The 72089-nt window shown below is 41.7% G+C and overlaps 1 long non-coding RNA gene across 1 annotated transcript; it reads left to right on the top strand.

Annotated features, from left to right (window-relative positions):
- Nucleotides 1–54439: 54439 nt before the first annotated feature.
- On the top strand, nt 54440–71709 carry LOC104662468. The gene is made up of 3 exons (XR_747990.2): nt 54440–54554; nt 67024–67117; nt 69907–71709. It is a non-coding gene; the product is annotated as an uncharacterized LOC104662468 (long non-coding RNA).
- The last annotated feature ends 380 nt before the right edge of the window (nt 71710–72089 follow it).

The raw sequence follows: 72089 nt of genomic DNA, 5'->3' as shown, positions 1-72089 counted from the left end.
GGGGAGATCACGTGTATCTCAGAAGGCCCAACAGAAACAGATGCAACCAGAGGATCAGAGGCCCTTCCTCGTGGACCTTGGAACTGATACGACCTTGAAAAATGGTAGAGAAAGAGCTGAACTGCCTGAGATGAGATGACCTAGAATCAAGTGAAATCAAGTTCCTATCACTCAGCACGATGGGGATTTCAAACAGAAACACATTCACTTAGGAAAACAGAAATGTGCATTTCTGGCGCCTGATTGTGTAGCCTGAGATTCCTGTCTGTTACAGTGCCATCGCTGGTGACATTATTAGTGCCCCCACTTTGTCAGCAGCATGCAGTAGCTGGCCTAAGATTTCCAGGTCACTAACAGTATTCTGGTGGGTTCAGCCAGCACAAAGGTCAAACACCTGATGCATGGCCCTGCTTGGGGAGCAGTATCTGCTTCATCCTCCCTCCTATCATCGGGGTTAAGAACAGTTGATTCATAGTCCAGGACCCTGGTAGGAAACAGACGGCATACACGAGTTGGGAAAATTAGGGAAAAAATTAACAAATAAGACTATGTGAAAAAGGACGTGCAGGTCAACAGCAAGGACTGGTTATAGCAGGGCACTGTTCCCTTTTCTCAGCCTGCAGAGACAGGGGTTTGCAGAGGACATGGGAGCACAGAGACAGGGAGGGCTGTGCTTAGAAGGCCACCAGAAAGGAACCGGGGCTGCCAGCGAAGGATGTGGCCAGCCTGCAGCAAGAGCACGATGTGGGAAGCATGCCAGGGAAATCAATGCCTTGACTTCACTGTTCTCCCTTTCTCTGATCTCCTGCTGGTGTGTGCCATTGTCAGACAGCCATATACATTCCAGGGAAAGAAAGCCCTCTGACGTGCAGAACACAGAGCAGGAGGAGAAGGTGGATAGTAATGCCTACTATAATTCATCTCTCTTTTCTTCTTCAGGATAAAAAACTCAGTCCTGTGTTTTCACTGCGTCCAGCATCCCGTGCCGTTATCAAGTACTGAATAACAGGAACTCAGCTATGTAGAAGTTCTGGAAAGGAGCAGATGCAGGTGAGAGGGTGTAATTCATTTGGTTTTCCTGCCTCCTACTCTTTATTGGTGCTTAGAACGTGGACGTGATAACTGGAGCACTAGCAGCTGTCTTGGGTCATGAAGTCACCTTGACTTTGAGTTACGTCAGCTGAACAGAAAAACAGAAGCAGTTTGGGTCCTTTGCATCATTAAAGACACCCCACCAGCCTCAGACTGGCTGACTTCAAATTGCTTTACGAACCCAGAGAGAGGTGACTTTTATCTTATTCAAGTCACTGACTCTAACCCTAACGAATGGGGCTTCGCATATAAATTGCCTGTAAAGCTCCAGGCACACAACACCTCCCAGACTCTCCTCACACCCCCCGCCCTCACTCACCACACTGTGTCTCAGCCACTCCTGCCGATCCTTACTCCGGCAATTGCTGCACCATCTCTGTTCTCTACCTTTCTTTTTCTCAAAGATTGTATTTTATTTTCCTTCCTCTAGTTCAGTGAAACACTTTTCTAACGTGGCAGCTATTAAGTAAAAGAGCTCTCATTAGTTTTGAAACTCCCTTGGTTTACCATTTGGGGTGGGAAAAGCCCAACCTCAAAGACATGCAGTAAAAAGAGGCCAGAAAAACAGGGGAATCTCAACTGTGTCTCATGTCGAGGTGATAAAAATGTGCAAATCGAGAATCACAGTTAGAAAGAGCATAAAAATAAAACAGAGCTAAAAAGAAACAACTAAGCAACTAGTGACAATGAAGGGCTGATGGAAAATCTCCAGTGGGGTCACGGCAGGGTTGCCTTCTTTTTTAAGGCTGAATAACATTCCACATATATATGGAATTTTATATATATGTGTGTGTGTGTAATTTGAGTCATTCAAGGCATTCAAGGTTTCCCACCAATCTCAGATGCCTGACTTTAAATTGCTTTATGAGGCTGGGCAGGGTGGCTCCTGCCTGTAATTCCAGCACTTTGGGAGGCCAAGGCGGGGGGAATCACTTGAGGTCAGGAGTTCGAGATCAGCCTGGCCAAAAACACGAAACCCCTTCTCTGCTAAAAATACAAAAATTAGCTGAGTATGGTGGCATATGCCTGTAGTCCCAGCTACTCAGGAGGCTGAGGCAGGAGAATCACTTGAACCCAGGAGGCGGAGGTTGCAGACAGCCGAGATCATGCCACTGCACTCCAGCCTGGGTGACCAAGCAAGACTCTGTCTCAAATAAATAAATAAATAAATGTTTTTTCAAAAAATTGCTTCATTAAGAGAGAGAGATAACTTTTATCTTATTCAAGCCACTGACTCTAATTTTAACTGATAGACCTTCACATATAAATTGCCATATAACATATTATGTGTGTGTGTATACATGTGTATATACCATATACAAATGTGTGTATATACATATATATATGAATATACACATATATACATAAACACACACACACACACATATATAATTTTATCTATTGGTCTATCAGTCCACTGACATTTAGATTGAATCTGTACCTTGGTTATTGAAAATAAAGCTGCAATGGACATGAGAGATGCTGATTTTATTTTTTAGGGGGATAAGTATTCAATAGTGGGATTGCTGAATTCTATGGTAATTAGAGAGTAGAATGGTGGTCTCCAGGCGCAGGTGGAGAGTGAGAAATGGAAAAATATTTGTCAAAGAGTACAATGTCTCAGTTCTGGACACCTAACATACAGAAAGGTGACTGTAGTTGGTAATAACATATTGTACACTTGAAATTTGCAAGAGTATGTCTTAAGTCTTAGTACTACACACACATAAAAATGGTAACTTTGCCAGGTAATGTGAATGAGCTTGACGGTGATCGTTTCATGATGTACGCATCTATCAAAATACCACATTGTATACCTTAAATACATACAGTTTTAATTTGTCGATTATACCTCAATAAAGCTTTAAAAACCCTTTGAAAATAAAGACATGATATTAGAGTCGAGGTGAGAAAGAAGAGCAGGAGCCATGTGGGGAAGATACGGTCACGTTCCTGGAAGGTGACTGGGTAAGAGCAAGGTGAACATTTTAGGGGAGGTTTCTCCTGCTGTGAATAGAGCCACGTGCCAAAGGTGCCTTTTGATTGTTTTGTTTGTTTCATCCTGTTTTTAAAAAAGGATTAAATTTATATACAAATAATTTATGTCCTAGGCTTAGGAAATTAACAAGCAAAATTCTCACAGGGAAGGCTCATTCCACGTTCATTCAGTGATGTGGGTGGCGGCTGAGACAGGACTTGGTGCCACGTGGGAGAGTCTCTGAAAGTCGTTAACAAACTTGGGTTCTGACTCTGTTATTTCTGGAACTCATCAAAGCACAGCGAGACCAGAGAACTGAAGTGAAATTACCTTTTCTTTCTTCCAAAGATCATGTAATTGACATAAACCATCTGAACCCAGAAGCCAGCAAAGTGTTCTCTTTTTTAATAATTTCTCAGAAAGGCCCGGCAGCCAGGGCCTCTGCATGGCAATTATCCCGGGAACTGTGGACTCCTGGACACGCTGTGCCCCTCCTGGAGAGCATGTGGGTGTAGCCCAGGGAGGTGAGGGCAGAGTGGGCAGCCAGGAGGGGCTGCTGCCAGGCTTTTTCTGTCTTATTTCCATTTTGGTAAATGATCTCACTTTTCTTCTTGAACAACCAATCTGTAACAGGAAGATGAACACGGGGAAAAACTGCATGTAGTGGCTTTAAGCGCTGTAGACTAGAAAGACTTGCAAGGCCAGAGACTCAGGCACTTGGCATGGATTTTACTTCCCCTGGGGAAGTGGGTTTGTTAAGATCTGCGAGGCTGAGGCTTGTTAAGGCTTGCTATGGTCTGTGACCATCATTACTGCTGGTTCGATCCCTTTGGATGCAGAAATAACAGTTTCTGCAGAACACTCCGTAGAGATACCATTGAGACTCTTCCCTGAGCTCCAGGAACACATCAGAGAATCCTATGATTAAACCTATGTAACCAGGGTCATTTTACCTAAGAGAGAGAAGGAAAGAGAAAACATACTAGAACAGGACTTTGAACCTCCGTGCCCACTGAGCTGAGTTGGTGTGGAGGGAGGAAAGAGATCACTCCTGCTGTCTTGTTTGGTTTGACTGCCACATCCCGCATCCCAGCCTGTGATTCGTGTGCACAGAGTTAGCCATTCGCCTTATATTCAGGGGTTTCCATGTAATCCACCTGCTCCCGAAACAGACCCAATAGTCCCATAGAACTGATGTTTTGGTTTCCTTTGAATAAACATAGAAGTGGACCCTCCTAGTCTTGAAAGTTGAGAAAGTTGCATTTTTCCTATCTGAGTTCCTTGCTGAGGAAACCAACCATCAGGCCTCCCAGAGCCCAGAGAGTATCAAGGAACTGAAACTCACCAGGTCTCCACATCTGCATGATGAAACACCAGAGCCCTCGCCCATTGCGACTGCCTAACCGACCACCTACTTCCTGTTGATCAACTCCTCCTCTTCCTTCCCCTTCCATCATTCCTGTTTACCTGGATGTAGTTACATTTCTACTGTGTCAGCCCCTAATAGTATTCAGTCACGGAGATGGATTTGAGACTGATCTCCTGTCTCCCCGGCGGCAGCACCTGATTAAAGCCTTCCTCTATACTCTGGTTTCTCTTCAAATTCTCTTTAAATCTTCTGATTAAAGCCTTCTTCCTTGGCAATAATTGTTGTCTCAGTGATTGGCTTTCTGTGAGGTGAGCAGCAGGACGCAGACCAAACCTCTGATGTTTTGGTAACACTGCTTGTGCCCTGTTCCCCACTGGGTGGAGGACCCCATAAAGTGTTTCATCTCCAGGAAAACAAACACACACAAAAACTTGACTTTTCTGGGGATAATAGATTAGTTCCAATGTTTCACTTCTAACTTCAGAAAGCAACTCCCCTCTAGCAAGACAATCCCTCTCTAGATTCTGCCAGGCAGCTCCATGGTGCCCTCGGTGATCCCTATAAGCAAAGCTGGGGCTCCCCAGCACTTCTCTTCTTCCTCACCCTCCTACCTGGTTCATCCCCCATCTCCTATATCAGTGACACAGGAAGGATGAGGGGTGACCCACCTCAACCCCTCAGGCACCTTTAGCACGTGGCTCTATTCACGGCAGGAATAACCTCCCCTAGAATGTTCACCTTGCTCTTCTCCAATCACCTTCCAGGAACATGACCATTTCTTCCCCACAATGCCCCTTCCCTTCTTCCTTGCCTCAACTTTAATATCTTGTCTTTATTTTTTAATAGTTGTTTAAAGCTTTATTGAGGTATAATTGACAAATCAAAACTGTATGTATTTAAGGAATAAAATGTGGTATTTTGATAGATGGATATACTGTGAAATCATCACCACCATCAAGCTCATTCACATCACCTGGCAAAGTAGCCATTTTTATGTGCGTATAGTACCCACATTTAAGATCTACTCTCCTGGCAAATTTCAAGTGTACAATATGTTATTGTCAACTAGTCACCTTACTGTCAGATACCCACAACTGAGACACTGTACTCTTTGACAAGCGTCTTTCCATGTCTCACTCTCTACCTGCACCTGGAAACCACCATTCTACTCTCTTACCACCATAGAATCCAGCAATCCTACTACTGAGTGCACACATACACACACACACCATGTTATACGGCAATTTATATGTGAAGGTCTATCAGTTAAAACCACGTGCTAAATGTGCTCCACTTGCTCCATCACACTAGAAGTCAGACGAGAACTTAGAAGACCCCCTCCTCACTGCTCTGACCCAGCCTCCATTTTACATTCTAACCTTCTCAGTCCTTTCATGGGATCCACGCATTTCCCACTCTCCCCAGTTGTTTCCCTACCAGCTCTGAAACTTGAAACCTCTTTCTGCTCCAGTGGCTTCTGTCCTGGGCTCATCTTTGCTTTCTTTACCTGAGGACTGGGATAGGCTCCTGCCATCCTCTGAACGTTGTCTCCTCTCATTTCATCTATTGAAATCCTGACTCCCAACGAGATGGTATTAGGAAGGAGGCCTTGGGGAAGCGATTAAGTCTGGAGGGCGGAACTCCCATGAATGACATGAGTGCCCTAAGGGGACCCAAGTAGACCTCAGTTCTCCCTTTCCACCAAGAGAGGAATCAGCGAGGAGACATCCTGTAGATCAGGAAGCGAGTCCTCACCAGGCACCATGTCGGCTGGTGCCACCATCTCGGACTTCCAGCCTCTGTATCTCTGAGAATGGATTTCTGCCATTCATCAGCAGCCCAGTCTGTGGCCTTCTGTTACAGCCACACGCATGGACTAAGACGTCTCCTGCAGCAGTCTCTGCTGTCATTCTTTCAGCATCGCTAAACCGCCCCGGGCACTGCTCCTGAATGCTATTCCCCAAAGCACCCATCGGCTCCCTACTCAAAACCATCAAAGACTCCAGCCCTCCACTGCCTGCAGAGTGAAAAGGAGAGCACCCAGCGCTCTCTCCTAAGTCCTCCACGCTTGGTTCGTCCCTGACCTTCTAGCCTTTTCTCTCCTCCCCACTTGCAGCTCCCTCACGTCCCCAGTGTGTCCGGAATTGGTTCCTGCGGTGGGTTCTTGGCCTTGCTGACTTCAACAATGAAGCTGCGGACCCCTGCAGTGAGTATTAGTTCTTAAAGATGGTGTGTCGGGAGTCTGATCCTTCAGATGTTCAGATCGTCTGCAGTTTCTTCTATCTGGGGTGTTCGTGGTCGTGCTGACTCCAGGAGTGAAGACACAGACCTTCGCAGTGAATGTTACAGCTGATAAAGGTAGTGCGGACCCAAAGAGTGAGCAACAGCAATACTCACTGCGAAGGGCAAAAGGAAGAGCAAGGCCGGGCGCGGGGGCTCAAGCCTGTAATCCCAGCACTTTGGGAGGCCAAGGCGGGCGGATCACGAGGTCAGGAGATTGAGACCATCCTGGCTAACACGGTGAAACCTCGTCACTACTAAAAAATACAAAAAACTAGCCGGGCGAGGTGGCGGCGCCTGTAGTCCCAGCTACTCCGGAGGCTGAGGCAGGAGAATGGCGGGAACCCGGGAGGCGGAGCTTGCAGTGAGCTGAGATCCGGCCACTGCACTCCAGCCCAGGGCGACAGAGCGAGACTCCCTCCATCTCAAAAATAAAAAAATAAAAAATTAAAAAAAAAATTTAAAAAAAGAGCGAAAGAACAAAGAACAAACCTCCCCCGGTGTAGAAGAACACCCAAGCGGGTGGCCCCGGCCGGCTCAGGTCGCCTCCTTGTAGTCCCTTATTTGGCCCCACCCACATCCTGCTGATTGGTCCATTTTGCAGAGAGCTGATTGGTCCGTTTTACAGAGTGTTCATTGGTCCGTTTTACAGAGTGCTGATTGGTCCATTTTTACAGCGTGCTGCTTGGTTCTTTTATAAACCTTTAGCTAGACACAGAGCGCTGATTGGTGCATTTACAATCCTTTAGCTAGACAGAAAAGTTCTCCAAGTCCCCACCCCACGCAGAAGCGCAGCCGGCTTCCACTCCCACAGGTAGGTCTCCGTGCCTGAGCCGTTCCCTCTGTGCACTTGACCTCCATGAACTGTCTTCCTCACATTGCCCAGGTCCACCAGCCACACCACCATGCTGAACAAAGGCCTGTTTGTTGGATGAACAAATGAATGTATAGATTGAGCAACATTTGCCTCTCAGTCATTGAGGCTGGCGGTACTGGTGTGGTCTGATGGTTTTATTTTGTCTGTTGCATTGGTGTATTATGTTCACTTTTGCTTTGGTCCATAAGGTGATTTTTAACAGTTGAATGTGTTGCTGGCAATTGTGAGCTTTCATCAGGCATCATGCAACTTGTTTGTTGGAGCTGAGTCTAACTTTCTTCAAAGTTCCTTCTGAACTCTGCTGCTTTCGGGTAGCCGAGTGCTCAGTTCTATGTCGCTTGCACCACTTGGTTCATGGTAGGTGTTCAGTCAAGTTGTTATATTGCTTTTGTGGAATCGAAGCTTGCTTTGCTTGTGCTAGACACTCCCTGAAGCAACCAAGACATCCTGTGTGAGCCAATGAAACACGCCTGCAGTGCAGTCTGACCTTAGGGCATTCATTTTGCAACCTGAGCAGGGCTGTCCTGAAGAGATGGGTGCAAGGAAAGGAAGCTTTGATGAGTCTTTTTCCTTCTTTAAAGTCTTTCCTTCGAAGCCAATGTCTCACTCGACGGTTTTCACCAAGGCACGCGAGGGCCTGATAGCAATACTATGTGGGATTGGAAACAACTGGACTTGAGCGACATTAAGATTACTTTGTCGGATTTTACCTCCTTCTGCTCTGTGGCCAGAACCTTCAATAATTCATCTGGTTGATATTTTCTTTAAGTGAAGCAGAGGACATATAGGGCTTTCCACACCAGAGAAATAAGGACAAACCTGATATTGACTATCCCTGCTCCAGAAAAGGACAATAAATGACTCAAGGGCTCTCCAGAGAGCATAGACTTCAGACAAGCCAGATGCCTGGGATGTTCAGCACTGACTTTCCTGAGAGCAGCAAGGGCCCGAGGTCTGGTCAGGGTGAGAAAAGCCGCATTGTAGGTACCACCTCAAATATTAGACAGGAAGAATACTGGGCCAGGTGGCAGGGAGCCCGAATGCATTTGGGATCTTGATGATCATCTCAGCACTCAGAGGAAGAGCTCTCCTCTGCAGGATGGCAGGCCAGGGTTCACCCAGTTCAGGACAGAGTCTAGGATGCCCAGACTGTGCGTAGAGTTAACCACTCCACCTTATACTCAGGGGTTTGAATGTAATCCACCTGCTTGGATGTAATTTAGTTATCTTATAAAAATAAAATGTGGCTCATCCCTGCTTGATTATCAAAAAACCTGAAAACATAGATTAGTTAGAGAAAAAATGTAAAGCACTCATCCTCCCTGGGATAACCCCTTAACCTTTAACAAAACTCAGATATGCCTACTGCAACTTTATTTGTACAAGCATACATATATGTGTGTGACTATACATATGCATTACATGTACAAGAATACACACACATTAGACATGTAGGTAGGCAACAGATATTTAAACAAATATGCATTTTCTCTTAAAGGGATATCATAAGCATCTATGGTAGATTACCTTTTCCTTCTCACTTATGCATTCTCTCTTAGCAATAGAAACAGAAATAAAAATCCATCCCCCCATTCCACGTAACTTCGGAGTACCTTTCACTGACCCTCTGATTTGGGTCTTTGTCATGGGATATGTTTCATACACGCGATGTTAGCCATGATGCCATGAACAAAGCTTTAAATGTACTTTGTGTGTGTGACTAGCCTTTGTGTCCCTCTGCCAGCCACCGTGAGGAAAGCATGTCTCGATACCTGCTGGTCTGAGGAGGAGAAACCACAGGAGGTATGTGCAGCAGATCTGACCCCTCTCAGTCACCACTAACATGGGCCCTCCACCAAAAAGTACATGCTTTTGGTGGAAGTCACAGCATTACTGTATGCAGCATTATTGTAGCAATAGCTGCCTAATATAGCCTATGCCATGTCAATTAAAACACTTAAAATATTCTTAAAGCTGTGGATTATTGCATGCATGCATTCACTCGGGCGATACTAACACATTTCTATAAAGAGTGTTAAGTGTTTAGCACAGTGCCAGCCATTGTAAGCGCCCAATTATTGTAGCTATTGCTAAAAGTGATTCTCCTATTTATTTCACCAACCCTTACTGTTCAACATTTAGGTTTTTCCCATATTTTAATACTTTACAACAGCTGTTATAATCTGTTTGGGAATGTCGTTGGACACAATCTTAATTATTTCCTTGGGATAAAATCCTATAAGCAAGATTGTTCAAAGAGGATATGCTCTGTTAAGGGTGCCTTATTTTTTGAAACTTGGGTGGAGTTGGTGATATCTAGCACTTCTCTCCTATAATGGATGAAGAGGCAGGAGCTAGGAATAGCTCAGCATTGGGAGTGGCCCAAAATTCTGTGACTGGAGAAAAATAAATTATCAGGCTCTTTCCCACACACATGTGCATTAGGCATCGTTCCAATGCCCATTTTAATTGTTGGAGAACCATAGACCAAGCTAATGCAACAAAAAACCCGAGGAGTTCTCCACGTCTGTCTATTAGAAGTGTAGAGGGGTTCCAGTCCCTTCTCTTGAGTAAGTTACACTGAAGAATTTCACCCAAGTCATCTCTTTCTGAGACTCACTCGAGCTTGTGTGTACAAGTATTATTAATGGTTTATTTTTTTAACGAATAAAAATACTGGTAACTAATTTATAACTAAGACAATACCATTCAATTGGTATTAGACCCTGTAATCATGTGTCTCCATTCTGACCATTGTCTGTAATTGTTAAAATGCAAAGGGATGTGGAAATATTTATATCCACGAAGTCCTTGGAATTAGTGCTATGTCAGTAACTGGCCCTGGCATTTTGAAAAAAAGAAAAGGATAATATACAAAGGAAGATATAGTTCCTAAGGTAGTAAAGTCATTTGGAACTCCGACTAATGACATTGTTTTGTTGGAAAGGTTTGTTTATAGATATAAAAGGAAATGTTGGCTTTCAGTTCATCACATTTCGGGGAACAATGGGTTCTTTTTTCAAAGTGAAATGTCATCTGTTTTTCTAGAGAAGAGAAGCTGCTGCAGCTGAGCTGGGAAATTAACTGCTAAAATAGCTGGAGAGAGAGAATTGCTGACAACTGGGACAGATTGGCTGTTCTAGTCCATCCCATGACTATTTATTTCCATGCAATTGGTGACGGGGTTTCAGCTCAGTCCTGCATCCCCCTTTTTTTACCCCTTTGGCAGTACATAACTGCAGGTCCTCAGTGTGGACTCAAGCCCAGTGGTTGGGGAGTTGATTTCTGAACAGAAAAGGCTGTAACCTGGGAACATTTCCAAATTCACAATTTCATTATATAATTGGATTGGCTCTTTTCATTTGTTTCCAGACACTCAAGGTAAGGCTTCACTGAGTTCAGATTTTATGGGATGGTTTCCCTTTTTGTTAATTCTTTAACTTATGAATTCAGCAAATATATGTTAAGCATCTTCTGTGCCCTGGTGGTTGTAGGGGGAAATAAAAGGCCAGGCCCTGGCCTCAAGGGGCTTACAGTCTAAATAAGGAGGCTGACAGTAAATCAGAAGAAAGAAAGTATGATATAATTTCTGGAAGTATCAAGTGTGACCATTTTTAAATTAAATCAATCAAGTTGAGGGGACAAAGGATATCTGGGAGGAGTGTGTTGTTTTAGACAAAGCATCAAGGAAAGTCCCTCTGAGAAGTGATATTTGAATAGAGACCTGAAGGAGGTAATGAGCGAGCCATGCAGAGATCAAGGGAAACAGTATTCCAGGCAGAGGGCACAGTGAATGCAAAGGCCTGGAGGTGTGAATGAGTTCAGTGCATTCAAAGAACAGCAGGCAGGCCAGATTCACTGGAATATAAGGCCAGGAAGGCCACCAGGACCAGAAATACAGGACATTGAAGACTGGTTTGGATTTTACTCAAAGTACAAAGGAAGTTTTAGGGTAGGGGAAAAGAATGACATGGCTACCTTAGAAATGTCATTGGGGGTTAGAGGGGCTATGTCCAGCAGATAGTCACATAGCAAAACTCCATACAGATGATTGGAATCAGATCCATCACACACAATAATGTCATATTTTTAAGAAAACAGACAGCTTGCTTTCTGGATGGAGAACTTTGCCTTTACTGTGTTTATAAAACTTTTATAAAATTTTTTAAAATGTTAATAAAATGCTCCTAAATGGTTTAATACAATTTTATTATCATTAATGAAGCAGAGTTTTGGGGAATTTCCCACATTGCTACATATTGTTTAGACTGTGTGAACCCCACCCCCAAACCCAACTATTCAATATTATGTGTTTTTTTTTCCATTCAAAAGTGACAGAAGAATTTTGAAATGCTCCCTGGATTCCACTCCCCTTCTCCCATACACACTGAAAGAAAGCACACGCGATCTGTTGGACTTGCGGACTTACGCTTCCAAAAGTGTCATCCCTGTATAGGGAATATTTGGGATCAAAACGAAATTCTCTGAGCAAAAACCTAAAGCAATAAGAATTACCCCCAAGTCTAGAGGAAACACAGACATAGAGAAGAATGCACAGGGAGGCTATGGGGCCTGCATGGATTCCTGCTGCCACCCTGCAGGGCATGTGGACCTCTGGGAGCTGCTAGCAGAGAACATCAAACAAATGCACAGTCTTTTAGTCCTGGCCCCACGTTAGAAGCAAAGGGGAGCTAGCTAAAAACTAATGTGCTTATGGGTCCTGCAAGGTTCTGGTTTAGTTTTTCCGGGATAAGTCTCAGGCATTGGTATTTCTTTAAAAATTTTCCAGTTAGCTCTCCTAGGCAGCCAGGGTTGGACTCTCTGGATCCAGGTGCACAGGACCACATGCGGCACTGCAGAGTGCTTGGAAACCCTCCTATGTACCCTGTCCTTGGAATTCACCCATTCTTGACCCAATGGTTTCTTCAAGACCCTTGTCTCCACACACTCAGATCAATACACTTAGGCAGAGCTGGTTTCAGATATAAGCATGAGGGAGAGGAATGCATGATTTAGGCATGAGGTGATATATAGGGAAATATATGATCGATGGAGAAGAATTATGTTGAGAATCATGATAACATAGACACCTACAGACTCTGGCAAGGTGAAGGGAACTGTTTGGAGACAGTCTTAATAATAGCTGTCAGGAGAAGGAGATTGGAGATCATCAAAGAATATTTTTAGTGAGTTTTGTTGTGTGATAACAGGTGCAAAGTTCTCATGACATCTTTTTTTCGTAAACTTCCACCAAAGAGCTATACTGGTTGTTCAAGATGTGAGGGACTGGCTTGGTATTTCTTTGAATATACTCTGTATTGAGGCTGGATTACAAATGAGTCAGAGCACTGCATGTTGAATATGTAACTGGAAGATGATGAGATTGTCTATTTCTCCAAAAACAGTAGAGGTAAAGAGTCGACCTTGGGAATAAGTGGGAGAGTCAGAATTGATAACAGGCACTGTGCACTCAACCCACATACGATGCAAACTGTGTGTATTTTTCCTTGCCTAACACCATCATCAAGTACTGTCATCATCTTCACTTTACAGATGAGGAAAGTAAGAGGTTAAATCACGTATCCAAACTCACAAGGCAATAGGGAGAGCTCAATTACAGTATCTGTTTTACCCTGAAGACTGAGGGAGAGCCACATACCACACTGCCCCAAAGCCCCAGAACGTTGACCCAAGCTCCCTAGCACAGGAAGGAGGCTGTGGTCCCTTGAGTGGAGATGGCTCAGGGAACTTGATGTCTTACAGGGATCCTCACTTAAGTTCACAGTTCATTATTTTGCCATATTTTAAATCTCCATGATAAAATATTAGATTAAGCAGAAATTATGGAGACTCAAAACAATATGAGCCCGAAATATCATAGAAGCCTATCGTTTTTGATGTGAAATAGGTACAGGGCTCAGCAGTCCAAGGCCTGTAGCGTGGCCCACAGCTTCATCGGGCACCCAGGTTTCTGTCTTTAGGGATTCCTGTGCAGAGATACTTGAATCTTCGGTGCCTCACTTTTCTCATGGGTAGAGTGAGTCAAATAATAATCCCCACTAACCAGGTTGCTATGAAGACAAAATTAGGTCTAATCCAAACAAAATGGTTATAAGATTGATGTCTAGCAAAACTGTTCAGTGAATGTTAGCAATCACTATCATTATCCTCACCATCATCACTACCATCACTATTGGCATCATCATTACATTTTGCGTAGTCAACTAGTGTATTTTTTTCATTTATCATCACCATCATCACCACCATTATAATTTTCTTCAACACTATCATCACCATCATCACCACCATCACCACTACCACCGTCATCCTCATTGTCTTCATCACCATCACCACCATCACCACTATCATCGTCATCCATCCTCATAATCACTATTCCATTCAGGCTTAGGAAACATTTATAGTTCTGCACTAATTCTGTTTTGATGACAGACTGGTTGAATAATAAAGTTTCTGACTAGGAGTAATCTTTAGCCCATCTAGTGTAACCCATCCCATATGTAAAAATGTTATTACTTTGTCTAATAGTTAATCCCATACTGCTTAAAGCTTTTCTAAAATCGGGGACTCTTTACCTCACAAAAACACCTCTATCATAATTCCCACCTTGATTACTTGCTTGAAATAAATACTAAGAAGTAAAATTAGGAGGACGAATATGATGCTCCATTCGACCTAAATCCTTAGTGCAAAAGTGTTCTTTAAGACACTCTCACTATGCAAGTGCCATTTTAACATATTTTACCAACAGAGGAAATTATGCCTAAAAAGCATTTGTCAGGCTGAGGAGTAAAACATATCATGTTGAAGTTTTGTTTAGTGCTTTTTAAAATTGATTTTATATTTTTAGAGACAGGGTCTCACTTATGTTGCCTAAGCTGGTCTGGAACTCCTCCTGCCTCAGCCTCAAAGTGCTGGGATTACAGGCATGAGTCACCACACCCTTTCTAGTGTATTTTTTGGTATAACGTGCAATATTTTTCTAAAATATATATTCCCTACATTATATTATTTTCATTTCTCACTTGCTTATTCATGACCTTAACCTATTTTTTATTAAAGAGTTTGTATTTATATTGGTTGATTTATAAATGTTCTTTGGATACTAAGGATGCAAATGGCTTGTCTTCTGTATCACAATTATTTCCCCAGGTTTCATTTGCCTTTTAGTTTATTTATAACGAATTTTAATAATCTAAAGTTTTAAAATGTTGTACAGTGGCCTATATAAGTTTTCCTTTATGGTTTATTAATTTTCTTTTAGGATAGAAAAACCTTTCCTATTTATATATCAGATAAATATGCACCCTTTATTTTTTGTGTTTATTACAATGGGTTTGCACAGTGATGTAGTACTTGATGAACTTTTGTGTGTCCCTGGTCATCTTTTTCTAGGCCATCGTGTGGTTCTTATATTTTCAGCCACGCCAGGAGACACTCTGAAAGAGCAGGCTGGTGGACCTGGAGAGATGATGGAGGCTCAGAAGCCGCTGTCAGTGTCCTGGGGGAAGCACTGCCCTCTGCGTCCTGCCTCCCCCAGCACTTCTCAGCCGGCTGACCCTGAGGACTGCGGGGCAGGGAGTGAGGCGGGACAGAAACGTGAGGATGTCGGCGCCCTGTTTCTCAGGGGATCTGGGGGATGCCACGCTTCCCAGTGCGTCCAGCTCCCAGCCCAGCCTGAGGCGGGGCAGTAGAGATGCTTCCCTGACCCCTTCAGGTCCCGGGCTGCAGATGCTGAGGTGGCGCCCACACTTTCCTCCCATCCATGCGCTGGAGGAAGCCTCTGAATGGCTCCTACGCCCGCAGTGCATGAAGAAAAGATGATGAGAGAGCTCAGGAGATGCCCTGGCCGCGAGGCCGCAGCAGTGGTGGAGAGAGGCTCAAGGGAAAGCGCAGCGCCAAGGACCTGGGCCCCGCCCCCAATTCCTGGGGCTGTCTAAGACCCTGGAGGACCCGCCAACATCCCTGGGCCCCGGGCTAAGAAAACCCTAACTGGAAGTGGATTACATCCCTGCCACGCTACGCCAGGAAGATTACAAATAAAAGTGAAGCAATACATAGAAGAAAAAGGAGGCATTTCCTGTACATCTGAATGTAGGGGTCAAGCTTTGTATTCATGAAGTTAATTTATGATTGTGTGTGTGTGTGTGTGTGTGTGTGTGTGTGTATGTGTGTGTATTTTACTCCTTAATCCAGTGAATTTCTGTGAAAGTATAATACAATGTAAAGATGTGCCATTTTAAAAAATTAATTCCAAATAGATTTATAAGCCAGCTATTTGCCATTTAGAAGTGTGTATTTGCGTGTGTCTGTGTGTATGTGTATGAGAGAGAGACAGAGATTGATTTACCAGTAATTTAAAATGGCACATTTATCATGTATCACATTCCAGTGACATTCTAATAAATTCTGGGTCTGTTCTCTCTGGACATTTTATTCTATACATGACCTAGTCTCTGTTTTACCATAGGCATTGGATGGTTTTGGGTAATTGCTGGAATCTTGTAAAATGTTTTAGGATTGGGCTACACTCTTGCCCAATAACTACATTCTTGCTGACAATAACTTCCTTCTCAATATCAATATCTTCTTGGAATTCTTGCCCTTTTGGAAATTTCTTGTCATAATCTTGATTTTAAGAAATGCTTTATGCTTTAGGTGGGATTTATACCTTTACTACATTGATCTTATGATGGGATTTATCCTTTACTATATTGATCTTATGATCCAGGATTACAATACACTTTGCTATTGATTCAAGTCTCCTTTTATTGTCTTCAGTACAGTTTTATAGTTTCATTTATGCAGGTTCTGTACGGCACTTCAGGATCTATTACCAGGTAGTGGAATCTTTTGTGTTTTCTGATTATTGTTTTTTTTTTCATTGTTTGCTTATTGGTTGTTTTGTCATTATACTGGGGAAGAGATAAGGACGGTATCTATTCCAGCAAAGGAACTTCATGACTCTATGCATTTTCCACATATTGGTTGAAGCTCTTTGACCAGAGGCCTCATTTCCTATGATGTTTTATTTTTTTCAGTAGAGCATCCACACCATACTTTCCATGTGTTCGGGGCAGACTGGTTTTGTACCATGGTTCTTGCCCTCTCCCTGCCTCAAGGATGGCGCTCTGTATTTAGGAGAGGCCCTGTCCTCAACTCATTTATAATCCTTGCCTTTACATCTCCCAGACAGTGACTTTCACATGGAGTTGTCCAGTGCAGCAAGCGAGAACTCTTCCTCTCCCCTGTATCTCATCCCCTCCCAAATCAGGACAACCACTGAGGCTGGGCAGAGATTCTCCCATTTTCTTCTCAAAATACTGCACTCCTGACTTTCTCAAGAAAAAATTAAATTCAGTCCTGGGCCACTTGCTTTGATCTAACCAGGAATTATGTTTTGAATGAATTCCCACCCCCAGGGCATTAGGAAGTCTGTTAGATAGTTGTGGTTTTTGTTTGTTTGTTTTTTCATACTCCTAGAGTTTTTATTTTTATTTATTTTTTATTTCCATAGGTTCTTGGAGAACAGGTGGTATTTGGTTACATAAGTTAGTTCTTCAGTGGTGATTTGTGAGATTTTGGTGCACCCATCTCCTGGGCAATATACACCGAACCCAATTTGTAGTCTTTTATCCCTCACCTCCTTCCCACCATTTCCTCCAGAGTCCCCAAAGTCCATTGTGTCATTCTTACGCCTTTGCATCTTCATAGCTAAGCTCCCACTTATGAGTGAGAACAAATGATGTTTGGTTTTCCGTTCCTGAGTTACTTCACTTAGAATAATAGCCTCCAGTTCCATCCAGGTTGCTGCGAATGCTATTAACTCATTCCTTTTTACGGTTGAGTGTTAGTTTTTTGTTTGTTTGTTTGTTTTGTCACAACGTCTGGAGGGAACTAAAGGGCTTTATTGGATCTTGCCATCTCTGCAATGCGTGGGACAGGACTGTATGGCAAAAAAAATCCTATTCCAAAGGACAATAGTAAATTGTAGAAAAACAGGTCATTCTGACTGCACTTTAGCAGCAGAAATCATCATAGATTTTAGTTCTCAGGGAGCTATGGTTTCCTAATTTCCTGTTTGGATGTTCCCCCTCCCCCGCTTTGTTTGTTTCCTTTGCTCCTTTATGGAAAGCACACACGTCGCTGGTAGAGGGCAGCCATTTATCTGGGATGAACTTTTTTCTTTCCCATCATGAAGTGGCATCGTTCATCTAGGGTGATACCTGAGGTTCACTGTCCCATGCCAGAGAAATCAAGGATGCAAATACACAACAAGTGAGGTTCAGAGCAGAGGTTTAATAGGCAAAGGAAAGCCAAAAGCTCTCTTCTGCAGAGAGAGGGGTCCTGAGCAGGTCTTCCAGTCCGCGGTGAAGTGCAGGAGGTTCTGTAGATGAACTTGAGGAGGCGGTGTCTTGTTTATATAGGGCAGGAAAGATTGGTCGGACCAGGTGTGCCATTTGCATAGCATGCAAAGAACTGGTTACGAGTCAGTGTACTGTTTGCATAGGGGAGAAAAAGCTGGCCACCCCACCCCAATCTTGTGTTATGCAGATGGGGTCTCTACTCGGCTGGCGCCATGTTGCCTGTTTCTTTACTGTACACGAGGTGACAAAAGAGAAGATGGCACCTGTATATTGAATATATTTGGCCCCCAATAGCCCCTTTCTATTGGCACAGCTGCCAGCCTTCCTCCGTGCAAGCTTCCAGCTTACTTATCTATGTCTGCAGCTCGATCTTTTTCTTTTCTTTTTCTTTTTTGTTTTTTTTTTGAGACGGAGTCTCGCTCTGTCGCCCAGGCTGGAGTGAGCGGCGCCATCTTGGCTCACTGCAAGCTCCGCCCCCCGGGTTCCCGCCATTCTCCTGCCTCAGCCTCCCGAGTAGCTGGGACGACAGGCGCCCGTCACCTCGCCCAGCTAATTTTTTGCATTTTTAGTAGAGACGGGGTTTCACCGTGTTAGCCAGGATGGTCTCGATCTCCTGACCTCGTGATCCGCCGGCCTCGGCCTCCCAAAGTGCTGGGATTACAGGTGTGAGCCGCTGCGCCCGGCCGGATCTTTTTTATTTTCCTTTAAATTCTGGGATACATGTGAGAAACATGCAGGTTTGTTACATAGGTATACATGTGCCATGGTGGTTTGCTGTACCTGTCAACCCCTCATTTAGGTTTTAAACCCTGCATGCACAAGGTTTTTGTCATAACGCTCTCCCTCCCCTTCCCCCCACCTCCTGACAGGCCCCAGTGTGTGGTACTCCCCTCCCTGTGTCCATGTGTTCTCATTGTTCAACTCCCACTTATGAGTGAGAACACTGCAGCTCTATTTTTCAGGCTGCTCTCTGTTAGAAAAGAAATGATTTGGGGACTGCTTTTTGTTAAAAGGGAAACCTTGCTGAGGACTCCTTTACCCTCACTATCTGCCTAAATAATCTCTTTCTAGCTCCTGTATCAATACGATTTTTCCATCTGTGATAGTTTTTTGCACCAACTTGAGTAGGCCAGTGTACCCAGCAAGTCAAACAAACGCCGATCCAGAGGTTGCTATGATGATATCTCATCGATGTGGCTCACATCTATACAGTGGCCCTCCCTTATCTGTGACTTGCTTTGCATGATTTCAGTTACTCACTGAAACCATGGTCTGGAAATATTTAGTAAGAAATTCCAGAAATAAACAATTCATAAAATGTAAGTTGTACACTGTTCTAAGTAACATAATAAATTCTTGTGGTGCTAGGTCCCGTCCCATCTGGGACACGAATCATCCCTTTGTCCAGCGTATCTGCACTGCATGCATCACCCAATCATAAGCCATTTAGTGACCTTCCAGGGTTTAAGATAAAAAAACATAGTATCTATGAAGTTTGGTGCTACCTGCAGTTTCAGGCATCTACTGGGGACCTTGGAAAGTACTCCCTGAAGAGAAGGCAGAGGGTGGCGACTGTACTCAGTTGACTTTAAAGAAAGTAGATTATGCTGGATAATCTTAGTGAGCCTGATCCAATCAGCTGAAAGTCTTTAAAAAGAGAAACAGATTTCTCTGAGGAAGAAAAAATCCCACTTGTGGACACCACACCCGCTGGGTTTCCCAAGGGTTTCCAAGCCTGCTCACTCACACTACAAATTTCCAACTTGCCAGCCCACGAATGTGCAAGCCAGTTCTTGAAACAAACCTATCTCCCCTCCCTCTCTCTTGCTCTCTCAATCTCCTCTCCTTGTCTAGACAGATAGATGGGTATTATGTATACACATATATAAATATAATTTCTAGATATTTAATTTCTAGATGATATGTTGCTTCTGTTTCCGGTGGAACCCTGACTGTTGCTCCACTTTATACCACGTGGTGTTTCACATGTGTGTGGTGCATGGAGAAGTCTCTGAGGTGGGAATAAGATTCTAACACCAGTATGAGAATGCATTTGGCCAAAAGTACTCTTGAAACTCCCTTAGGATGGCTGCAGATGCCTTTGAGGAGTGCAACACAGCTGCTGTGCTATCCTCCAGGGTTGAAAGAGTTTAATGATTCCCTATGAGTAGCAGACAATGATTTGGCTGTATTTGAGGGGTGAAGAAAGGACTATGTACAGCATTGTTGGGATTACACACAATTAGACAAAATATTCACAGGGCCAGGTTATTTGAGGACTGAGGAAGTTGAAGGAGCATCAGAGATGCAGCTCCCATCTCCTGCCCACCAGGGCTCCTGCTCATTAAGTGAGATGGTATGCACAAAGTTGTCCAGATAATTAAACTCGCTGGCTCTTGGACCGGAACACATAAAGTAGAATTGGAGTCAGTTCCAGGCACCTGCCATACATGCCCACTGTAGGAACAAAGGGTCTGAAGACACGGGGAGAGGAGAAGTCTGCTCTGAGGTTTGCTGGGAGAAGGTGGTGCAGCTCGTTCCAGGGGGCGAGTTATGAACAGGTGCTTAGCATGCTTGAGAAAATGAAAGAATTCTAGTGGTGCCTCCTCTGGATGAGACCCGAATCTCATGGGTGACCACTGCCTGCTGCACAAGCCCAGCCTGCTATTCCCCATGCCGTGCTGGACCACAGAGTGGCATCAGAACCACCAGCCCACCTGGATGTTGGTGGTGCTAAGAGTTCGGGCTCGGCAACTGTACCACATAGGCACGAAGTTTCAGTTTATCACTAGCTCTGTGAAGTTGTAAAGTTTCATAGTCCCTCTGTGTCTCACTATTTTTTTAACCTGTAAAATGGAGGTAATAATGCATGCTTCAAAGGCTCACTGTGAGAGTCAATGAGCCTTTGAAGGACATACTCTTATTATCACCATGTCAACATACCTGCACCGCCCCACAGGGGCAAAGGACATGCCACTCTTTACTTTTCATGTCTCTGCTCCCTTCACTGGGCCACATCTTCTCTGAGGGTCTGGGCTAACTCACCCTGTGCCCCCAGAGCCCCATATAAGGCCTGGTCCACACAAGGCAGCCAGTAGATGTGCATCATAGATATTAATAGAATGGATTAATACATATTAATGTCTGGCCCCACTTAGAGGATTGGAAAAAGCCTACCCTGAACTCAACTTCCTACATATGCACATGTCTTGAGATCTTTGGGGCCGCTGAAGTTTTGCTTAAGGAAATCCTAAAGAGAAGCTAGCAAGATTTGAGAAAAGGGGAACGCTCTCACACACTGTTGGTGGGAGTATAAATTAGTTCAACCATTGTAGAGCCCAGTGTGGCAATTCCTAAAAGAGCTAAAAACAGAACCACCATTCGACCCAGCAATCCCATCACTTGGTATATAACCAAAGGAATATAAATCATTCCACCCTAAAGACACATGTTCACAAATGTTCATTGCAGCACTACTCACAATAGCAAGGACATGGAATCAACCTAAATGGCCATCAATGGTACACTGGATAAAGAAAACGTGGCACATATACACCATGGAATACTATGCAGCCATAAAAAGAATGAGCTCATGTCCTCTGCAGCAACATGGATTGACCTGGAGGCCACTATCTTTAAGAAACAAATGCAGGAACAGAAACAAAATACTGCATGTTCTAAGTTATATGTGGGAGCTCAATGATGAGAACTCATAGACACATCAAGGGGAGCAACAGACAGTGGGACCTACTTGAGGGTGGAGGCTGGGAGGAGGGAGAGAAGCAGAAAAATAACTATAGAGTACTAGACTGAATAACTTGGTGACAAAATAATCTTTACAACAAACCCACAAACCCCCATGACATGGGTTTACCTATATAACAAAGCTGCACATGTACTCCTCAATGTAAAATAAAAGTTAAAATTAAAAAAAAAAAAAAAAAGAAGAAGATTGCACCCTGTTTTCCACTGGGCTTGGGGATTTTTGTTTTATTTTTATTTTTGTTTGTTTGGTTTTGGTTTTATTTTCAGACAGAGTCTTGCTCTGCTGCCCAGGCTGGAGTGCAGTGGCACCATCTTGGCTCACTGCAACCTCCACCTCCTGGGTTCAAGCGATTCTCCTGCCCCAGCCTCCTGAGTAGCTATGATTACAGGTGAGCACCACCATGCCCGGATAATTTTTATATTTTTAACAGAGACAGTGTTCCACCATGTTGGCTGGGCTGGTCTCCAACTCCTGACCTCAAGTGATCTGCCCGCCTCAGCCTCCCAAAGTGCTGGGATTACAGGTGTGAGCCACCGCGCTTGGCCTGGGCTTGGGTTTTTTAAATGGAGCTTTGAAGTGACCATCATTTGTCACTGAACACGATAAACCCAGATTTTAGGAGATTAACCATGAGGTTCTCCTTTACTGTTAAACAGAGATAATACACAAGCATATTTCCCAACAGTTGAATATTTTCATTAGAATCCATTAGTTAGTAAAAAAGGTTGTTGAATGGAGAGAAGACGATGGTTGGAAATGAATTCTATTAAAATTAATTATTCCTGGATTTACAGATGATTTCCCTTTTTCAGCTGAAGTCTTATGAAATAAGTGGAAAAAGCAAACTTACAACTTTTTCAATTCTGCTGGGAAAAAATGTCATATAGCAATATGTAATTAACATATAAATAGCCATATGCTGTAATGCACAACTAAAATGTTTAAATAAAATATAATTCTTGGAGAAGTTTGGCAACACAATCACTTACTAAACATAAAAGAAAGTTGCTTGCTCTTCTGTCTTATTGTTAGAAACATGACAAAACTTCAAGGACAAGCGCTGTCTTAGAAGATAAAAAGCTCACTCAAGAATTTCAGATTGGGGGTGTGGCTTAGTAAGCATTGTTTAAGAATCAAGGACAATTTCAGACTTTTCAAGCCTCCTCCAATGAGATCTCCAAATCCACCATGAGCTCACTAGAGCATCGTCAGGGGGCCTGAGTTCCTCCTAAGGAAGCTGGACACCGTCTGGGTCATCTCCAGGGAGAGAGGTGAATGTGTCTACGATTGGGACAGGGATCTAAAAGAACCACAGGTCTCAGGACTGTACCTAAATCCTCCCCATCCCGCCTCTCACACAAAGGATTGCACCCAGTCCGCTCTGCGTCCAAGACTCAAAAAGCTAACAACAGGACTATAATGCCACCTTTATTTTTGTTGTTGGCAGATAGCAAGGACACAATAAGCAGAGATCTATTTGCAGGTAACACAAATTAGCACGAACAGTGGCTGTGGCATCTCCAACAAACAGGGCACATGCCCAGAAGTTCAGCCGGGGACACAGAAGGAGGGGAAGGTCCCTGTGGGTAGCAGTGACCACTTTAGCACCCAGGAGGAGTCATGTGCTACTGACATCACTATTGTCCTTGATCCATCTTTTTCTTCTTTCTCTCCTTCCTTCCTTCCCTCCCTCCCTCCTTCCTTCCTTCCTTCTTCCTTCTCCTTCCTTCCTTCTTCCTTCCTCCTTCCTTCCTTCCTTCCTTCCTTCCTTCTCCTTCCTTCCTTCCTTCCTTCCTTCCTTTGTTCCTTCCTTCCCTCCCTCCCTTTCCTTCCTTCCTTCTTTCTTTCTTTTTTCTTTTTCTCTCTTTTTTCTTTCTCTCTTTCTCTCTTTCTCTCTCTCTCTCTCTCTCTCTCTCTCTCTTCTCTCTCTCTCTCTCTCTCTCTTTCTTTCTTTCTTTCTTTCTGCTGGGTCTCAGTCTGTCACCCAGGCTGGAGTGCAGTGGCAGGATCATAGATCACTGCAGTCTTGAACTTCTGGGCTCAAATGATCCTCTCGCATCAGCCTCCTGAGGAGCTCGGACTGCAGGAGTGAGCCGCGGCACCAGGACCTCGTCTTGTCAATTAGGCTTGAGTCTATCTTTATGATGAAAAGAGAAACTCCAAGGATATGAAAGAATTTCCGCTACAGATAAGTATGTTTTCTCCATTTTATTTTTCCCTCACTGTCTGAAGTATATTCACTATTTTTTAGAGCAATATGTAGAGAGGATTTTACAAAATATCCCCTTTTCCAGTGCAGAGACTCATCAGAGTATGAAAACAAGTAAGAAGGGGCCAGGCATGGCGGCTCACGCCTGTAATCCCTGTTCTTTGGGAGGCCGAGGCCAGTGGATCACTAGACTGAGAGATCGAGACTAGCCTAGTCAACATGGTGAAACTCCATCTCTACTAAAATTACAAAAATTAACTGGGCATGGGCATGGTGGTGCATGCCTGTAGTCCCAGCTACTCGGGAGGCTAAGGCAGGAGAATCACTTGAACCCAGGAGGTGGAGGTTACAGTGAGCCAAGGTCACGCCACTGCACTCCAGCCTGGGCGACAGGGTGAGACTCTGTCTCAAAAAATAAATAAATAAATAAAAAATATACACACACACACACACACACACACACACACACACACACACATATATAAAGAAAACAAGTAAGAAACTTTGTGACAAAAAGTTGTTTGTTGTATTCCTGTGTTGACAACACAGCATCACGAGCTCACTGCATTTTCCAGACACGGGGGGGACCATTCTTTGCCCCATAATTAGCGGCGATACTTCATGCTAGTCATGGTCACATTTTCTATATAATCTGGTGGGACTCGAGTCCAGAGTATGAAGTTAAACCCACGCTGAGAGTACATGGGTTCGCTCGTCTTCGTAGGGACTGAAAAATCCCTTGGAAAGTGGCTTTTAATCACTCAAGCATTGTTTTCTACCATGTCTTCAGTCCGCGTTCTATAAACAGTCTCCCCTAATGAGTAAAGCCGGCGTACACCTTTTGGTCCCAGGTTTCTGAGTCTGCAGCCTAGTGTTAAGGTTGCCGTTTATTCAGACTGTTGTTTTGTGAAATGTTAATGCTAGCTTTCAATCAATTTTATTATATAGCCTTCCCATTTAAAAGAAGTCCTAAAACATGGTCTCTCTTTCAACATGTTTCCTATTAAAATTATACTCTGAAACCTGGCTGTGTTTGATAGGATACTGTTTGCTGTGGCTTCCTTTGATTCACAAAACATGAAGGGTGGCTGGGAACGTAACCTTAGAGACTGATGACCTTCTAGGCCAGTGCTATCGACGTTTAAACAACCAGAGCTCTCGAGAACTCACTCGTCGTGATGAGCCAGCACCACTGAGTGGATGGTGCTAAACCATCCCTGAGGGATCCAATCACCTCCCACCAGGCCCCACCTCCAACACTGCGGATTACAATTGAACATGAGATTTGGGTGGGAACACAGATCCAAACCATATCAAATGAATTTAAATTAAATAAAACTGAAACTCAGTGCTCAGTAGCCACCTGTGGCTAGTGGCTCATTCACTGGACAGCACAGGCGTAAAACATTTCCATGGTCACGGAAGTTACTATCGGCCAGCGCTGTGCCTTCTCCAATCAGCAATAAGTCAGATAACGTGTCTGTAAATTTCTTCGCAAAAGAGGCCTCTTTAGAAGCTGCCTGGTGACCTTATTTCAAAAGATCATTCATTTTCTATTGTATGTAACTCGAATTCAGTGGTTTAGAGTTTTTGGAAGTTTTATTTGTGTTGCTATGAAATTTATACATTTTTATTCTAGAAATTTTGGAAAACACAAATTAAACTCCCCCACAAAATCATTAAAATCAACAACTCTTTTGAGTCAGAGGTAAGCTCTGTAAAAATTTGGATGTAATATTTTCAGTGATTTATTTTTTAATTTTACTTTTTAATTAATTATTTTTTTTGAGACAGTCTCATTCTGTTCCCCAGACTGGAGTGCAATGGTGAGATCTCAGCTCACTGCAACCTCCACCTCCCAGATTCTAGCAATTCTTCTGCCTCAGCCTCCTGAGTGGCTGGGATTATGGGTGCACCAGCAGGCCCAGCTAATGTTTGCATTTTGGGTAGATACGGGGTTTCACCATGTTGACCAGATTGGTCTCAAACTCTCGGCTTCAGGTGATCTGCTGAGCCTCAGCTTCCTAAAGTGCTGGGATTATAGGCGTGAGTTACTGTGCTCAGCCTTCAGTCATTTTTTAAATAAATATAATTTGAGGGCAAAATAGGATTAATTATACATAACAGCTTGAAACTCTTTGCCACCTACTACTGCATTATGCACATCTTTTAATGTTGCTAAAGATTTTGTGATTGATCATTTATAATAGGTGAGTAGAATTTAGTTATTGGAGTCTTTATTTGATCCAAAAGTCATGAATTCAAACACCTTCAGAACTTAGGCAGATAAAGGGCAAGGTTGAAGAACCTGGATCAAGTCCAGTAGGAAACAGTGGGTGCTATGGAGAACCAAGGGATTGATACTGAGTGGAGGGTGGGCAGTTGCCACTTAGAAGTAGAATTTTTTAAAGTTTTAATTTTTTTTTTATATTTTGAAATAGGCCCTCACTTGATCACCCAGGCTGGAGTGCAGTGCTGTGTTCAGGGCTCACTGCAGCCTCCACCTCCCAGGCTGAAGTGATCCTCCCACCTCAGCCTCCCAAGTATCTGACGACTACAGGCAAACACCACCACGCTGGGCTAATTTTGGTGCTTTTTATTGATACGGAGTTTTGTTATGTTGCCCAGGAGAGTCTCAAACTTCTGGGCTCAAGTGATCCTTCCTCTCATCTCAGCCTCCCAAAATGCTAGGATTACAAGCGTGAGTCACTGAGCAGGGCCATAGGTTTTTATTTTGTTTTTTTAACATGTCTAAATGCAGCGATACTAGATATTCTAATCTTCCAAGAGGCGCCAAAATTCTGTAACTTCATGTGAGAAAAAAGATGAATTAATCTAGGCTATCTGTTTGTGTTAAATCCCTGATGTGGCCATAGAAAACAAGTTTGCATGCTAGATATCCTTCAAGGACTACCATTTTGCAAATTCTGATTAACTTATTTTGCATAGATTATTACATGGTAACCAATTTTTCATTGTTATAAACAGTGCAGAAGTGTAAAAAACACTTATACACATCAACAATTTAAAAATTTATTATCTTTGATCTTCATTACCACTTCTCGGCATTGATACTAACAAAGTAACCACATTTATTTGCAATTTTAAAATTGTTGATACATATTGCAAAAACGCTTTGTAAAATTGTACTAATTGACAAGATTACCAACAGCTTATGAAAGCATGTCCCCTGACAATTTCCCTAACACAAACTTGTTTTTTGTTTTAAAAACCTATCATGTAGATAATATCTATCTTTATAATGTTTTTGTCTTTGGTAGTGGTAGGGTTTATTTTCACATCTGTTTATTGCTTATGTATGTTTCTTCTTGGATGAAATGTTTGTCTGTGTTCTGTGTGTGTATATATGTTGGTTTTGATTTGCTAAAGCTCTTTATATATTAATGATGTAACAAAGGTTTAGATTCTGCATCATTTTAACACAGATTTAATATTATCCATATTAACCTAATCATCTTCACATTTTTTTGTGCCCTATAAACACTCCAAATTTGAAATCTATGAAACCATATTCCAAAGGAGAAGTATACTATTTGATCATTGTTCCATTCTTCGATTAGAACTGCATTTGATACTTGAGAAATGGGAACATATAATGTTTCAACAGTAAAAGAAGATTAAAAACATTAAAATAAAACACTGTGGGAAAAAATAAGATTAAAACTTGCCTTCTGTCTTGGCACAATTATGTGTCCCTCCCACTGAAATCACTGTAAGGATATAAATTGCCTCAGAATCCCGTGGCTGTGTTTAGTATTCCTCCTCCAGCTTACCACAGAACCCCATGTTTAATGATAGCAATATTCAAGTTTATCTAAATCATCTTTTTATGCGTTGGTCTTTCACTTAAAAAATAAGTTACTTGAATAATATTCCATTGTGTGATTATAGTCCATTCTGTTTAGTTATTGATCAGCTGGTGGACATTTGGGCTGCTTTGGCTATAGCACTAATAGTGCTACAAGGAACATTCATGTACAAGTTCTTGCTTGAATACCTGGTGGAACATGGACGAACCTGACACGGATTATGCAAATGATGGAAGTCAGACACAAAAGGACACATAGTGTGTGATTCCATTATTTGAAACGTCCAGAATAGGTAAATTCCTAGGAGCAGAAAGTAGATGAGTGGTTGGGAGGGGCTGCAAGGAGAGGAGAATGTGGAAGGATTGCTTGAGAGGAACAGGGTTTTATTCTGGAATGATGAACATGTCTTAGAGTTCTACAGAGGACATGGTTGTATGACATTGTGAGTGTACAAAATGCTGCGTAATTCTTCCCTTGAAAATGGTTAATGGTCAATTTTATATAATGCGAATTTTACCTTAAATGTGCACACATGTGTTTATATATGCATATGCATACATATTATATGTATAAAGAAATATATGTTATTATATTATGTCTCATGCATATTCATATTAGAGAGAGAGAAAAAATAGAGACAGAGAGAAAAAGGAGAGTGCATCATTTACTTCTAAGTCACCATGGTTTATCTCAGTCTCTCAAACACAGAAGCCACTCAAGAAATGTTTGAAGTAAATTACAGGAATTAAAAATCAATCATTTATAAAATCCATCTGGGGTCTGATATTGTATATTATCTACTATGTAGCTGGCTAAAGAAGAACCCATTATACTTTTTTTTTTTTTTTTTTTTTGAGACGGAGTCTCGCTCTGTCACCCAAGCTGGAGTGCACTGGCCAGATCTCAGCTCACTGCAAGCTCTGTCTCCCGGGTTCACGCCATTCTCCTGCCTCAGCCTCCCGAGTAGCTGGGACTACAGGTGCCCGCCACCTCGCCCGGCTAGTTTTTTGTATTTGTTAGTAGAGACGGGGTTTCACCATGTTAGCCAGGATGGTCTCGATCTCCTGACTTTGTGATCCGCCCTGCCTTGGCCTCCCAAAGTGCTGGGATTACAGGCTTGAGCCACCGCGCCTGGCCAGAAGAACCCATTATTCTTAATTTAAGGTGTATGAAATGTCAGTCTGCTGGCTCTAGTTTAATTCAAAGTACAGCCACCATTGGTAAAAGTTCCTTATGATTTATTAAACCTGCTTATCCCATGTGAGTATAATTCATCACATCTAGCCCAGGTAGCTTCATTTCTCCTTGGGACTGGGAGAAATGGCATTTAGAAGGCACACTGCCTATTTTAGAGTTTGGAAACTTAAATTTCTCTTACTTGATAACATCCTTTGGCTTAAGCTCACAGGTGCTATCCTTGTATTTTGATGTCTGAATAATGGCCATGTCTACGTGGGTTGCTTGGACTTGGAGAAAGGTAGCAGAAAGAAAGAGGTGTTTGGCAATAGTAAAGGTGAGATATCCTCTTTCTCAGCAGACAAACCCTCAATAATCAGTAGCTTGACACAGTTAAGGTTTATTTCTCAGTTAGGTCTGATGTGAGCAAGACAGCTCTCTTCCATTGTGTAGTTCCTGGGGTGACGAACCATCCCTATCTGTGCAGGGTTGTCCCAGTATAAGCAGTAAAAGTCCCACATCCCAGAAAATCTCTCCCACAGGACAGAAAATGTCCTGATTTTTGGCAATAAGTACATAAGGTTAGGAGAAAAGTACAAAACCCCAAGTCTGCTCTGAAAAATTAGGACTCCAAGCAGCATCTTCACATCACTCTGAGTGATGAGACTGAAGTGTGCAACTGGAAGTGTGTCGTCCTCATGATGTTACCAGATGAGACTGAAGTGTGCAACTGGAAGTGTGTCGTCCTCATGATGTTACCAGCCTGTCTTTGACTTTGCCTGTAGAGTAACTGCTGTTCTTTGTGTCAAGGTAACTATAGTTTAGTATTCATTCTTTAACAACGTGAAAATTATGACTAGTTTTTTCAAGAGTTTAGATGATAAGAATAACAATTGCAATCCGAACACCATATGACAAGACATCACCAAGAAAAGGTGGATTAGCAGGTAAATTATCAGCAAAAAGCGTACTGCACAATATGCAGAAAAGGATTTGGGATTGGGCATGGTAGAGAAGAGGACATCAGAATGCATATGGAAATTCCATCTCCCAAGTCCAAGATGAGCCAGGCAAGTACGTCCACATCAATCAAAAGTATTTTTGTCTTTCAGGAGCCACCAACGCTCAAGTGAAAATAGTGGCCACTGAATTCGCTTGGCAAACCACACAAGCATACATACATCAACATACCATCCCCATAATTGTACTAGGACTGAACAAAGCTACAGTTTCTATTTCAGAGATTGCAACTAACATGTCCTTTAGACAAACAACAAAATGTCAATACCAGATATATTGGCCCTTTGTCTGTAGAACTGATTTTATCATGCTTTCTGCAGTATATCAAATGATGTGTTAAAATCACAACAGAAAAATGTTCCCCCAGCTCTGATGCAGTTTGCTTTATTTTATTTATTTATTTTGAGCCAGGGTCTTACTCTATCACCAGACTGGAGTGCCATGGTGCAATCTCTGCTCACCACAACCTCTACCTCTGGGTTCAAGCAATTCTCCTGCCTCAGCCTCTGGAATAGCTGGGACTACAGGTGTGCACCACTACTTTCCAGTGACTTTTTGTATTTTTAGTAGAGATGGGGTTTCGCCATGTTGGCCAGGCTGGTCTTGAACTCCTGACCTCAAATGATCCAAGCACCTCGGCATCCCAAAGTGCTGGGATTACAGAAATGAGCCACCTTGCCTGGCCCTGCAGTTTTGCTTTAAAAAATAGTTTCAAATTGTTTTCCTGGTTTTATTGAAGATTTTTTTCAACTTTTATTTTAGGTTCAGGGATACATGTGCAGGTTTGTTAATACAGGCAAACTTATGTCACAGGGGATTGGTATACAAACGATTTTGTCACCCAGGTACGAAGCCTAGTACCTGACACTTATTTTTCCTCATCCTCTCCCTCCTCTCAACCTTCTCCCTCAAGTAGACCGTTTCTCTTGTTCCCCTCTTTGTGTCATTGGTTCTCATTATTCAGCTCCCACTTATAAATGAGAACATACGGTATTTGGTTTTCTGTTCCTCTGTTAATTTGCTAAGGATAATTAATTTGCTAAGGACAGTGGCCTCCAGATCCATCCATGTTCCTGCAAAGGACATCTTTTTTTACAGCTGCATAGTATTTCATGGTATACATGTACACACTTTCTTTATCCAGTCTATCACTGATGGGCATTTAGGTTGATTCCATGTCTTTGCTATCGTAAACAGTGCTGCAGTAAAAACGTGTGTGTGTATCTTTATGGAGGTGTGATTTCTATTCCTTGGGTATATACTCAGTAATAGGATTGCTGTGTCGAATGGTAGTTCTGTTTTGAGCTCTTTGAGGAATCGCCATACTGCTTTCCACAATGGTAGAACTAATTTACACTTCTACCAACAATATATAAGTGTTCCCTTTTCTCTGCAACTTCGCGAGCGTCTGTTATTTTTTGACTTATTAATGAAAGCTATTCTGACTGGTGTGAGATAATATCTAACTGCGGTTTTAATTTGCATTCTTTAATAATTAGTGATACTGATCATTGTTTCATATGTTTGTTAACTGCATGCATTTCTTCTTTTGAAAAGTGTCTGTTCATGTCCTTTGCCCACTTTTTATTGGGGTTGTTATTTCTTGTAAATTTGTTTAAGTTCCTTATAGATGCTGGATATTAGACCTTTGTCAAATGCAGTTTGCCAAAATATTCTCCCATTCTGTAGGTTGTTTACACTGTTGATAGTTTCTTTAGCTGTGCAGAAGCTCTTTAGTTTGATTAGATTCTATTTGTCAATTTTTGCTTTTGTTACGATAGCTTTCAGCATCTTTGTCATAAAATCTTTGTTAATTCATCTGTCCAGACTGGTATTTCCTAGGTTATCTTCCTGGGTTTTTATAGTTTTATGTTTTACATTTAAGTCTTTAATTTATCTTGAGCTGATTTTTGTGTGTCGTTTAGAGAAAGGGTCCAGTTTCTAATCTTCTGTATATGGCTGGCCAGTTATCCCAGCACCACTTACTGAAGGAAGTCCTTTCTCCACTGCTTGTTTCTATCAGCTCCGTTGAAAAGCAGATGGTTGTAGGTGTGTGGCATTATTTCTGGGCCCTCTCTTCTGTGCCATTGGTCTATGTGTCTGTTTCCACACCAGTACCATGCTATTTTGGTTACTGTATATCCCTGTAGTATAGGTTGAGTTTGTGCAATGTGAAGATTTTAATAAAGCCATAGAAATCATAAGAGAACAGATTTATTTTTGCATCTTGTCAAAATACCAACTAGATTTTCCTCATTTATCTACAGATTCAGCCAGTGTGCAAATATAAATGTTGACAAATTTCACTCAGTCTGTAAATTCTTAGCAAAAAAAATAATAGTTATTATCTGCTAAAGTCTTGAACATTTTGTACACAATACTGCTAAAAAGAAATATTATTTACTGACTGGGCATGGTGGCTCATGCCTGTAATCCTAGCACTTTGGGAGGCCGAGGCACGTGGATCATGAGGTCAGGAGATCGCGACCATCCTGGCTAAGACGGTGAAAACCTGTCTCTAATTTAAAAAAAAAAATACAAAACATTAGCCGGGCCTGATGGCAGGGGCCTGTAGTCCCAGCTATTCAAGAGGCTGAGGCAGGAGAATGAGATTGGCATGAACCTGGGAGGTGGAGATTGCAGTGAACCGAGATTGTGCTACCGCACTCCAGCCTAGGCAACAGGGCGAGACTCTGTCTGAAAGAAAGAAAGAAAGAAGAAAGGAAAGGAAGGAAGGAAAAAAAGGGAAAAGGAAAGGAAAGAAAGGGAAAGGGAAAGGAAGAAAAGGAAAGGAAAGGGAAAGGGAAAGGGAAAGGCAATGGGCAAGGATAAGGAAAGGAGAAAGGAGAGAGAATAGGAGAGAAAGGCAGAGCAAAACAGAGCTAGAGCGAGATCAACTCCGGAAGAATGTCTGGCGATAGATCGATCTCTCTATCCCCTCGTTTCTTTCTAATCTCTATCGATGATATCGCTCTCGAAAGAAAATCCCTCCGCTCAGCCTCCCTCCCTCCCTAAAAAAAAACACTAACTACCTCAAAAGAAAGATTAATTGATCTACATTATTACTTACCTATGACATAAAGGCTTTAATCCTAAAAATGGTTAGTCAATGTTTGGTTTCCTCAACATTTGCAGAAGTACTTTCTATGTTTTTGCTTTTCTTTCTTTTTTTTTTAACTTAATAAAAATGAAAGAAGATAGCCTTCTTACACATGTACCCAAAAAATTCCACAAAATGATATTAAGATGTCAGCCTGCCATAATACGTGTCCAAAGTGCATGGCAAGGAGAACATCCTTCTCTAGTCTGTAAATACATTGAGAATGAGGATACAGAAAAGTATAATTTTGAAACAAGAACCTATGTGGGTTTTTCTAAAACCGTTTGATGATCTTTGAAGAGGATATAAGGAGCTTAGAAAAGAATGGACTGATTCATTTGACTTTTTCTGTGTTATGTGTGCAAGTTGTGACAGTAGTTCTTACAGAAAAGAAAAGAAATTCCTTTTTCTCAGAAAGTCTGCTTCAGAACTCAAGAGCATGTCACTAAAAAAGGGCAACCATGCTAAACAGTACTTTCTCCTTTTTTTGTAAATAAAAATTCTGACTTACTTAGACTCCAACTTTGGTTTTATACGTTGAAATTACCTCTATGACTTTACGTCATTTTCTCTGACAGAAGAAATTCAACTTATAGCAACGTCCAGTGTGCTACAAAGTGTTTAAAATGACGTGAAATTAAAGATGGAAGTGACCAGTCCAAGGAGTTTACTGATGCAAATGATGTCATGGACAAACAGCTGGTTTACCAAAGAAGACAAATGTGACACAAAGTGAATGGACATTTTTGGAAAACAAGAAAGGATGCCTCAAAGGTTTAAAGCACGTTGTTGCCAGTAAGGAAAACTGTGTATTCCAGTCAAACACTTTTCCCTAGAGGATTTATAGCATGATGTCGACCCACTGGGCCAAGCATCATTTTAATGTGGACTTAGTAAGAGTGCATTGAATTTAGTTTCAGAACCACATAGAAGAAAAGAAGGACTAGGTATTAGTCCCTTCTCACACTGCTATGAAGAAATACCCGACACTGCGTAATTTATAAAGAAAAGAGGTTTAATGGACTCACACTTCAGCATGGCTGGGGAGGCCTCAGGAAACTTACAATCATGGTGGAAGGGGAAGGGGAAGCAAGGACCTTCTTCACATGGTGGCAGGAGAGAGAAGAGTGAGCCAAGGAGGAACTTGCCAAACTTTTAAAACCATCAAATCTTGTGAGAACTCAGTCACTATTATTAGAACAGCACAGGGTTTTAAAACTGCCCCCACGATCCAATCACTTTCCACCAGGTTCCTCCCTCAACACATGGGATTATCATTCAAGATGAGATTTGGGTGGGGACACAAACCCTAACCATATTAGACTTCCTTAAGGCCACAAGCAGCTTCAAGAACCATGCCCCGGTTGCGGGCAGTAAGGCGTATCTTTCATCCCCACTGGCACAATGATCACATCTCCAAGTTCTTTTGTTTTCTATTTAATTTTAGGGCAGCATATCTGGCCTGATTTATCAAAGCTAGCCATTGTTTACTGCAGATTAATCAGAGGCAGGTGACGACCACAGAAGGTCATTCGGGGATCTTGAAGCCACAATTACAGTGATTTCAAGGGAGATTATGTAATTTAGCAGAAACTTCCATTGTTTTATTCCTTTGTTAAATGCATCTCACATGTTTGCTTGCAAAAACTCACAGATGGGGCAAGCTCTTTCTAGTTACTATTTCAAAATCACACAATGAAGGTCCCCAATCTACATTCCTCAGCATGATGGCCTTGACTCCTTTCTCTAACCCCAACTCCATGGCAACCTTTTCTTCTGGCCTATGCAGCTGCAGCTTTTGAGGAGTCCTGCTTGGGATACTATTTTGGGTGCCCTCATTAGATACAAGGTCAGTGCGACTATGTGTGCCCTATTGCAGCTGCACAGAGGGGAGAGATCTAGGATACGGAAAGCAAACTCAGGATGTCATCTGTCTTACTTTTCACTTCGCCAACGCAGCTGAACCCTCCTGAGATATCATTTATCCATGACAAACTTGCTGTCCAGCTCAGGTGAAGAGTGGGATGGAGAAAGTCAGCTCCAAGCCGCACCCTTTGTTAGGGGCAATTGTTTTGAGTGTGATTGTCTTTGGGACACATTCTGTCTGGCTGTCTCCCCCAGGCACATGGTAGGAATGCCCTTCCCAATCCTCTTGAAATTAAGGATAGTTGCATGACTTGCATCGGCCAAGGAAGTGAGCACAAAAGTGTCCCATGCATTCTTTGCTATCTTTCCTCTTTCATTCTGCTGTGAATACCTGTGTTTTCCAACACAGCTGCTGCCATAGCCAGGGTCCTGGGGTGGGGCCAACGTGGCACAGAGAACTCAGGGCCTATACCCAGTGGGTACACAGCATAAAGGAGAAATCAACCTTTGTGGTGAGGCTCTATGTCTCCGGGATGTTGGAGATAAAGAGTCACCAGAACATAACCCAAATTATTTTGACTACAACAATGTAGTTGATAAAGGGTGTGAAATCTGAAGAATCCCAATGCCAGGTTTTTAGAAACAACTTCTCAGACCAGAAGTCCTAAGACTACACTTTCTGTTGAACAAGGAGATGTTGTTCATGTGGTGTGCACTCATAGAGGGAGCGATTGCAGTGCGGGCACATGGAGAGCAACCAACCAAGCACAGAAGCATCCAAGGTCACCAGATGATCATTAGTGTTTTCACATCACCTTCGCCACCACAGCAAATACTTGGACTTCCCTTTGCTGAAACTCTCACACCGATCGCCACGTTTGAGACCTCCAGGACTGGGATATTGAGAGCCACTTTATCCATGAGAAAATGAAAAGAGAGGTTGAAGGACTGGACCACTGATTTTATGAATTGTGCTGGTTGTTTCCTTTGCTGTGCAGCAGCTTCTCAGTTTGATGTGGTCTCACTTGTTTATTATTTTATGGTCTATGCTTTTCATGTTATGTTGCCTTTGTTTGGAGTCCAAAGGGAGAAAAAAATCATTGCCAAGGCCACTATAAAGAGCTTTTTTTCCTACGTGTTCTCCTAGGCATTTTACGGTTTTAGAGTCTACATGTGCATCTTTAATTCATTTCTAGTTAATTTTTATATGGTGTAAGATGAGGATCGGATTTCATTTACTTGCATGGGCATAACCGATTTACTGCAAACCGTTTATTGAAGAGACTTTCCTTTCTCCATTGTGTATTCTTGGCACACAATGATATTCCACTTCTCACCTGTTACGATAGTTATTATCCAAAAGACAAGAGAGAGGTGCTGGCGAGGAGGTAGAGGAAAGGGACTCCGTCTGTGGTTAATGGGAATGGAAATTGGTACAGTCATTATGGAGAACAGTATGGAGGTGCCTCAAACAACTGAAATAACACTGTGATCTGAGAGTGTCCGTTAGAGCAACAAGGGAAAATTCACCAAAAACATGTGAAAAATCTAAGCATTTCCACAGGCAGCCTGTCATGTTATTGATAAGAGAGGATATCTCACACAGAAACAATTTTAAGGGTTGTTATTAAAAATAGGCTGGCACTATTTCAAACACAATGGCACCTGGAACAAACACGGGTTCAGCTCTAGTGCAGAAGAAGAAGGGAGGGTGTCATTTAGTTGACATGATCATAACTGGAGCTCAGGAGGAGCTGAAGTAAGATCCGGGCAGGGAAATCGTTGGACAGAATCTTCCTGGTGCTGAATTGGAGCAAGTCTGATTTTATCTAAAGGTGATTTTGGGACCTTGATAGAGAGAAGAGGGGGAAGCAGAGAGGAGAGGGGGAGAAAACACTGCCAAAAAGGAGGTACACCTCACAGGTATAGCCGAGAAATGCAATTCCACCCCTCTCCCCAGCAGGCATGGGTTCAGCAATAGGACTGTTATGCAAGTTGATCTGAACAAAAGTGTTTCCCAGGGAGTAGGACAGCCGTTATCAGAGGCAACATTTTATTCTTCTATAGGTACCAGAAAAATACATTATAAAAAATGATTTTTTTTTTTCAGCCAGTTTGGATAAATGTTTCAGGTGTGTGCATTTAGAAGGGTATTAGCCAGAGCAGCTATCAGGGCAGAGCCCATGGTCCTGCCCCACTTTGGAGGGGAAGGGGCATGTTTAGGCTGTTCTTGCACTGCTATAAAAAATACCTGAAAGACTGAGTAATCTATACAGAAGAGATGTTTAATTGGCTCACAGTTCTGCAGGCTGTACAGGAAATCATGGTGCTGGCATCTGCTCAGCTTCTGGGGAGGCCTTGAGGGGCTTTTACTCATGGCAGAAGAAGAAGGGAGAACAGGTGTCTCTCATGGCAAGAATGGGAGCAAGAGTGTGAGGAGGCCCACAGTTTTTAATGACCAGATAGTGTGAGAACGAACTCACTATTGTGAAGACAGCACCAAGTCATGAAGGATCTGCCCCCATAATCCAATCACCTCCTACCAGGCCTACCTCCAACACTGGGGACTGCAATTCAACATGAGATTTGGAGGGGGCATCTAATCTATATCAGAGCATGAGAAAGGAGCAGACACTCAAGGGAGCGGGCACTTGTTTCTGGGGAGTCCACTTCTTTAGCAAATCAGTAGCTGGTGAAGCAGGAACTGATGGACACTTCCAGGCAAGTGCAGCCAGGAGACCATGTGGAGGCAGACACCGTGTGGCCAGTGCTCCCCGTGACATAGCAGAAGGGTCTTGGCATGACCATGTGGTCTACCACCCTGGGGAAGAGACTGCATCCGAGCCAGATGCAGAGAGCTGAGCTGACTGCAGCAGAGCCGCCAAGCAGAGGAACCACTGTCCACCCACACCCTTCTCCACCCCCAGACCACCGGGTCTGTGTGAATACACAATGACCAGCTCACCCAAGTAGATTCTTTAGACCTGTTGGTAGCAACATACCAGCCCTGGCTAGTTATTTTCTCATTCACAGGTGAGTCAAACAGTCGGGTGCACAAAAATCACATGTGTGCTTGTGAAAAGATCCAGCACCATAAGAGAGTGGAGAGAAGTAAGCCTTAAGGGGCAGAAGAAAAGCACACTTTAGTAACATTTTAGTAAATGAAAAATATATGAATCTGAGACATCACCTACTTTGGGTCCACAAACAAGGCTCAGCTAGAGAGCAGAAACGAGAGAGTGATCACTCTCTCCACGGAGGCAGCTACCCAGATACTCTAAATATTGCCTCTGGCTGTCATCTATTTTAGCACATGAATGGTATTAGGTAGAGGAACCAGGGAAAAGCATGAAAGATGGACACAGCAAACTGAGCAAACCTCCTTCTTGTCTCTGTTTCCCTCATGTATTAATTAGGCAGTGAACAGAGATGGATGAAATCACTCAATCTGTCCAATCCAAAATGCCCACCTAACCCCTTGCTCTCCTTCTCTTTTTCCAGCAAACGTGCTTCCTCAAGGCCACGTCAACTCTATGCTCTGTTTTCCCCAAATTCAGGGCTTACTACTGACAGATTCAATGATTTTTTTTTCCTTAGTGTAAGTACGTCCCCATGAAATATTTGGGATATACTTATACTAAAAATGGATTCATGGTTGGTCTGAAATTCAGACCTCACTGCCCATCCTGCATGTTATCTGGGAACTCTGGCAGGGAGAGATGCATGTCGTGGGGCTTCTAGGGGAATCGATTGCTTGGAAGCAGACAGCTCGCAAATTAGAACGCCGGGAAAACACAAGGAGGGAGGAAATTAAAAGGAAGACACCCAGAATGGCTACAGTAACTATTCTCTAAAAACTTAATCGGGAGGAGATTCCTTGGGTGGAAAGTCTGGAGTCAAGAGGGCAATTATATTTCCTCTTTAGAATTTTGCTTCTTGTTCCACAGAGGAAACAGGAAATACAATTTTTCTTTCAGGTGATTAAGGCCAAAGGAAAGTCTGTGCTAGAAGTCTGGTCTTACCATCTAATACCAGTAGCAAAGAAAGATTAATGTATTAATACTTTCATAAATATTTAAGACTATGCATCCAAACACCAATGTGGACCCCTACACAGACATCCTTGATTTCCAAGCCAACTCTTAGAGTTTCCCCAGGGAGATGTTTTATGTTCTTATCACTGGGAAAATTAAGCAAACATTTCAAACGAGCTGCAAAATCAGACCAAGATATAAATAATTCACAAGGAGATTGGCAGATTCCAGATACGGAATGTTTATCAGAATAACTGATCTCTACACAGTTTTTCCTTTTTCTTTTTCTTCTCTCCAGCAGCTGCTGCAAAGCCTCATACAATCAAGAACCTTTCTTTTCCCGTTTGTTTGTTTTGCTTTGATTTGCTTTGTTTCATTTTGTTTTGAGACGGGGTCTTGCTCCATTGCCCAAGCTGGTGTGCAGTGGTGTGATCATGGCTCGCCACAACCCAGCCTGGTTTTAAACCCTAAAAATCTATCTTGGTCTGACTTCTTTGACCTACCTCCAAAGGAAGAAGGAGAGATAAGTTCAGGAAATCTAAGTGCAGACAATGTAGGTATTTCCTTTCCTGGGTAGATCATAAGTGGAGCTGAAATGGACTTCGGTGACGTAATCCAGGGATAGAGGTGGCTGGGTCCTATGTGTGTCTTTGCAGATGAACCTGAGACAGCGTGACAGAGTATCTTTTGTCCCAGCCTAGTCCATTGGGTTTTCTGGAAACCAGCATCTTGTGAGAATAGTAGAATAGTTTCTATGTTACTAAGAAAGATAGTAGGGTAGAAATAGAGGCCGAGAGATGCAAAGGCAACCCTCCAATAGACGAAAGAGAAGACACAGAAGACATCTGCCTGGGAAGTGGGAAAGAAAAAAAACAGCAAACGTCCTCAGAGACAGATCAAGAATGGAAAGGAAGGAGCTTCCCCTCTATCCCACATCCCTTTTGCCCAGAACATCACGAGTTCCTGGGATTTAGATGAGATGAAGGGGGAAAACACACAGGAATCCCAGAATGCATAAGACAGCCTCAGTATCATTCACTATTCATTGACCAAAGGCCCACACATGACAGCTTCCAAAGCCCAAAAGACAGAAGGACAGAAGTGGTGACCTCTCCTCAGGTAATCTTTCTTCTGTGAAAGACCAGGCCTTTCCTGGAACCTGCCAACTGACTTCCTCTTATGCCTCACTGGAGGTCACATGCCCACTGCTATGCCAGTGGCAAAGGAAAAGGGGCTGAAGCAAATGACTTCATCCAATCCAAATTCATCTCCTACAGACTGGGGCTACCTTCTTGGAGATGAGGGCATTAATCCTAACACCTGACCAGAGACAAGAAGAAGGGGGGACGACTTTTGGTGAGGTCACTGACTGTATCTGCAACTTGGGGCAAAATGGTAAGAACGAGGACTGTTGCATCCTCACCTCCAAAGGGAACCCAAGCAGGTATCAGCCCCACCTCCCTACACCCCGGTGGCTTCTTATTTTCATATCACAAATGAAACCAAGGAGACTGCAGGAGGGGTCACCCGAACAGTGGCAGAGGTGAGTTGGCCATGACATCCTTCACTCCTGACTCAGGTGCTTTCTGTAACACTGTGTTTTCTCTTGGCCTGTATAAATAGTATTTTCAAAGGGCATTGTCAAAGTTTTAAAAAATATGCTATTTTCACATTTTTCTACCATAAAAATGCATAGAACATTGCATCACCTTTGCTATTTAGAAGAACTCCATTCAACTCCTTCTTTAAGAAATAACAGAAGCAAGCGCATAAAGCCAAGGTGAGACACCGTGCACCCTTCCAACAGTGTCACACACAGCAACTCACCTCATCATTGCAACAACCTGTGATAAAAGCATCACTATCTCAACTTCAGTGATGAGAACTCTGGCTCAATGAGATTAAATATCTTGCCCAACATCACACAGCTGGTGAGAGTCAGAGCCAGGATCTAGCTCCAGAGAAATATATCATAAAAGACATTGCGTTTACTCTAGGAACAGAGTTTAGTGCGCAGTGGTATTAAGTGTGTGTATATGGATTTCAGAAAATTCACATACCTGGGACAAGGTAAGATAATAAAATCTAATAAGCAATAAGTTTACTCAAGCAAATAATTGGTAAAATAAAATTTTCAATATTATTTTAAAAATGAAATTAATACCACCCCTTTGTAAAATTATTCAGTACTCTCTATTAAAGTTAGCACCTACCGAAGCTAAACATATACATACTCTGTTACCCATCAGCTCCATCCCATAATCTATTATCAACACAATTTTGTGCATAATTTTGCCAAAATTCATGTACTAGAATGTTTGAGAAACCAGTATTTTAACACCCAGAAGCCAGAAACTACCCAAATTTCCAAATGGTAGTTTGTGGTATATGTGTATATATACATAAAATGATATATAGTATTATATACATATAGCTTATATAATTAGATTATTCAACAGTGAGTGTGGGTAATCTAAAATTGCACGTAAAGGCCAGGCACGGTGGCTCACGCCTGTAATCCCAGCGCTTTGGGAGGCTGAGGCGGGTGGATCACTTGAGGTCAGGAGTTTGATACCAGCCTGGCCAATATAGTAAAACCCTGTCTCTACTAAAAATACAAAAATCAGCCATACGTGGTGGTGGGTGCCTGTAATCCTGGCTACTTGGGAGGCCAAGGCAGGAGAATCACTTGAACCCAGGAGGCAGAGGTTGCAGTAAGCTGAGATCTCACCACTGCACTCCAGTCTGGGTGACAGAGTGAGACTCCATCTCAAAAATAATGATAAAATAAAGTTTCGTGTAAAAATATGAATGACATGAATAGATACAACGTGGAATGAACAAAGCCAGAGCCAGAAGAATGTATACCTCCTATATATACTGTATAAATCCATTTACATAAAGTACAAACAAGCAAAATGTATCTTTTTGTTGGGAGTTGCTGCCTATGGGCAGTCAGGTAGACCCTGAGTGTATTCCATCTCTTCAGCACAGTTTGAGTGACAGAGGCGTGTTCAATTGTGAAGACTCACCAGGTGGGCGGTGATGATACAGGCATGCTTCTACATGTACATGGCACTTTAATTAGAATATTTTAGAGGGTTAAATGATTTGAACTTCTTCAATATTACCTGTCTTTAAATGTTTCATATTTTATTTCTTTTTTGCCTTCCTGGCACATCTGTGATATCAAAAAAAGTCTATGTTGTATTTATTGTTAATGTTCTCCCTTAAAAAAGTAGTTTTCTTGCTGTGGTACATAAATTAACCTCTTGGCATTACAATTTTCCTTTTCATTAAATGGAACTGGCAGGGGAGAGTAAAAAGCAAGAACTTTATTGAAATGAAAGAAACTGGGATTAATTTTTTTTTCCCTGTTCTCAAGCGCTCCTGGAGGATGGATTGGATCAAGTCTTTTCCACTCTGGGAGGAACTCCGGCCTCCCTGCCTGCAGCTGAGGGCGACTTTGGACCAGTGCATGTGCTGGAACCTCCTCCTCACGGAGGATACTTGAGTTGGCCACTGTTGGAGTTAGGAGCCTCTGGGATTATAACTTGTGCTAATCTGAAATCAAGGAGGCAGCTATGCATACAGAGAGGCATCTGCCCAGGTATCTGTCTAAGGGTGTAGAGAAACAGGCCCAGGTACACACCTGGATGGGAAATGGGTACAGCCTTCATGAGAAAAATGGTCAAAACAGGTTAAAAGCCTTAAAGGCTGTGAAAATCTTCCACTCAGTAATCCTGTTTCCAAGAAATGATTCTATAAAATAACTGGACAAGTCTTTACTCCATATTAATTATATTTCCATTGAAATTATATTTCAGTTTTGCTTGGGATAAATATGATTTTAACTTAACTATGATTTGACTAAGTAAGATACAAGTTAAAGCAACTTAACACAGTTGTTACAAATTATTGCAGAAATGAGAGTGTTTTGAACCCTATAATTTTCTGGCTGGCAGGTGAAGCAAAAGTCATTTTCTGATGCAATTGTGGAGATGAGATTTCTAAGAAATGTGTTCATGTTCGTCCTGGAATTCAGAGGCCAGTCTGGATTTATTGTATCGTCCAGAAACCAATTTTTCCCCAACAGATCACACGGGGAAATATGTCTTGATTCTCCTCTTGCAACTGACACTCAATATTTTAGTTTATTTTAACCACAAAAGAAACAGAGATTTTTCACAGTTTATTGTGCTGCACACTCCCTAATGGACGTTCTTTGAAACAAATATATGTTTTTCTTTGCTAGAATGAGCATAATCACATCAGTGGATAGATCACATTTACCAACAGCTCTTTTTGGAACTCTTGAGACATCTGTTGTAGCTGCTTGAGGCTTTAGTGAATGCAAGCTGGAGCTATTAAATTAAGGCTCTGAGAGTCCCTTTCTCTGGCCAGTGGAGCACTCAAGTGTCATCCATTAGCTTTGGAGTTTGTTCCTGTCATCCTGGTCTCCAAGGTCATTTTTTTTTCTGAAAGCTGGAACCTCATCAAAAGGCACCTGGATGGAGACCTTGTAGGCTGAGGGCTTGCTGGTCAGCAACATTGTCAGCAGGGTTGGTGAAAAATAAATTAATTTATCACACCTGCAGTTCTGACCTACAGAGTCAAAGGCAAAGAAAAAACATTGACCGTCATGATCAGTCATTAAAGTGTTGAGTTTTATGCCCAGAACTCAATGCTTCCCCCTCTCCACCACCACCCATTAAGGAGAATAAGCAGACAATTATATAACCATCTTACCTAATTTGAGGTTTCTATTCAAAGAGTGTTTTTAAATGCAGCTTTTATTGTGATTCAGGGAGGGTGAGACTAACAGATCACCTACCCTTAAACACATGGGTTGTTACAGTTCTCAAGAGGTAGGGCATGCAGCACGGGGGCAACCGTTGAAGCACCGGGCTAAGTTAAAAGGCAGAGGAAGTGATGGGATGGTGCGGGTAAGAGCTTTCACTGTGGTTTCTATGGCAAATAACAGGGGAGGCAGGGTAAACAGGAATAGGATCGATTGGTTGGAATAATTTCAGCCAGCCCTTTGGTGTAGGTATATTCTCTAGTTTTCTGGTACCTGGCCCTGGGGTAATTAGGGCTGGTATATCAGATCCCTGAGTATAAGATACTCACCAAGAAGGCTGTTGGGGTCTAGGCTCCAGAGTGGTATTTTATATGTGAAAGGAGTGCAGTCTTTTGCTATCTCGAGGAATTACCTAATCCTGGGAGGAGCCATCATTCCCTTGTCAGCAAGATCCCAGATATCAAAGCATTTGTTTTTGGATTCTTGGTCATGAAATCCTAATTTTCAGCAAATAGAAATTTCATTTTACCTTTTTTAAGTGTTTAATTTTTTGTTTTTGATTTTTTTGAAACAGAGTCTGGCTCTGTCACCCAGGCTGGAGTGCAGTGGTACGATGACAGCTCACTGCAACCTCTGCCTCCCAGGCTCAAGCAATCCTCCTGCCTCAGCCTCCTGAGTAGCTTGGACTATAAGTGCATGCCACCACACTTGGCTAATTTTTGTACTTTTTGTAGAGACAGGGTTTTGCCACATTGCCCAGCCTGGTCTCGAACTCCTGGACTCAAGCAATCTACCTCCCTTGACCTCCCAAAGTGCTGGGATTACAGGTGTGAGCGAATGTGCCCATCCCAAACATCAATTTTAAAAATGTGCACTTAATACAAAGGTCATCTCACCTGTGTGGCCAGGGAGTCAGAGGTGATGATTCCCTTCTTGTCCTGCAGCATCCCATTCCACACTGTGTGAGACGAGCTGATGTTTCCACACTCTTGAAATTCAGGGTGCAGAGATATGTGGGATCAAAAAATGTGACCCTATTAAAGGCATCTGGACTTCCTTACCTGCTAAACTGGCCTATTCTATTATCTGAAGAGTGAAAAATAACTATTTTGTACATATTAAATATTCAATCTTGATCTGGTAGCAGAACCAACAAATGTGTTGTTTTTCTCAATCCTGTAGGTTTATTGGTTGCATTAAAAAAAAAAGTCTAAGGAAATTAGGAACACAAATTCCTAGACAATTTCAGGGCAAGAATTCAGTGAACTTCTTAAAAACAAATAGGAACTATAAAATTACCAACAACAAAAAAAAGTACAGGACCAGACCGATTCACACCAGAATTCTACCAGACATTCAAAGAAGAATTGGTAGAAATCTTTTTGACACTATTCCACAAGATAGGGAAAGAGGAAACCCTCTCTAATTCATTCTATGAAGCCAGCATCACCCTAATACCAAAACCAGGAAAGGACATAATCATAAAAGAAAACTACAGACTGATATCCCTGATGAACAAAGATGCTAAAATCTTTAACACAATACTAGCTAACCAAAAAGACAATCCACCGTGATCAAATGGTTTCCACACTGGGGATTCAGGGATGAGTTAACATACACAAGTCAATAAAGGTGATACACCACATAAACGGAATTAAAAACAAAATCACATGATCATGGTAATAGATGCAAAAAAGCAAAAGCCAGGATCCCTTTATGATGAAGACTCTCAGCAAAATCGGCATACAAGGGACATACCTCAATGTAACAAAAACCATCTATGACAAACCCACAGCCAACATAATACAGAACGGGGAAAAGTTGAAAGTATTCCCTCTGAGAACTGGAACAAGACAAGGATGTCCACTCTCACCACTCCTCTTCAACATAGTACTGGAAGTCCTAGACACAGCAATCAGACAAGAGAAAGAAAGAAAGGGCATCCAAATTGGTAAAGAGGAAGTCAAACTGTCACTATTTGTTGACAATATGATCATTTACCTCAAAAACCCTGAAGACTCCTCCAGAAAGCCCCTAGAGCTAATGAAAGAATTCAGCAGATTTCTGGATACAAGATTAATGTACACAAATAAAGTGCCTCTTCTATACTGCACCAACGATGATCAAGAGGAGAACCAAATCAAGAACTCAACCCCTTTTACAATAGCTGAAAAAAAAAAAAAATACAGTACTTAGGAATATACGTAGCAAAGGAAAGACCTGTACAAGGAAAACTACAAAACACTGCAGAAAGAAATCATAGACGACACAAAAAAATGGAAACACATCCCATGCTCATGAATAGGTAGAATCAATATTGTGAAAATGATCATCCTGCCAAAAGCAATCTACAAATTCAATGCAATCCCCACCAAAATACTACCATCATTCGTCACAGAATTAGAAAAAAATTCTAAAATTCATATAGAACCAAAGAAGAGCCCGCATAGTCAAAGCAAGACTAAGCAAAAATAACAAATCTGATACAAAAAGAACAAATCTGGAGGCATCAAATTACCTGATTTCAAACTATACTATAAGGCCATAGTCACCAAAACAGCATGGTACTGGTATAAAAATAGACATGTAGACCAACAGAAGAGAATAGAGAACCCAGAAATAAACCCAAATATTTACAGCCAACTGATCTTTGAAAAGGCAAACAAACACATAAAGTGGGGAAAGGACACCCTTTTCAACAAATGGTGCTGGGACAATTGGCTAGTCACATGTAGGAGAATGAAACCGGACCCTAATTTCTCACCTTATACAAAAGTCAACTCAAAATGGATTAAGGACTTAAATCTAAGACCTGAAATTATAAAAATTCTAGAAGAAAACATTGAGAAATCCTTCTAGATATTGGCTTAGGTACGGATTTCATGACCAAGAACCCAAAAGCAAATGCAATATAAACAAGGTTAAATGGCTGACACTTAATTAAACTAAAGAGCTTTTGCACGGCAGAAGAAACAGTCAGCAGAGTAAGCAGACAACCCACAGAGTGGGAGAAAATCTTCACAATCTATACATCTGACAAAGGAATAATATCCAGAATCTACAAGGAAATCAAACAAATCAGTAAGAAAAAAACAAACAATCCCATCAAAAAATGGGTGAAGGATATGAATAGACAATTCTCAAAAGAAGATACACAGATGGTCAACAAACAAACATACGAAAAAATGCTCAACGTCATTAATGATCAGGGAAATGCAAATCAAAACCACAATGCGATACCACCCTACTCCTGCAAGAATGGCCATAATAAAAAAATCAAAAAACAGTACATGTTGGCATGGATGCGGTGATCAGGGAACACTTCTACACTGCTGGTGGGACTGTAAGCTAGTATCACCACTATGGAAAACAGTGTGGGGATTCCTTAAAGAACTAAAAGCAGATCTACCATTTGATCCAGCAATCCGCTACTGGGTATCTATCCAGAGGAAAATAAGTCATTATACGAAAAAGATGCTTGCACATGCATGTTTATAGCAGCACAATTCGCAATTGCAAAATCATGGAACCAACCCAAATGCCCATCAATCAACGAGTGGAAAAAGAAACTGGTATAAGTATACAATAGAATACTACTCAGTCATAAAAAGGAATTAATTAACAGTATTTGCAGTGACCTGGATGAGACTGGAGATATTATTCTAAGTAAGGTAACTCAGGAATGGAAAACCAAATGTGGCATGTTCTCATTGATATGTAGGAGATAAACTATGAGGTCGCAAAGGCTTTTTATGTTCTCAGACTGGTGATTTATTGGCTGCACTATGCCATATTCAAATGTCATTTCATATCCAACACTCACTCACTTGGACACAGATTGGGAGGAGAAAAGTTTCTTCTTCTCTGAGATTACAGGGAAAAGTGACCTTTTTCTTCATGGGAAAACATAAATTCCCAGAAGGTTTTTTTTGTTTTGTTTTGTTTTTTTTTTTTGAGAAAGTGTCTCTCTGTTACCCAGGCTGGAGTACAGTGGCACGATCTGGGCTCACTGTAACCTCCACCTCCCAGGTTCAAGCAATCCTGTCACTTCAGCCTCCTGAGTAGCTGGGATTATAAGTATGTGCCACCACACCCAGTTAACTTTTGTATTTTTATAGAGACGGAGTTTTACCACGTTGGCCAAGCTGGTCTTGAACTCATGATCTCACGTGATCTGCCCGCCTTGGCCTCCCCAAGTGCTGGGATTACAGGCATGGGCCACTGTGCCTGGCGTGATTTTTGAGAATAAAGGCTATGCTCATTACTGAGACTGTCCCTTCCAAATAGCATTGCCATTGTGCTTTATTTAATGTAAAAAATAGACATAAAATTCAAGTGGATAGAGATTTTGGATTTTGAGTTACTCAAGTCAAGATTCCATGGGCCAATTGTAGTGGCTCTGTGGGTCTAGGTTAAAAAAACACAAAACAAAAACTAAAATACTCCAAAGTTCTTCAGCTTTTCCAATTGCTCAGGTCACTCGTGGTCACTAATGCTCACCAAGGTGTCCTTTCTGATTCACCATTCTGTCTAAGGTTCAGAAAAGATGCTTGTGTTATTTGCAGGATCTCTGTCTCTCAATCCTTTGCTTTCTTGTTCAAGACAGCAAATTTACCCATGTTTCCTGCAACCTGCTGTTCACCAAATTCGAAGCCTGTCTTCATACTACTACCATATCAATTATCTGAAATGATTCCTGAACTCATTTTCCAATTAGCTCTAGCAATTAAGTCTCAAGGTCTCTGAGAGCAAATATCTATAGACCCAAAAGAAATATTTCCGAGTGAATATTTTGCAATGTGATTAGGAGGAAAAAAGACTTGAATATAAAAACTTTTAGGCCCATACATGAAAATACCAACAATCTCCTTATAAGATTTTCAGCTGTCTGAAATAGTAATAGTGTGCATTTTTTACTTCTTGTAATGCTTTCTTTCTTTTTAACTTTTAAATTCAGGGGAACATGTGCAGGATGGGCAAGTTTGTTACATAGGTAAATGTATGGTATACAGATTACTTCATCACCCAGGTATTAAGCCTCGTATCCATTAGTTACTTTTCCTGATCCTCTCCTTCCATCCTCCTCCCTCTGGTAGGCCCCAGTGTGTGCTGTTCACCTCTATGTGCCCATGTGTTCTCATCATTTAGCTCCCACTTGTAAAAGGGAGCATGCGGTTTTTGGTTTTCTGTTCCTGAGTTAGTGTTAAGGATAATGGCCTCTAGCTCTCTCTATGTCCCTGCAAAGGACATAATCTCATTCTTCTTTATGGCTACATAGTATTCCACAGTGTATATGTACCACATTTTCTTCATGCAGTTCTATTATTGATGGGCATTTAGGTTGATTCCACGTCTTTGCCATTGTGAATAGTGCTGCAATTAACATACATGTGCATGTATCTTTATAATAGAATGACTGATATTCCTTTGGGCATATACTCAGTAATGGGATTGCTGGGTTTAATGGTAGTTCTGCCTTTAGCTCTTTGAGGAATCACCACACCATCTTCCGCAATGGTTGAACTAATGTATACTCCCACCACCAGTGTAAAAGCATTTCTTTTTCTCCACAACCTTGTCAGCATCTGTTATTTTTTGAATTTTTAGTTATAACAATTCTGAATGGTGTGAGATGGTATCTCATTTGCGTTTCTCTAATGACCAGTGATGTTGAGCTTTTTTTCATGATTTTTGGCCCCATGTATGTCTTTTGAGAAGTGTCTTTTCATGCCCTTTGCCACTTTTTAGCAGGTTTGTTTGCTTTCTTCTTATACATTTGTTTAAGTTCCTTATAGATGCTGGATATTAGACCTTTGTGAGATGCATGGATTGCAAAAATTTTCCTCCCGTTTTGTAGGTTGTCCGTTTACTCTGTTGATAGTTTCTTTTGCTGTGCAGAAGCTCTTCAGTTTAATTAGATTCCATTTGTCAATTTTATTTTAAATTTCAAGGCACACTGGTGTTCCTTCAGGGCTACACAAAATTATTTGTTCTCATCTTGCGATCATCTGATTTATCAACTTTTTTCGCTGGATGCCCATAATTACTATGGACCATAGCAAATACGCAAAGTCATTAAATTCCTGATTTCTTCCTGATACTGCATTATGGTGTCTCCTTGCTGATGGAGAGTAACAGTTTGCTCAGTCCAAGATTCTACTGCACTGACATAATCTCATCATCTTTCAAGGGGACCTTTAGCTTCAACAGTATTTCTCGACTATGTAGCTCATTTCCTCATCAGCAGTAGCCATTGAGTCTCCAAGTCTCTGTTAGCCGAGATCTGTAGCCCCACAAAAAAAAAAAAAAAAAAAATGGTTTTATGTGTCTCGACATTTCCCCAATGAGAAAAGAAAAACCTAAATGTGTAAATTTTTAGGCACATAGTTACATTTACTCATTTAGTTAAACCTATTCTAACATTGTATTATATAGTTAGAAGTGTTGCTTTTACTCATCCTCATATTTCCTAAAGCAGTTTACTTAAACACATGGTATGTATATCATATGTATATTTGACATCAATATACTTTTCATTCTTGAAACACCTGTCTAATGCAGTTTCCCAGAGCACATCTGTCAAGTTGCTTGAGATAGAACACAAGCTATATGTATTTATGTTTTATGTTTTGCCTAGAAATTTTATCTCAGACCACCAGTGCCTATTTGCTTAACCTTAGGATGTTTATTCTTTTCTTTGTCAAGTGAGTACACATAATCACAACAAAATAACTTCAATATTGTTTTATTAAAGAGTTCTTTGGATGCCTTGTAATGTTTAATGCTCACAGTTTTAAATTCGTAGCCCTAAAAATAGCTACTAAATCTTTGTTAAATATTGTTATTGCTATAATTTTTTTCTCTTCCTTCTCCTCCTCTTCATCTTGGCCTTTTCATTTTCTTATTTTCTTCCCAATCATTGTCTTTTATTCTCTTCCATCCTCTTCCTTTCCTATTTCCTCTTAATAAATGGTGTTGGGTGGTTCTGGGTCAAGGAAGCTTCTGAGGTTGCTGTTAAGATGTCAGCCAGGGCTGTAGTCCTCTCAAAATCACCTAAAACTGGCTCATATGATAGTTGCAGACTTGAGGCATTTGCCATCTCAACCCCTCAAGAGAGCTACCTTGTGACAGCTGCTTTCCTCCAGAAAAAATAAGAAGTGACACCCCCAATGAAAGCCACAGGTTTTTTGGTCTTTTTTTTTTTTTTTAATAACCTAATCTCAGAGCAGATACCTCTGAGATTTGGCCTGTTCTGTTCATTGGAAGAGAGTTCTTCAATTCAACTCATGCTAAAGGAAAAGAGATTCCACAGGGAGTGGACACCCTGAGACAGGGGTCAGTGATCACCATCTTACAGGCTGCCACGGTCACCACCTGCAAACCTAGGGAAGCCCAGGAGAGCAACAAGCCAAAATAACCAAGTATTTGCATCAAAAACCAAAAAGTAATCCCTTGAAGTAATTTCAGTAGTTGAAGCTAGAAGCAGATAAAGGCCCATACAGTGGTGACTAAGTAAACCTTTCATTTCTACCAAAATGATGAGTCAACTCAAAGAATATCCTTATATATTTGTTATAGTTGTAGGAATGTCACAGAGGTATTTAAGATACCCAAATGTTCTCCATTACCAAAGTTATATGACTGAAATTAGGTTACCTGTAGATTTTTTTGTTTTAGTTTTTCTAGTAAATGTTGTTATTGTGAATGTTGCTGTCAGTTGTATTTCGACCCATACCTTAGGGTGTTGTGGTAGACGTAGTACTCACTGTTTCTGGGATGTTTCTGCACTCAGTGTAATACTGAGCCAACAGGGAAGACCGACATGTCCTGTGGTGCCTGATCCATCATGGAAGGTAAGATTGTAGATAGCTTCTGTCTCTCTTTTTGGTAAAGACTTTGTTATGCTAACTAATAATCTGAGTTATAATAGTCCAATGAGAACACAAGAGCCCTTAGTACATCACGAGTCGGCTTGATTTCCTTGAGTTTCCCCAGCTTGTTGTCCTGTGGTTAGCCCCACCCTAGAAATCCGAGGCCAGCTCCCACACTCTGTTTGAGTCAGACTCCATTCCATGCAGTCAAAAGCAGCCGATGTTGGAGAACAAGGCAAGCCAGGTCTTGTGAAGTCAAATGCAGAGAGGTAAGAGAGGTGGAGAGAAAGAGGTAGCACCTTAGCACAATAGGCATGCGGCTAGCCAGTCTGTATTCCACTGGTTTCCAGGCTCCGAGACCAGGCAGGACATGTAACACCAGCCATCCCTCTTCCCAACCCTGTGTTCAACTCCCAAGTGGCCTGCAGTCACAGAGCAAGGAGCAACGGCTTGTGAGGTTCCATTCCCACACACCGTTCTGTGAGTTAGAAAGAGAAGGCCAGGCGTGGTGGCTCACGCCTGTTATCCCAGCACTTTGGGAGGCTGAGGTGGGCGGATCACGAGGTCAAGAAATGGAGACCATCCTGGCCACCATGGAGAAACCCTGTCTTTACTGAAAATACAAAATATTAGCTGGGTGTGGTGGTACACACCTGTAGTCCCAGTTACTCGGCACGCTGAGGCAGGAGAATCACTTGAACCTGGGAAGTGGAAGTTGCAGTGAGCCGAGATTGTGCCACTGCATTCCTGCCTGGTGACAGAGCGAGACTCCATCAAAAAAAAAAAAAAAAAAAGAAAGAAAAAAAAAAGAAAAGAAAAGAAAAGAAAAAGAAGGAGAAAGAGCAAGGTGAGGAGAGAATGAATTGATATCCTCATGGGAGGGGCAAGAGAAGTTTACTTGAGACCTTCTGTCCTCTGGAATGATGTAACAATGACCTTTGGTGTTTTTTGCTCAGTCAGTGCCAGTTTCCCTGAACCAAAGTGTTTGAAAAAGGCCCATAAAGTCTTTTTACTTCTAAAATAGCTTGTCAAAGAATAGACTTTGATGGAGGAATCAGTGATATGTCCAAGCTTAAGATGATGCAAATGTAATCATCTGAATTGAATCAGAGTCATCACCAAAGGAAAGTGGTTCATTTTGTGGTCAGTATCATATTTCCAATAATATCAGTTAGGTTTTACCCATCTTCACTGGAAACAGCACACATTAACAGATAGTCTATAGGAGGTTGTCCTGCAGTGACCTTGATGGCAGGGGAGTTTTTAAAGGCTGAGAATAATTGTCCAAAGCAGCACAACAGATTTGGAGGAGACCTGGTGAATGAGCCCAAGTCTCCAGAATGCTAGAATACTCAAATCACTTATCTCTGCTGCAAGCAAATGTAACCAGATTGCTGCAGTGGTTCAACTATGATTTTCCAGAGTCTTAGCATCCTGGCTGCTACAAGCAAAGTGAGGACAAACATGCAACTGACATATCAGGGGAGGTAAGGAGGAGGCTTCATTCCGTATCGTTTTTATATAACTCAATCCTTGGGTTCTCTTGATATACATCAAGCATATTTTAAACTTTCCCTGGCTTACTTTCCAATTAAAGTCATTGTTAGTTTTAGAGTAATCTCATTTGAAAATCAAAGATCTAGAGTCATCGCCCACTATTCTGGGCCATTCATTGGTAAAAATCTAACCCTTTTTAAACAATTTTATCATAAATTCTTCATGATGTTGGTTGTACTAAATAAAATTCACTATGAGTAAAATCTCCTGAACTTTCTCTGTAGGTGCTTCCTTCATTCACTCACTAATTCATCCATCCATCCATCCAATCCATCCATCTATACTTACACAATCCATCCATCCATCCATCCATCATCCATCCATCCACCCACTCATTCAATCATTATTCCATCCACCTATCCACTCATCCATCCACATGTCCACCCATCTACCCATCCATCCACCTACCCATCTATCCATCCATCCTTCTATTCATGCATCTATCCACCCATCCATCCACGCACCCACTCATCCACCCACCCATCCACCTACCTACCTATTTATCCATCCATCCATCCATCTACCCTTTCATTTATTCATTCACAAGCACCTACCATGTGCCAGGCTTTGTTCTAAGACCTGGGGATCCCATGGTGAATGTGATTCACTTCCCTGCCCTCATCATGGTCACATACAATGAAGGATTCAGACAGTGTGCAAGAAAACAAACAACATGATTTTTGGTTATGATAAAATTCTATGAAGATAATAAATGGGTAATTTAATGGAGGGAGACTGGAATGGGAGTGACGGAGCTACCTGAGACGAGTCAGGGAGGGCTCCCCAGATGAAGACCTGGGGGTGCAGTCCTCTAAGGAGGGAAGGTGCAAAGCAGACAGGCCAAGAGCAGGAGCTGCAGGCAGAGGACCGAGTAAGGGAAAGTCCTGAGGCAAGAATAAGCTAATTTCAGAAACAAAATGGACATAGGTAGATGGTATGTGTATTTGCTGCCTGAACACATTTCAGAAAGTTTATAGGTCAGGTTTGAAGCATTTAAATTCAAAAATAATAAATGAATATACACAGTATTTGAAGGTGTTTTTGTGTGTGTTATTTTTATTTCTAGTAAGTTTTACCTGATCAATGTAAGGAATGCGTGAAGATTCACTGATGCCATAGGAAGATCAATTTATATCACAAAAGCAGTTAGGCATTTCTACATCTGTTATTCTGCCAGGAATTCCCCCAAGTACAACTTTTGCTTGACAGTCTTTCCTGAAACCATCTGAAATCATGAGTCAGTATGCACTAGCTGTATTTAAGACCAAAGGCTTAATGTATCCACATCTGGGGTAGGAGTCAGATGTAAAACAAGCCCAACATTGCCTTGGAAGTTGTATAGGGTAAGTAGATGCTAACATTCACTTTCTTGCCTCAGTGGCTGTGGTTCTCACCTCTACTACTGTAACTAGAAGCTTAATATTCACTTTCATTCTTTGAAAAGGTGATAGTGTTTCTTCCCATCCAGTAATGGAACTTTCCACCAGGTTGGTAACACAATTCAATTTTTAAGCCAGGCTAAGTCTGGTTTTGTCTTAACAATTGCGTTATTTAGCTTGACTCCTATAGAAAACCAAGCTCTTTCATGATGGGATGTGCAGCTGTGAATAGTACAACGTGGATGAATGTAATTATGGGATTTGTTAAGTTTGGTGAAAAGAAAGTGGGTTGGAAGGCTGCCATGTTTATCTATGGAAAGAAAAAAATGAAACATGTACAAATGATATATTAGAGGTTTAAAAAAGGCTCAGACATGCAAGGAAATTTGAACATTGACTAGATACTTGATGATATTTATATTTTTAATTCCATTTGTGAATGATTATAGTATTACAGTCATATTTTAAGAGTCCTCCTGTTTTTAACATGCATAAAAAATTTACATATTCTATGAAAAATACCTCTCAGTGGGGCTTTTTTAACCTTTGTAAAGTCTTCTGATCATGTTGTTTCCAAATTTTGTTCTGTGTATTGTTTGTTGTTGTCATTGTTGGTAATACACCGACCTAACCACCATGATATTTGGAATTCAACTCAGAATTTCCACAATCGTAGAGAGAGAGGTCATATTCATAATGCTTTATTCCTAAATGATTGAAAATTTCTCCTTCAAGAATTTGCTAGTATTTTGACATTTAGCCAAGAGTTTTCTTCTGAATCTACAGCAATGGACTCTTTCATGTCTAGATTTGAATCCCATGTACAACGGAAGCTTCCAAATGTGTTGTTTGGCCACAATGAAGAATCCTTATTGAAAGATCCCTTGAATGGCATAATTGAATAGACGTAATTGCACAGCTCTGCACCATGTAAAATTGTAAATAGCACTGACAAAATAATTTATGCTCATTTATGATACAGTAGCACATTATGGCTCCAATTTTCATTTCCTTCATTAGCTAAGCTCATTTGTTTCTCTGGTAGACATTCCTTTTGTCTTATCTACAGTCCTTTCCCCAGAGAAATACTTGTGCATGTAGATGAGAAGAACTGAGCATGGGAGGGTGCTGATGACAGGGGATATAGGCACCATATAACCTAAACAGACATTGACACCACATCAAAAGAGGGACAGGTACTGTAGAACAATGACAGGTAAATATTGCCTTAGAATAGTGCCTATTGCTGCTTTGGTTTCAGGAATGTCTTACAATGAATGAATAAAGTGGGTCACCACTACAATTACAGCAATCATGATAATGAGTTCAATAATAACATGAAAGAACAAGAAGCTTGCAATCAAGTCCCATATTCCTTGTGTGTGTGTGTAAGGAAACCTCATGTCATAGATTTGTTTTACTTTAATTACTTCCCTTATCATCTAGTTTATTACTTCTCTCCACCTTGTGTCAGGTTAGAAACCATCACTTCCCTCTGTCGCCCATCCTTAGCTGCCATATTCCTTCTTTCTCTTGAGCAGCGGGAGATCTATTTTCTTTCTTTCCACTTGTTCCAGCTGGAGACCATGACATAAAAGCCTCTCACTTTCTGGGATTGCCGGAATAAAACTGAACCCCTTCCCCACTTCACTTGTTCAACCCAGAGGGAGGGTGAAGAACTGTGGAGCTGGCAGGATGCTTGCAGTATTTATTCTCCTTTTTCTAACTAGCAAGGTTAATATGTGAACATTGTGGTCATGTGTGACTTACTTGTAAGGTTCCTGGATTCTCTGTGTTTGGCCAGGTGAGAGGTGGCCCTGGTCCTCTATACCAACGGGTCCAAAGAAAATCTGTACTTATCGAGTACAATGTAGAGGATAACTTTACTAAAGGCCCAACCATGTCTACCAAACCAGCAATAGGAGCAATAAATTTGCTCTGTTTGTCATATTTTAATATAAATATGCCTCTATTTTGTTTCAGTTGGTTCCAAACTCAGAGAGGAATGAGGTAGGGTTAACTGTTGCCCTCCTAAAATCCAAAAATGAACAGTAACATTATGTTAAAAGGGTGGGCTGCTGGCTAAATACGGTTTTTTTTGTTTTTGTTTTTGTTTTTTTTTTTTGAGACAGAGTCTTGCTCTGTCGCCCAGGCTGGAGTGCAGTGGCCGGATCTCAGCTCACTGCAAGCTCCGCCTCCCAGGTTCACGCCATTCTCCTGCCTCAGCCTCCCGAGTAGCTGGGACTACAGGCACCGCCACCTCACCCGGCTAGTTTTTGTATTTTTTTTTAGTAGAGACGGGGTTTCACCAGGTTAGCCAGGATGGTCTCGATCGCCTGACCTCGTGATCTGCCCGTCTCGGCCTCCCAAAGTGCTGGAATTACAAGCTTGAGCCACCACGCCCAGCCTAAATACGGTTTTTTAAAGTATATTAAGACAGAGAACCTCATTAAGGTGTGTGGTGTCATGCTAATGACACAGACATGTTTTGCTCATCCTCACATTTAAAACATGCAGTATTTAGTTGGTGGGTCTCAACGTTTTGTCTGAAAATTTTATTAGTTAAGAATAGTGTTCCTTTGAATTACAGGCTAAAATGTAGCTGCTTAGATGACAGAGAAGTTTGTTTCTGTCTCATGAAAACATCTTAAGAAAGGGGTCTGAGGCTGGAATGGTGGTTTGGACCTAAAGGTCATCAGGAACCTGGGCTTCTTCCAGATTGTTGCTCTGCTCTTGATCTCCATTCCTCTTCATCTCGTTAGCAAGATGGCAGCATCAGCTGCAGACACCATGTCTACATTAAAGCATATAGGAGAAGACAAATAAAAAACCTGGGTTGCCGTCCATAGGAGGAGCATGTCCTTGCTATGCTTTGGAAGTTGTCATATGACACTTCCAGTTTCATCTAGAATTTAGTTAGTCACCTGACATTCCCTTGACCCAAGGTGTGCTGGGTAATGTCTACTTTATTCTGGACAGCTACCTATGAAGTCAAAAAACACAAATTCTATTCTTATAGGGGAAATGCATAGGGAGAAAACGAGTAGTCTCTTCCGTAGGAAATACAGTTGCCTTTAAATGGTGAAGACTAACATTTAATATACCTGCAATTCTGAGCTCAGGTCAAGGTGCGCCATGTTGTCTGTGGCAGTGTAGGTGCATGATGGCACATTTTCAACATTGCAGCCAACTGTATGTTTGTTCAGATGGTAACAAAGACATAATAGAAGCAAATAAATGCACCTGAACTTCAGTGGCAAAACTTCTAAGCACCCTGAGGAGCCTCAGTTTCCTTCTAAAACTAGTATAATATTATGTAACAGTGTGATTATAATATTTGCCATGCTTGCTTTCAAAGGTGTTATAAGAATCAAATGGCCAGCCTTAGTGGCTCACTCGTATAATCCCAGCACTTTGGGAGGCTGAGGCAGGTGGACCATCTGAGGTCAGGAGTTCGAAACCAGTCTGGCCAATATGATAAAACCCCATCTCTACTAAAAATACAAAAATTAACCAAGTGTGGTGGTGGGCACCTGTAATCCCAGCTACTCAGGAGGCTGAGACAGGAGAATCGCTTGAACCTGGTATGCAGAGGTTGCAGTGAGCGGAGATCGCACCGCTACACTCCAGCCTGGGCAACAGAGTAAGACTCCGTCTTGAAAACAAAACAAAACAAAAAAGAATCAAATGAGAGAACATATAGAAAGCAAATAGCAGGTATCAGAATGAAAACCTGTATGATTTTACTTTGCATGTCATACTAGGAGTCCTCAGTCCATTGGGTATTTGAGACTCACATAACATAATACGTTGTAAGTACTTAGAACAGGGGCTGGGAAAGAGGAGGCACTCATTGTATGGGACTCATCTTTAGGAGGTTAAATAGAACCTTTCCCTGTAAATTAATTGGTTAGTTGATATAAAGTTGGTATCTTTTGAATAAAATAAAGAATATACATGTCTAGGACTATAAGATGTGGGGGAATTGAGATAAAATTTAAATCCACTGATTCCAACCATGTCCTCCATCAATTTTCCCCATTCCTCCACATAGTGTATCACCAGGACCCTGCCTCCCTACCTGATGGGTATCCACTTGGTTGATATCCTGGGACGAGTTCATCATTTGTGCCTCATACCATATTGTCTCTGACAGAAACCATTAAAGAGAAAGCCTTTTTGTTTTACATTGAATGATCTGAAGAGCCATTTTAAAGTAAAATCAAATAATGACATTTTTATAACCGGAGTAAATTTATTTGCCTTTTCCGTCTTGTCAAATGCAGTGTCCCTATTCATGGATGCTTATTGTTTAGACTCAGGTAGATTAGATTTCCTCCTCATTTTCCCTCTTCCTAAAGCCACGGGTGCTGATACCTGCTCAAGAAGATAACAACAATAACAAAGTGTAGCTCAGTTGGTGCAAAATAGAGACACTGGAATGCTGAGTTCTTGTAGAATCAAAGTTGAGAAAAAATTCTGGAGCAAAAAATAATGCATCATTTAAGTGGATCCTTTCCAGTGTCATGGAGGAAAAATCACTACTATTTCTCATTTAAATAGATCATAATATTGACCATCTCATGGGGGATTTGTGAAGATTCTATGAAATAGTATTGGCACACAGTTACGGTTGAGTAAATGTTGAATATTCCTATGGGAAACAATGGGCTTTAGTGAAGGTTCTCAGATGTCCTTGGATGGAGGAATTGGATGACAGTTTTTCCTGCAGTCAGGGGACTCAGAGGGTGAGCAGCTTCCCACCTGGGTCCTGGTCTTAGGAAACTTCACCCTGTGCTCATGTCGGGGGTGCAGGTAGGAAGAGAGGCTTTAAAGGGGCTGGGTTATCTTTGCCAAATGGGAATGCATTTCCAGTATTCACAAATCTTCTAACGTTTCACAGAAAGCTAGATATTACAATTTTTTGTAAAATGTTTTATTTTTACATGTTGGATATTAATTTTAAATTTTTAAACATTCTGCAAGGCAAACGCAGTGTGTTTGCAAACAGCATCGGGCCAGATAACCACCAGTTCACTCACTGCCTTTGCTCTGAAAGAATACAGGCTATCCCCAGGGATGCTGTTTCGTGGGAGAATCTCAAAGCAAATGAATGTAAAAAATATTGCTTATATTTTTGTCAGCACATGTAAAATGGAATCTTGGTGGAATAAATGGAATTTGGAGAATGCATGATACTATCCCTACAGGGTTGAGTAGCATAGAGTTTGGAGAGGGTTAGCTTCAGTTATAGTCTGGTTTCTATTGTTATATCCAGTTACTGAATTTACCTCTCTATATTCAGTATTTTGTCTGTGAAACAGGGATGATAATGCTCCCCGCACACAAAAGCATGTGCTCACCTACACACATCAGGCTTTTGTGAGGATCTCGTCAGTGATGCAGGTTAAATCTTTAGATCATGAGCCAAACCCAGTGAGCTCCTAGAAATGGCAGCTGCTTCCTTCGTTCAGTCCTAGCTGCCGACACCCTTCATTCACCTCAAGAAAAACAGCCTTTATTTAACTGAGACTGGCTTGTGAGCAAAACTACTCTCGGGAGCACATTAATTTGTATTTGCTCAGATTTGGGGTTTCTTTAAAGTCCAGTGGAACACAGGTCCGGTTGGCACTGGTTTTTATGTATTCATGATGTGCACTCCTTAGTAATTCCCTGGAAGAGACATATGTGTTATGTGGGTTTTCAAGCTATACTTACTTGCAAGTTAAAACTGCAGAGAATTTTATAGTTTCAGGACTGGTGGGAACTGGCTCATTTAAGAAAATCTATGATGAGAGAAGTCTCCTTCTGTGTGCTTCCCTGACATTATAGCCTTGCATTTATTATTGATTTTTCTATTTATTATCTATCTTTGTTGGCACAAAGATGCAGCCACACCAGGGGGAGAACATGCTAGTAGGAATTAGAGTGGGGTTAGCTTTCCCCACCCTATGCTTTTCCAATCCCTGGATAACATTTTCCCCCTTTTCAGCTGTAAATGCTTACTTCAAATATTATTTTGATGTACTTTCCCCCAAAAAACCCTTTCATAGGCGTAGTTATGGAATCTTAGATTCATGGACTGGAAATTGATATAGAAATTTTGTCGCTGGTTCTCTGGGGAAATAGCTCATGCTGTTACTCCTGAATCCTAAGTAGCTGCCTTATCACTTGGCTTGGAATGCTAGGAGAAAGAGCTTGCAAAGAGCCATTTCAACCACTGAGTTTCCTCCTCTTTCTTTACAGATGAGGGAGGGAAGTCTTCCCAAAGTGGGATGCATTTTTTCCAATGCATAATGAATTTGCAATTGAAATTTAAGAGAACATACATCTTTTGTAAAATACTAAAACCTTTTATTGTCATGAAAGTGAATTTTGTGATAGAAACACTTAAAGACACAGTAAAAGCAGAAGGTAGAAAAAGGACTCAACTAAATCTACTGACAATGAACATTAGTCCATTCCCTTAATTTCCCCCTGTACATTTTAATTGTATCCTATTCATGTTGGCATATAGATTTGAATTCTGCTCCTTTTGGTCAGTATTAAGTATAAACATTTTTTGTCTTATTATTCCATATTCTTTATAAACACATTCATGATGTTGCAAATATTTCATCTGTAGACTTGCCATAATTAAGCAGGGTCTTAGCTTGACATCTTGGGATGGTTTCTGATCATGACTATTATACATAGCAGTAATAGTAATAACCAACATTATGGAGCATTTGCCTATGTCAGCCACTGTGTTCAGGGTTTCATGTGCATTATTGCATGGATTTCTCAATAACAGCTGAGACAGTTTCTATTGTCATCCCCATGGGCAAATGAGGTCACCGAGGCCTAAAGAACGTATTTAATGAGCCCAAGGGCCAATGGCTCACACGTGTTAGAGGCAGGATTGGGTGGTTGGAGTTTTCCGGTTTTTTCTGTGTTTGGATTCATGACCAGAATAACAATGTGGAGCCCTGCCTAGATTTAGGCGCATGGCAAAGCAGGTGGAGCATCCAAAGTGCAGCTAGATTTCCAGAGACTGACCTTCTCTCTTGCCTGAATGAACCGACACAAGTGACGTTCTTAATGGAACAGATGCTTCCTCAGATCAGTTGGTTCTTTCCTCCTTGTTACTTAGGCAGCTCCTGTTTCTGTCAGAGAGTTGGGGGTCTCATTTTAGGACCCAGAGGAATGTGCAATTTCTATTTCTTTTTGGGAGGCTTGCGGGTAGAGCGGCATTAGGTAGATTTTGGGGTTGCCTCTGAAACGTCTCAGAGGACTGACTACACAAATACTCTTCCACAGAGAGATCAATAGAGGCTACACCAGCCCAGAAGTCCTGAGATTGAAGGTTTAGTCTGAGCTCCACCTCGTGGTAGCTGTGGGAATGCAGGAATGTCCGTTCATACTCACCTCAATTTCCTCATCTCTTCATTAAGGAGGGGTGTGTTTTCTCCTCCTATGTCCTAGGAAGAGAGTATCTTGAGAACCAGTGGGAGAATTACGATGTCCTGTTTGTTTCTTCCAATCTGGGTTCAATTTCTCCTTCCGATAAGAACCCCCAGCTTTCCTCTGAAGATGAACTTTTTCCTCCCAGTCTACGTCGTTCCAGTGGGGCTGAGTCAACTCTGTGGCTCTCTGTCCATGACCTTTCTGAAGCCAAGAAAAAATACACGCCCTCAATAATGGCTTCAGATATGTATCTGTGATCCAGGCCAGATCTCTCAGAGCAATGTTTGAGGATGAGGTAATCACAAAGCAATCCAAAATTGAGTATACTTCCCAGCCTGTTCCATGGAGCTTGTTCCATTTATAGGCCATCAGTCCCTCATGTCTCTGTCATGGTGTATACAGCTCTGGCTGCCTGGGCTGCCACTTTCCATCTTCATCCCTGCGTAATCATCTGTGTTGACATGTGTTGCATTTACCTGCTCTGCATCCATCCTCCCCTCCACCCCAACCCTGTCTGATGTACTAACTTCCTGGGGCTGTCAATCAACATGCCCAATGCTCTCTTGGCAAAGGGGTAAGGGAGCAATCTGGGCCATGCACATACTCTCCTCAGAAATGTAAATCTTGAGTTGGAAAGGCTGAAAACAGTTGGAGCTGCTTTATCCATTTGTTGCTGTGGCAACAAATACATCCTCTTAGCTCCTATTCAGTTTCTGTGTTTCCCAAAGCCTGCTTTTTCTCTTTACCTTTGATGCTGTAATCAATATTATTTTTCTTTCAATAGAATTCTATTCTGGGGTAAGATAACCAAATTTGTTTCAAAGAAAAATTGCACTCAACCTTTCCCTTCTCTACATTCTTGATTCTCTTTGCTTCTTTCCTTCTCATAGAACTTAGCCATCCTTCTCTTTATCTCCTATTCCATTCTCTCCAGTCAGCTTTATGAGAAGAACCCAATAGTACATTGCTAGTGCTGTTTATTTGAAGATTCCTCTTTCCATAAGCTGGGATGTCTTTGAGCATCTGACTGCCTGATAACCTTTAAGACCCAGTGCTGATATCTGCGCTGGACATGAGAAGGAACCAAATATTATTGAATGGGAGTTGCACTTTAATTAGTTGGTAAAGCAGCAAGTGAACACTAATTAGGGAGGTAAGCGAGGGAGAGCTGTCCCAGATCAATTGTCCATGTTTTCTTCTGTTTGGTTTGGTTTGGTTTGTTTGTTTGGTTGGTTTTTGAGACAGCATTTCACTCTGTCACCCAGGCTGGAGTGCAGTGGCACGATCTTGGCTCACTGCAACTTCTGCCTCCCAGGTTTAAGCAATTCTCCTGCCTCAGCCTCCTGAGTAGCTGGGATTGCAGGCATGTGCTGCCATGCTCAGTTAATTTTGCGTTTTTAGTGGAGACAGGGTTTCGCCCTATCAGCCAGGCTGGTCTTGAATTCCTGATCTTAAGTGATCTGCCCGCCTCAGCCTCCCAAAGTGCTGGGATTACAAGCGTGAGCCACCACACCTAACCTAATTGCCCGTATGTTCTTGATCCTATTCTAAACAACACTCCAATCAAAAGCCTAAGTTAAGTGAGTTCAGATGAAAACACACAGACCCACAAAAATCTGAATTATTATCTTCAAGTCACAACTAGTTTTCACTTTTCTGTATATTGTTCTTTTTTAAAAAAAGAAGATACAGAGGCGTGTGTATGGAAGGAAATTCTTGAAAAGGTAAACCAATTAACCTTTACCAGGAAGCTAGTACAAAGAGAAGGGGTGGTAAAACGACATCATTTGTAAAGATCAGATTTCTCACTCCTGCCAAAAATATGCCTACGAATGCCAGGAGACAGACTACATTTACTCTACCTTGTAATCTACAGGTAACTTCTTAATGAAAAGCTAATTTTTCTTGTCACCCTGTTATTCTTGCTTTCACATTTTTGGTTAATTGTGGGTTATCTGGGCTACACATATAAAGAAACAAAATATATCTTTACTTATATTAGTCTTTTTAAATATGGAACTTTTCAAACATGCATGAAGATAGAAAGAATGATATGACTACTCTCCCTGTACTTCTTGAAGATTTTCCACAATTAGGCTGGGTGCAGTGGCTCACGCCTGTAATCCCAGCACTTTGGGAGGCCCAGGCAGGCAGATCACCTGAGGTCAGAAGTTTCAGACCAGCCTGGCCAACGTGGCGAAACCCCGTCTCTATGAAAATTACAAAGATTAGCCAGGCATGGCGGCACATGCCTGTATTCCCAGCTACTCAGAAGGCTGAGGCAGGAGAAACACCTGAACCCAGGAGGTGGAAGTTGTAGTGAATTGAGGTCAGGCCACTGTGCTCCAGACTGGAAGATAGAACAAGACTCCATCTCAAAAAAAAAAAAAAAAAAAAAAAAAAGATTTTCCACAATTATCAATATTTTGTTTCATTTATCTCCACTAATACTTGTCATTATTATCACCAACAAAGCAAGATTATTATTTTTTAAGTTCCCAGACCTCAAGTAATTTTATCTGTAAATATGGTGGTATGTATTGCTAATAGAGACTCTTTTTAAGTAACTAAGATACATGATCGTACATAATGCAATCATAGTCAGCAATATTCATTTCATATTATTCAATACCAATCTATCTTCACAATTCTCTGCTACCTTAAAAATGTCTGCCTAGAGTTCATTTAAATTAAGGTCCAAACAAAGCAAGATGCAGATGTTTCCTTTGGTAGGTGTGTTCCATAAATCTTTTCTAAGTTTTTTCAGTTTCTTGTACTTTTCCTCTTTATCTATGCCATGTATGTGTTTCCATATAAAAATGATTTTCCAATCGATTTTTCAGCCCCTTCTACATTGGGCTGCGTGCAGAAATGAGTTAGCATAGCAGGATGGAGACTACTCTCCACAGAAAGGTGTTCTTGCAAGTCGGCCCTTGGTTAATGTCTAGGAATTTGGATTTTGGGAATGTGCCTGCCATTCCATGGTAAGACTAGCTCACTAGTGCCTGGACTGTTCAAACAATATGATTTATTCTGAACACCTGCTTTTCTTTCGGGAGTCTGGCATTTTGGTATGTGCCTGGCAAAAGATCTTTATGTGACCAGCTCCCAGAAAACCTTGGGTGCTGAGTCTCTAATGGGCTTCCCTGGGCAGAAACACGGCCTACCTGTTGCTATATTTTCAAAATTGGGGGACGAATGGATTCTGAGAGCCTTATAAGAGGGAGAGAGCACCGGAAGCTGACATGGAGATTCTGCAGGCCCTGCCAGTGTCTTTGACCTCTAGGATCCAGTGTGTATTCTTATCACATCCCTGTTACAAATCTTAGTCATGAACACAACTGTATGCTGGCCCTATGAAACTTTCTAGGAAAACTCCAGATGGAGGGTGGTCTTGAAGGCCCTCAACAGAAGTCGATTATGTTATCATGGCATCTCTAACACATTCTTACATCCCCATGTTTTCTGTAAACTGGATTTTTTAAATATTGAGGCTCAGTTTTATTGAAGGGAGAAGTAGATTAGAAGTGGGCTTGTCACTTCCTTTATTTCATTATCTCAGGAGGCAGATAATAGCAAGTCATCTTCCCTCCAATTATGTTCTGATTGATCAGTAGAGGGAAGCATAGAGTCATTTTGTCATGGTTTTAAAAAAGTCGAAATATGTGTAGATGGGTGTGTGGGAAGCTGCTTTACCACAGGTGAGGCTGGACCAGTTATCGAGTTCTTGACTTTCAGTTCCAAACCCATCCGTTTTGATTTCCTCTGTAACACTGGGGCTGAACTTTGTAAACACTGCACATTTGTTAGCCGGAACAACTTACAAAAGGATTGTGCTTCTTCTCCTGATCCCAATCCTCTCCTTCTTATTCCCATAAGGAAGTAGTCACCAGGAAACTCTCTTCCAATGGGCAGCTTCTTTGCCATAATGCGTGGGGGCTTCAATAGTACATCCGTCCGATAAGTTTTGCTGGTGCCCCAGTGGGTGGTTTCTTGCTGGCCAGGCCCAGCCTGTTGTACTCACCAAACCTCTCCACCTGGGTTCAGAGCCACATCCCTTGCAAAGAGTCTGATCTCAAACTTGGAGATGGCCCTTTCCCAAGTCTCTTCTGTCTTTGGCATGCCCCTTCAGTCCCAGAGGTAGTGCCTGCTCCCCACATCTGTGACTGCTATATCCTTCAGATTGCTTTTTACCCTTCTTAGTACATGACCTTCTTTTACATGCAGCCTTTATACGTGATATGCAGCCCTGCCCCTTCCCTAACATGAGGAAAAACAGGCCTCAAGTCATTGCATCATAATAACAGTTGCATTAGTTACTCCTCAAATTTAGTCAGGGTCCCACTGACTATTCTGTTACCTGAAAGCTAAATTGTATAACAATAGCTTATGATTTGTATGTAAAGTAATAAAAGGAAGGAGAAAAAGACAATAAAAATTATTATTTATAAAAAACAAACACACATAACAAGGAAAGAGAAAATATGCAAAAGCATAGAATGCTCATTTCTGCTTATGTATACATGTGCCATTCTTTTCTTAGGATCCATTCCATATTTCCATACTTCTCTTGCTGTCAGCCAAAAAAATCAATTAGTCAAGATTCCTTATCGGTAGAGTAACTCAAGCCTTCATTTCTAAAGAATCTGAATCTTCAATAGTCCTACTTTTGATTGTTGCTTTGATTTTCACTAAAAATTAATATAATGATTTTCATTTTTTCATTGACAGATAAAATGGTTTGTATTTTCTTTGTACACTGTGATGCTCTAAAGTATATATACATTGTGGAGTGGCTCAATCCAGCTAATTCGCATATTCATTAGCTCTCATAGTCCTTATTTTTATGGTAAAAACACTTTACTCTCTTAGCATTTTTCAAGAATACAATATATGATTAATTCTCATTGTCATGTGCAATGGACATCATTCACTTATTCCTCCTGCCTCACTGAAATTTTGTATCCTTTGAACAATACCTCCCTAGCTCCCTCCCAGGATCCTTGCTCTGATCTGTCCGTCTTTACTACTGAGCACGGAAGCACCAGGAGACATCAGGATCAATAAATCACTGGGTTCCAGTGAGTCCTCCTTGCTCTGTGTACTAAACACGAACCCAATCTCCTTTTGGTAATGTGGTAATTTCCACCCCCAGCCAGCAGAGGCGCTCTTTTCTTGCCTGTTTAGGGATGGCTGTCTCATCCTTCAATTCAGTAAAACCACTGTTGAGTCCTCTGCTGGGCCAAGACATTGTCTTATGGCCTTTGCAATTTTATGATTACAACCGAGATTATTTCAGAAATTTTTTCAGAGTGAGCTTATTGCAAATTTCATGCACTGCATTTTATTTTGTTCATTGGCTTATTTCAGTTCTGAAACTGGCCAATGCAATTAGCATTGTTCTTAAATGGGAGCACATCTGGACAACTTTGAAAGGCCAGTCTCCTACTCCTAAGCCAGCAGTGTCTGTTTTCAGCAATGCATATGCAAAACAGGCAATGTTTCCCCAGAGCGGGGTCTGCCTTCCTGAGGGCCCTGGCTTTCAAACTACTGCTCACTCTGTGTCAGTGGCACAAAATCAGCTTAATGGATTGGAACCAGGTATTAAAAAACAGAATAGGCTGAAACAGAACAGAATAGAGAACAGAGTAAGAAATGTCAGAGCACATTATAGGTAGTAAGGGTGTATACAAATTTATGAAACTTCTCTTTGAGTTTTGAATGTGTATAATCACATACTACGTCATTAACAGAAAATGTAATTCTTGCTGTGGGTTGTGCTAAAAAAGTGAAGTTCACTTTTCTACAACTTATACTATGAAATGGCTAGTACTTACACCTAAATGCAGAGAACAGCCTTGTATGGGTAATATAGTGATGTTAATTTAAAAGAAACACTCATCTATAGGTTTCAGCTTTAATTTAAAAAAAGATAATCATAGTAACACACAAAACTCACACTCATGTACATATAATTACTATCTCCCAGGTCACATTCTTAGTGTGCCTTACTACAGACTTATTCTTCACTATCTCAGTGAATCACCACCTATCCCCTTGGAATCGACATTATTATTATCCTCATTTTTCAAATGGGGAAACTGAATCACAGAAAGGTAAAGTAATTTCCTGAAGATTGCAAATTTAGGAAGAACTGGAGCCAGAATTCAAACACAAACAGGCAGCCTATGTTTCCCTGAACCTGTTGGCATTTCTCACCTGCTCATCTGGAGAAGAGAGGTGACTGGGAATTTGTTTCATAATCCTATTTGCATAAAGCCAATTTATTTCTTAAGTGATAGGCAGTGAGTCTTGGAGTAAGGAGGGTGACATCATGTTTAAATTGAGCAGCAGCTAGCTCCAAAATTGTGGCAGCATCAGTAAGAACTCCGATATTGTTTGTGAGTCTAGTGGAGAAGTGTGTTGAGCGATTAGCAATGTCTGCCATGGGCACAGAATGAGATAACGGCACACATGCCACCAAGTAAGTGTCCTGCAGTGTTTCTCTGAAGCACTGTGGCCTAGGCCTAGGTTCTAGTTCCTGAAGAAACAGAAGTGAACAAAAAAGGCAAATGAACTTTCCCATGCAGGAAAGACAATAAAGATAGATAATAAAATGAATACTTGAATACACACACCATTTTAGGTAGTCACTTTGGATGCTAAGAAGGAAAGAAAAGCAGTGCAGAGAAAGAGACGGCACAGAGGTAGGCAGTGACCCACTAAGGTGTCAGGGAAGCCATCTCTGAAGAAGGGATATTTACTGGTACAGAATAATTGTATTCTCATTGGAGAGAGTGAGCCCACAGGTAGCTGCAGAAAGAGCATTTGAGGCAGAAGAAATAGCAGAGGAACATGCCACTTCCTTGGCTTACTCAAGGAATAGGCAAGACCTGTCCTAAGCTTTTCGGCCTTCTAAATATAATCTTAAATTGTACAAAAAGCTCAGAAGCATAGGCATGAGCATGCTAGAAGAATTTGTAGAGAAGCAAGTGTCTTTTATATTGGACTTTAAAAAAAATTATTTATTTTGAAATAGAGTGTTGCTCTGTCAAGCAGGCTGCAGTGCAGTGGTGTGACCCAGGCTGCAGCCTCCACCTCCCAGGCTCAGGTGATCCTCTCACTTCAGCCTCCCAAGTAGCTGGGAGCCACAGGCTCATGCCACCACATCTGACTAATTTTGTTTTATTTTTTTTTTAGAGATGAAGTCTCAGTATGTTGCCCAGGCTGGTCGCAAACTCCTGGGTTCAAGCAATCCTTCCACCTCGGCCTCCTAAGGTTGCTGGGATTATAGACATGAGTCACTTTGTACATTTCAAAGATTTTTTAAAGTAATTTATGAGAGGCACATAAACAAAAAATATTAAAATACTTTATAAATTGTGTAAGTATTGTCTCAGTTAATAACACATTTGAGGTCGCAGTTTGGAATTCCTTCTAGGTCTTCATGATGTGCCTGCTAAGAAGATATTTGCTCATTTCTCTGTGGCAACCAGAACCAATTTCAGAATAAGGTCATTTTTAAAATGTAAAGAAATTATACATTATACGACACCCCATCCAATTTGGTTCTACGTTCCAATGACCTAGTTAAGTTTTTCTCAGCTTGGAATGATTTCTTCCCACAGAAGACATTTGGTAATGTATGGGGACTACTGAGGTTATCCCAATTAGAGAATGGTACTGACATCTAGCCAGCAGAAGCCAGGATGTTGCTAAAAATCCTACAGTGCACAAGAAAGACCCTACGACAAGGAATCATCTGACTTACAATGTCAATATACCAAAGGCTGAAATGCCCTGATTTAGGTAGAAAGCACTGTTAACAAGTGGACACTGAATCCCTTGTCTCTGCTCTGATTTTCTGCAGTTGCCATGGAGACCAGGTGATACACGCATGCAAATTCAGTGGCTGTGCAGAAGTTTCAAGGTCAGGGCAAGGGAAAAGCCAGACAGTAAATGAGACTACAGAGGCAACACTAACAAGCAAGGTTCTGCAAGGGCTGAACATCACATTCATCACACTTTGGAGTTTGCCCTCGGAGATCCCCCTCCTGGAGCAGGGGAATTACTGATCTATCAACTTCTGTGTCAATATCCTAAACCACAGTCAGGAGGAGCGGCTTGTTTTCCCTTCTTCTCCATACTCAAGAAAACACCTTAATGAGAGAGCTGGCTGCAAAATCCCTTCCAAGAGATCATGGTCATCACAGTCAGAGATATGTCAAAGCACAGGCAGTGCAGGCTGGGTGGAAATGTGGTTTGGAAATTCAGAAGGAGTTTACCACTTGGATAACAGATGCATTGTGTCATTTCTTCTGGTGGTCATTTTGACATCGAAGCAATCATCTTGAATTTTGCTGTTTCTTTCTAATTTTAATTCCCTTCTATTTGGCTTTACTATTAATCCTGAGGAGGCTTTTTTTTTTTTTCCAAAAAAGACAAATATTTGCTATTGATCATCTTACCAGGAGAACAGAAGAGTACGACCATGTTACCTGAGAGTTATTAATGCTATTGCAGCATAGGATGGAACAATTGAGGCTTCATTTGTGCAGGGGAGAGAATTCAGTCTTCTTCAAAGCTGATCTCTCTCTCTCTCTGGTGTGTGTGTGTGTGTGTGTGTGTGTGTGTGTGTGTGTGTGTATCTGCCTGAAAGCTAACACCAGGATCTCATTTTATCTGTAATTGAGACGTAAACTAATGGACTAATAGTCTATCAACTATAGAGAAACAGAGAGTCTTCAGTGATCAGAAATCAACTTAATACACTCTAAGTACTTTTAACATCTTACACCACTTAAACCACCAGGCACACGCATGGGGTGAGTGTAAAAACAAACAGACACGTCATAGAAGACCATTCGCAATTTTATCCGAAGTCTTAAAATATATTTACACTATGAATTCATGTTTCACTGCAAAGAATATATCCTAAGGAAGTAATTTCAATGCTGCAGTTAACTATTGCTTCTGCCTGCCCTGGAAAGATGGTTCCTTCTGCTACTGGCACCCAAATTCCCTTTGGGAATGCCTCTTGTGCCCACTCTCCACCCATGCGTTTAGGTGGGGCTAGTGCCTTCCTCTGCTTGGAGAGCAGTCCCAATGTCAGGTCTAAGGAATTAGTGAATTTCATTGTTTGGCATTGTAATCTGTTCAAAGCTGAGAATAAGAATCAGGTTAAATTCTAGGCCAGGCATGTCCCAGAACATTAATAGAACTGTGGAAATAAGAAGGTCTCTTGTTAATCACATGTATTGCTGGAAGGATATGAGCTTGAAAAGGTAGGGTACCACCACACGGAGAGAACCTAACCAAGATGGTATCTGTCACAAAAAACAGTAGGGCTGAGCATGTGAACCTAGAATGGACTCCTGGCCTCTCTCACCATCAGTCAGAATCTTGGCTTGAGGAAGACAGACCTTCTATGTGCACTGCTGTATCTCTGCTACCAAGAATGTCATTTGGGAGATGCTCATAAATTGTGGGATAAAGACTTTGGGGAACAAAATCCTGATGAGGGCCCTTGAGTCCCTCAACGAAGCCATTCCTAAAGCCAATGTACTCCTTTCCAGTTACGACATTTAACACATTCTTGTTGTGTGGGTGTGTGTTTGTTTTCTGGCTTAAGCCAGCTTGAATTGGGTTCATAACAAATGAACATTTCTAATACAAGAGATGTCTGCACAGGGATTTATTCACTGATACTCGTCTCACAGTTTGCTCTGTATTGTGTGTGTTTTGTATTTCGCTAGCTGGTGAGGATGAACGTGAGACAGCCAAGTAGAAAGGGCTCCCCGAAAGAACCTCGGTCTGGCCTGAACGCTGGGAGGCTGCGCGCTGGGGTGCGGCCTCGGGAAGTTCGCGTCATTTGCAGGAGGGAGGAGCCTGGCCTCTCCTGTTCTGGGGTGAAACTGGGGATTCCGTCTGTGAGGCAGGCAACCGGCTAGCAGAACTCTCACTTTGCTGAGAGTTCCTGTTTTCCTTTTTTATTTTTTCTTTTTGCTCAATCAATTTTATTTTTCTCACCTTTCAAGGTGTCTGCAAGCCTAA

Source organism: Rhinopithecus roxellana, chromosome 10, assembly GCF_007565055.1.
Source record: "Rhinopithecus roxellana isolate Shanxi Qingling chromosome 10, ASM756505v1, whole genome shotgun sequence".
Classification (NCBI taxonomy): domain Eukaryota; kingdom Metazoa; phylum Chordata; class Mammalia; order Primates; family Cercopithecidae; genus Rhinopithecus; species Rhinopithecus roxellana.
This window is presented reverse-complemented; position numbering and strand designations above follow the sequence as displayed.